The 72,089-nt window shown below is 38.9% G+C and overlaps 2 protein-coding genes across 2 annotated transcripts in view; both read left to right on the forward strand.

Moving 5' to 3' along the window:
• Positions 1 to 7,898: 7,898 nt before the first annotated feature.
• slco3a1a (solute carrier organic anion transporter family member 3A1a) lies at positions 7,899 to 49,763 on the forward strand. Its single transcript, XM_027004601.3, has 10 exons — positions 7,899 to 8,606; positions 15,414 to 15,867; positions 40,750 to 40,848; positions 41,388 to 41,651; positions 43,362 to 43,526; positions 43,664 to 43,862; positions 44,161 to 44,329; positions 44,896 to 45,068; positions 46,979 to 47,043; positions 47,273 to 49,763. The coding sequence occupies exons 1-10, from the start codon at positions 8,451 to 8,453 to the stop codon at positions 47,647 to 47,649; spliced, it is 2,121 nt and encodes a 706-aa protein (XP_026860402.1). The 5' UTR covers positions 7,899 to 8,450; the 3' UTR covers positions 47,650 to 49,763.
• A 10,759-nt stretch (positions 49,764 to 60,522) lies between these two features.
• The window catches only part of st8sia2 (ST8 alpha-N-acetyl-neuraminide alpha-2,8-sialyltransferase 2), a 20,665-nt gene continuing 9,098 nt past the window's right edge, over positions 60,523 to 72,089 (forward strand). The window contains exons 1-3 of the mRNA XM_081716596.1: positions 60,523 to 60,691; positions 64,101 to 64,253; positions 64,459 to 64,716. Coding sequence (XP_081572722.1) covers positions 60,594 to 60,691; positions 64,101 to 64,253; positions 64,459 to 64,716 — 509 coding nt within the window. The 5' untranslated portion in view covers positions 60,523 to 60,593. The remainder of the gene's footprint in view (positions 60,692 to 64,100; positions 64,254 to 64,458; positions 64,717 to 72,089) is intronic.

The following is a 72,089-nucleotide window of genomic DNA, read 5'->3' on the forward strand; positions in this document are numbered from 1 at the left end:
ACACACGCATGCACTAGGTGAAAAGAATTTAGGTTAGTGTGTAGTAGCAGATGATTATGTAGTGCCTAGGGCCACATTCACCCAGCACCTGCTTGATGGAGACAGCTATGCCAGGCTTCTAGTGGAGAGAAAGAGAGAGAGAGAGAGAGAGAGAGAGAGAGAGAGAGAGAGAGAGAGAGAGAGAGAGAATGAGAAAGAATGAAGAAAGAAAGGATAAGGAGACAGAGAAAACAAATGAAAGAAAGAGAAAAAGAAAGAATGAAAGATATATAGAGAGAAGGAAAGAAAGAGAGGAGAGATTAAGAGACAAAATAAGGCAAACTTAAATGCTGCAATTGTTCATTCTACACCTAGTAACCCAAGAATTTAAGAATTTGTATACATAAAGATTTGCCTCATTAATGTTCTTTTCTTGTCATCTGCTATTAAGACCATGCATCATTAAGCTGTCATGGTCTACAAGTTTGTTTGTTTGTTTTTTTCATTTTGTTCTATATGTTTTAGTTGTTTGTTTTGTTTTATACCCAGAGAAGGATTTCTTCACCTTTTCATGCAAAATGCAGAGTTGCAGTGCTCTGACTCATTTCCTGGGAACATACCCCTTCACTGTATAGTCTTGCATTCAACAAGCTCTAAAACTCATGCTTACAATCAATGAAAAATGGCCAGCTGGGTTGAGGGCTCATACTGAGTTTAAAACAGGGAAAACAGAAAATTTTAGTGCACTAGGACCCCCCCCCCCCCCATCCACCCAGCCCCAAGGACTGCAGAGAGAAATGTTAAATCACATAGCAAAGCCACATTCTGCTGTGACAGGCCATCTTTTTCAAGTCATCATGTAGTGTTTATTGTTCTATCCAAAGAATGACCATTTAATTAAATGTGTATTGATTTTGGCCATGGTATCCTCATATTGATCTACTATATTCCCAGTGTTGTATATATGGTCTACATAAGGTTGTCATAATGCCATGTTGGGAATGCACCATGAAGTGCATTAGTGTAATGTGAAAGCCGGCATTGTGTTTCTTGTCATTAGAGGGCACCGCTCCTGGTGGATGCTTATGTTCCCACTAATGCCCACTGCTGGCTGTCAGTCCAGCTGATTTACACTAATGCATCTTGGAATGCTGATATTTGTGCCTGCATTTTTAGAAAGAGTTGGCCATTTCCATCCCTATTCAATTCTTATACTTTCCTCACTATTAAAATGCAAGGTTTAAATAACCAAATGACACAAACACTGAACTATAACCATAAATAAAAGAGAACTGGATTGTAATATGTGGTAAAATTGGTTACATGTATAAAATGACATGAGGCTTCAAAAAGACTTACATTCTTTTGTTGATGCTTTACCACTAGTTATGGAGTGAATCTGGCATTGATTTGGGAAATGTCAACTGTAAAACAGTGCCTTGAATTGCCATGTGTGTTCATTTTTAATTTATTCCATTCAGATATATTCCACTAGCACATTTAACATTCATAGGGCAAAGTCCACGAGAGTAAAACTTTATGGATCATTTGAGGTTTACAGTAATTCTGGTTATGCTTGTCTCCAAGTGCTTGAAGAGCAGAACAGCAAAGTGTCTGAGAGGGAGTTAAAATTTCTTTGTGATAAGGCTTAACAAGCAGGTGTGTGGACTATGCTGTTGGGCCTGTCTTACTAGATTTGGCTCTGTATGATGTGGAAATTCAGATCAGTACTATTTTCCAATAAAAAAGTTAAGAATATCTTACCGCTAAAGGTTTACTAGCAAAGTATCAGGACAACTACAATCTAGAACTATCATTTATTTTCTGTAACCTGAACATGTAGAGGTTCTTGGGCAAGTAACTTAAAGCAGTGGTTCTTGGTGCCAGTCCTTGGCAAACCCATGTACAGTGACTTCTGTGTTTTCCTTGTTATCACCCAGCTTATTCATCTTACGAAGGCCTTGCTAATTGGCTGCTGAGATGAATCACATGTATCAGAATTGGCAAAATGAACAGCAGGTTCTTTCAGAACTAGAAAAGGAAACACCATGCCCTCCTGTGAGGGATGTTTGCCCAGACGACTGCAAGTACATTCCCTCTGTTCAAAGTATCCTTGGGGAGCAGCAAATCTCTTAGAACACCACATCTTGTCCACACTGCTGAGTTTAAGTCTCCCTCTGCCCCATCATGGAAGTGTAAAACCATGTACAGGACTAGAGACCACTTTTTCTGAAGTTATGCAGTTAGATATGGGCTTTTGGGCTAGATTGGACCCTGAAAGAGACCCTGAAATTTGTCAAACCAACAGGAAGATATGTTTCCAATCCAAATATCTTTTGAAATTAACCCCAGGTTTTGCAATATATCCACTTAATCGGATAGTTTCTTATGTCTCTCACAGATCAAAGCTTGCTTGTTTGATGTGCACTCACACTCAACCACATTCGACACAAATATTTTCTAGAAACACTTTGTAGGACACAATTATAGTGACTATCCACTTTGTAGTCATGTGCAATTTGTTTAACTCTTTTTTTAGTGGTCAGTTTCTGACATTACTGACCTCTTAACCCAGCTGTGACATTAACACATTATAAAACCTTAACAGAACCACTGGGCCTGATACACTCATTACATTGCAAAACTTGGTACCATGGTAGTGTTACTGCTGACAAATTGTGTCTAGTAACATATGGGCTACACTATGTAACTGCACACCTGTAAAATGCACCTATAGGCTTCTGTAAGTGGAATTTGACATTAATTTCTGCTCCAAATAATGATGACCCAATCAAAGTTAGGAATGGTATTCTACAGAGTACACAGCAGTAACTGTGTAACACATAAGCAGTAACAACAAGATTAGGTTAGGTTCCGTCTGTGTGTACAGAGGGTGTGGAGTGAAATTAACAGAGGAGGAGTTGTAACAAAGAAAGAGAACTTGTTCCTCAGTTGTTTTGATGGCCAGTCCTTTCAAACACATGCAATACAACAATACGATGTCAAACAAGTCACTATGGTGCTCTTGTTTCGATGCCTTTTCTTGCAGTCTGTCTGTCACAGTAATAGCTGACTGTAATGTACAACATCATGTTGTTTGAGAATCAAAATGTGTTTGGGAATAGTGTACAGAAACATTAGTCCATGCACTTCCAAAAGTATCATTGTTTTTATCAAAGAGCCGCCACACTATTGTCATTTATTGCAATAATTTACTGATATAAACTCTATAAACAGGATTTTGCACAGCTAAAGTGTGACACGATGCATCTCAAAAGGCCAGATGAAATACTTCATACTTTCACTGTCAGTGTCAAGTATTCTGTTAGTGTATCAGTCAGGCATTATGTGTATGTAGTTAATGAGTTACAGTGTAACTGAACTGAGCACATCTCATCTGTCCTAAGATTCCACAGTTCTGCCAAAAAAATCTTACAATGGCAGTTGCTATGGAAACTAAGACCAAACGGGAGAAGAGCAGAGTCCCAGTATGGAAAGACTTTCCTGTTTTTCTGATGGACTTACAGAGGATATCCTTTTTACATATAATCCCTATATACTGAGTCCTGTTTTCTAACAGTACATCCTGAAGATAATCCATCCAGTTTATGTCTCTGTTCATGTTTATTATTTTCTGGTTGATATGTCAGTGGATAATCCAGCAAGAGAGAGGAAACGAGGTAGGGTCAGGGGTGAAGGTGTTATGAGTGGATTATTGAAGCCCTGAAACATTAAAGCAATTTAGTATCCCCTTGACAATTGTTTGTTACATCCTCTCTCAACCCACATGAAAAATGTATGGGCCATATGGACGAATATCAAAACACTTGCTGTCCGTTATTGTGAAAATGTCTTCTCATGGCTGCACTGACACTTGTTTTTCTTCACACTGCATTGCTCATGTTTCTGTTCGCGATCATGAGTGAGTGAAGATGCCAGTTTATTTTTCTCTCAAATTGGTTCGCTGTACTAGATCTTAACTACTTAATGGATTAAATCATTCTTTCAACCCTTTTGTGCAGTTTTATCAAAGTATACTTAGGCCGGAATTGGATGATAGATGTTTATATTCTGTATTGTCAGGGCGGACACCATGATGCAGGTGTTTTTTGCTTGTTTTTTGTTTGTTTGTCTGTTTGTTTTGTTGTTGTTGTTGTTTGCTTCCTTTCTATGTAGAATTAGTGTTGAGGCTGCAGGCATTATTGCACTGCATCTAAAGAGATTCAGAGTCATTCTGATCTCGGTTTGGTGAATGATAGAGAGAGAAAATAATTTGAGTCTGAGAGGTAACAGTTAGCTCAGGCTTGGGCACAAAGAGAAGATCTTTCCCAAACCAGTCAGTACAAAACCCGCCAACAGGACGAAATGTGCTACCTTCACATTCCCCCACGTTTTCTTTGATAAAACCTCAAAATCTGATTTTAGTGACATTTGTTTTAACATAATGGGTTGAGATACCATTACTTTTTTTACAGGGCATACAATGGAGCCTATTTTGGCTAGTACTGTACAGGCACAGATTGTTAAAGTACAATTCAATTTCACAGCTCTCCCCCTGTTCCGTCTAGTGCTGAAATATAGTCCCCAGGAGAGATATACTCCAAAGCACATAGCACATAAGAGCAGTCAGCTGCAGTCCCCTTCACTGCTTCTGTCTTAATGGAGTTTGCAACAGGTAGCTGGTATCCCTCAGTTCAAGCCTTGAACAATATACTTTTAATTTATTACAATATTTTCATGTATACAACAATCACTTCTCACTGTTCCTCTAAGCCCCATTTTAGCCATCACTAATGACTAGTTCCCTATTGTCAATCCTATCAATAAATGCTCATTCAAGGCAGCTACACCCATTCTGGCATGCATTTGCCATTCATACGGCTTTGGCACTGGGTGGCTCTGGGTCATCCACACAATCCTGAAGCTCTACTACTGACTCATGCAAACTAAGGAAGCAAATGCTATAGAATGTATTATCACAAATTCACACACACACACACACACACACACACACACACACACACACACACACACACACACACACACACACGTGCACCAGCACACAGACAAGGATGCAGGCACATATACGCACATGCACGTGTTCATATACACACTGACATTCTTATACTAATATACTAATATCAGTTTGTGACTCACCTCTTCATAATTCAAAATGATAAATAATAAATCTTTCAATATTTAATTGTCAAAGAAAATTTTAGAAAATTTTGCACAAAACAGTATGGTTCCCCATTTGCAGTGGTTTGCAGTTACACCACATTGCTTGTAGTACTAGTGCTTTAGGGGAAAATGCGGAAAGAGAAGACTTTTTTTCATGACTTAATAGCTTTGTTGCTTCATTATTCGCCATGGTAACAGAATGCTGAAATGTGTCATCAGCTTTGTGCACGGCTGTTCGCAGTAGGAGTGAGGCTACATCAGCATCAATCCCTGCAAGATGAAGACCTATTACTTCACGCAGCATGTGACGGCCCAGTATTTCACATTTTCCCATTTCCTCCAAAACTCTGGGCACACTGGTGTATCTTAAAGGAGTGTGCCATCTTTCTGCTTCAAAAAAGCATATACATGTGGAGCACCATATGAGCATTTTCATGATCTCTGTAAGGAAGTATGTAGTGAATGGAGAGCAGTGTCAGATTCAGCCGTGATTATCTCTAGACTGAGTATAATAAGTACAGGAGGCTTATTAGAGTTCTCTGTAATAACTGCTTTTTAAAAATACCTTGTTTAAATCTGTCTGATGTGACTATATAAAATTCATATATGAAAGTAGTTCTAAAATAGCAAGCATTTAAGTGTTCAGATGAGCTTTTTGGTTTCATCCTGGCACAGGAACTAATGACAAAGGAACGACTGTCATTTTTGATACTGTGCAGCTCTGACTGCTGCCCTGATCCACTGCCACCAGCTGCAGCCATAATCTGCACTGTTAATGCTCTCTTTAAATGCCATTGTTGGTGTTCTAAAGCTGAAGTAGGTACATCTATCTATCTATCTATCTATCTATCTATCTATCTATCTATCTATCTATCTATCTATCTATCTATCTATCTATCTATCTATCTATCTATCTATCTATCTCTCTCTCTCTCTCTCTCTCTCTCTCTCTCTCTCTCTCTCATATGATGCAAACTCCTGGCTGTTCTGATCATATTTGGACTTTCAGTCTGGATGTTAGTGTGTAGCCTTCATGAAAATATGCAGAATGCCGCTTCTCTGTGGGTGTCAGATTTAAAACACGTACACACAACTGGGAGGTTTCACCTGAATGACTCGCCAAATTGGAATTTAAAATCAGAATAAGTCAGATGACAGAAATAAATATCACTACTCTCACATGCTATCAGAAATAGGCACATTGTCATGTATCTTCTCTTATTTACCTTTGGGAATTTTTAAAATAATTTTGGCATGAGATATTTTTTCCATATTTTTCCCAACACCTATAATGATAGAAAACAAAGATGCTGCGTCAGCAGTTGAAAGCAACTATACAGTTTTGTGTCTGGATACTGAATCAGCAGTTCAGTCTGTTTTGTTTGTGTTATTTAATGTTGGTTGTGTCATATGTACTAAACACAGAATGTATAAACTGTATATCATACAGTCTATGGGAAAGTTTTTACTCTGAATTTCAGCAGGAGCTTCTGAAGAGCTCTTGAAGCCCACCTGCACTACCCAGGTTTTTGAGTTTTAATATGTTACCACTGCCAGCTTTCTCCCTGTGTTATGCACAGTCTGATTACTAAATAATGTTAGTGTCGATTAACATGTCAGTTTGTTCTGTTAGAGCTATGTAGTTCTGAAACAATATGCCTCCATTGAAAAGGGGACACCATTCCTCAAATAATATTTCCAGTTTTAAAAACAACTGAACAGTGTGAACTGGTAAACTGTTAAGATGTAGCCAGTATATATTGGCCTATTGGTTTGCTTTGGGTCATTCACCAGTTTGACAGTTGAGGGTTTCAAAAATAATTGTGTGGATAACAAACTAAAATATAGAGTAATATTTATTAATACGTAGCATTTGGAGTGGATCAGATAATTGACCATGGGAATATCTCACTGCGATTGGCTGTTTAGCTATCAGTATTGATGAAAGAAAGATAACTAAGACAACTGAACAATTCCTGTTGCAAGTATAGCATGCAGTTTTGTGCTGTTGTTAGACTAGGAAATGTAGTCCAGGAAAGTGGCACAGCAGTTCTGGAGGAGCCACAACACAGCAGAGTGCCTTCTGTGATTTAAAGTGCCCGATTCATCAGCTAATTACTAACCCTTCATGACTGAAATTAGGTGTGTTGAAGCAAGGAAATACTCTAGCCCAGCAGGTTCTGAGGTTTTGGCCTGTTGCAGCTTTCTGCCTGCACATTATTAGCTACTGTATTTTAATGTAAAATAATCTTGTATGTATCTAGATAGATTCTATGTGAGTAACTGCAGTGTAAGAGATGTAGAGATGTTCAAAATTCTTGTAAAGTACACAGCTTCCAGAGAAACAGAACGTTATATTATATATATATATATATAATGTGTGTGTGTGTGTGTGTGTGTGTGTGTGCATGTAAAATAATGTAGACTTATGTAAAATAATATAGAATATATTTGTGTATGTGTGAGAGAGAGAGAGAGAGAGAGAGAGACAGAGAGAGAGAGAGAGAGAGAGAGAGAGAGAGAGAGAGAGAGAGAGAGTGTGTGTGTGTGTGTGTGTGTGTGTAAGCTGGAGTGACTGAATTGAATATATATTCAGTTTCGTTTGCTGCGTAACATAACAATATTAATTCCAAGTCGCATTGCGCACTCTAAAGTTGAATCAGCGTGTGTGTAAGAGAGAGAGAGAGAGAGAGAGAGAGAGAGAGAGAGAGAGAGAGAGAGAGAGAGAGAGAGAGAGAGAGACACAGCGCCACAACAGAAGGCTGTGTGGAAGGAAGCGAGCACAGCGCACTGAAGCGAAGTGCATGTTCGCATAGGCGACATAACCTAGGGGAGTATGGCATGTGGGCCAGACGTAGTGACGCTGCAGTCGGAAAGCCTGAGAATTACAACAAGCGTCGAGACAGCTTTGATACGTTGAGCCTTCAGTGAATCGCCACAAAGGGAAGAAAATGGTGTATCAAAATAATACCGGCATCAGTTCATCTTCAGTTTCCGCAAGCACAGCGTCCGGGACTTCTATGTTTTTGTGCGTCTCCATTCATCGTTGGAGTTGCAATGAATACGACCTGTCACAGGGCTGAACTCCAGAATCTGGCTGTAAATAATACAGTCACGCTTGAGACTTACATTTAGATAGAGAGGAACAGGACATAGAGCTTGGAGTAGCAGTTCTCCGTTTGGGAACACGGCCGCGGTGTATCTTATGTTTATGCCCGGCTAGACCGTCTCCCGCCCGTTCTTTTCTCCTTGCGTTTGTAAGCTGCCGGCGGCTCACTGACTCGTCTAGGATGCAGGTGAAAAAGCAGAGGTGTTCAGAAAGGAGCTCGGTAGATACGCAACGAGATGACATCAAGAAAAAGACCTCATGCTTCTCTAATATTAAAATATTCCTGGTGTCGGAATGTGCCCTTATGTTGGCACAAGGTACAGTTGGAGCATACTTGGTGAGTGATACGTGGCTTTTCGCTTTTACTTTTGAATTCTGCTACGGACAGCCAAATTGAAGGCCCAAATCTTATAAATAGCGTTCTTCACGCATATGTGTTTCTGAATAAATATAATTGGGATTACGAAGGCTTTTTGCTGAAGACTGCGTGCATACTGTTGAATAGCATATATACAGTAGTTTTACAGTAATCCTGCTTGCCGTAAACATGCGCAGACTGTGACATCAGAAGAATGCTCGTTGGCTGGCATTGAAAAGTTACTAGATGAGACTACAAAAAAAAAAAGAAGCTATATTTGTATATTAAAAAGAGGGAAACAAAAGGCTAATCACCAGGGAAGATTACTGTTCAAACAACTTTGTAATCAGCCAATTGATTTGCGATCAACCTAAACTGTTAAATTATTTCGTACAGAATAATATACGTTTGAGAGCACAGGCAGATGTTAGACTCACTAAAATGACCATAGTCAAACGTTTTGTCAAAAATATCAAACTAGTTGTTTAGTAACTAACTGTATTGTAAAGAGATCTTGAATGTGAGATATATACTAAAACTTGTATTTTTATTATTATTACATTTATAAAAATAATAATAATAATAATAATAATAATAATAATAATAATAATAATAATATTACAACTACTAGTAGTAGTAGTACATTCGTATCTGGCCAGAAATACACAGAATATTCAGTTGAATTCATCGGTGTTTTCACTATTTCCTAATGCTACCCCATCTAATGCTACCCCATCTGATCAGACTAAGATAAACTCTTCAGCTACCTAGTGACAAGCTTAGTGGCTTTTAGTGGCATAGATGCAATTCCACTGAAAGCATTTGTCTGTCTCAGAACATAGAAATGTATATAAAGTACTTCTTTATACAGTGTGTATCAGTACAAACTTAACTGCAGTGCTCAGACCTTATATGGAGAAGATATTCCAATCCATTCTGTGCCACTTAACCACAAAATATCACAAGAAATGTCTCAAATGGGGCAGATTTGGTCCTGACTGGACTTGTTCCCAGTGGATGGAAAGTCTGAGTTATGAGAAGCATAGCAACACAGCCTGGTTTGAGCCCTTTTCTACAGCTCTGTGACTTAAGGTTATGGATTTTTTCCAATAATGTTTTCACAGATGGTTTTAGCTAGAGTTTTTCTTCTCAAGAACTCTATAATATGTTTGGGTAATACAGATGGGGTGAGGGATGGCATGTCTCTAGCGTCACAAACATCTCAGTAGAGTTGTAAAAAAGAAATATATCTGAAGAATTTTCCAGATGAGTAACTGCAGAGTGCTATAGTAATATATAGTAATATAGAGATATTCAAAACTGTGGTGACGTGTACAAAGTACACAAAGTGCTTCTGAATTAGTAGGAGGAGGGATGGCACACCCCCCCCCCTTATATATATATATATGTGTATGTATATATATATATATATATATATATATATATATATATATATATATATATATATATATATATATATATGTATATATATATATATATATATATATGTATATATATATATATATATGTATATATATATATATATATATATATACATATATATATGAGAGAGAGAGGGAGAGAGAGAGAGAGAGAGAGAGAGAGAGAGAGAGAGAGAAAGATTGATATCTTAAAGCGATGGACATGGTCATCAAGAATTCTCAGGTAGGCTGTGGTGTTTAAATGATGCTAAATTGGTATTAAAGAAAATATCACCCATACCACCACCAGCCTGAACCTTTGATACAAGGCAGCATTGATCCAAGCTTTCATGTTGTTTATGCCAAATTCTGACCCTACCATCCAAATGTCACAGCAGAAATTCAATAGGCTCATCAGACCAGGCAACATTTTCCCAGTCCTTTGTTGTCCAATTTTGGTGAATTCGTGTGAATTGTAGCCTGAGATGCCTGCTCTTAGATGACATGAGTGGCACCCGGTGTGGTCTTCTGCTGCTATAGACCATCTGCTTCATGGTTCGACATGTGCATTCAGAGATCCTCCTCTGCATACCTCAGTTGTAAAGAGTGGTTATTTGAATTACTGTTGCCTTTCTGTCTGCTTGAACCAGTCTGGCCATTCTCCACTGACCTCTGGCATCAACAAGGCATTTTTCTGACTATTCTCTGTAAACCCTAGATGTGGTTGTGCAGGAAAATCCCAGTAGATCAGCAGTTTCTGAAATATGTTTTGTCTGATACATAATATTCAAGTAGGCTATAATATAATATAATATAATATAATATTTAACTTTGCTGTAATATGTCTGGTTATAGCCCTTATAGCTAGTCTTATTTACTGTTGCACTAGAATGACAAATACGATTTCAATTATTAATTGTGATTCATGGATATTATATTTGATATGCATAGTTATTACCCTTGAACACATATGTAAGCTAATGTGAATAGAGAATTGAGAAAAAAAGTTCACAGACTGGCTGCTTACATCAAGCATACATCTGAACTTGTAGATGCTTGCTGACATTTGTTTGGTCAGTGTGGAAGGTGCTCTCTAGTATGCTTTGTGGGAATGACAGGTGATTCCTCAGACTGCTTGAATGAGTACTATCAGATCAGACTGTTCACAGAACACTCAATTAGTATGACTCATTAATGCTCTAATACCTAATATAATTAATAATGCTAATAAGCTATAACTACCATTACTGAATTTTGATAGAGGTCATAATATTAAATGCTTTAATTGCACCCTTTTGTGCTTACATAAAATCTATAAAATCTGGTTTCATTTATAATCAGAGCTTCTGTACCTGCCGGCATTCATTTTATAACCGTTGCTCCAAAGACCAGCCAGTGAAGATAAAACTAAAGCATGAGGTGTCGTCTATGCTACTTGCCCCTCCCTCTTCATGTTAGCTTTGCCCAACAGATGTAGAGGTGCAGCCAAAGTCTACAAACGTGCCCTTGCACAGGCAGAGTATGACATACAAACAAATGCAATCCACACAACACACCATTAGGTTTTATGGGTCTGTGTCACTTCCCATTCACTATGCACCTGCTTAATTTGCATGTGCCTGAAACCAAGCTTGGACAGCTGGAGTGGCTGTCTGACACAACCGTGACACTTAGCCATGTGCAAACTGGCACTCTCCGCCATCAGTAGGATTAAAATAATAAACGGCATTAGAGTTTGAAATGCAAGAGTAATTTAGGGTCAAGAGTAATCTAGGCTCTGGGTCTTAACTCATCTCTTAAGGGTAAGATACAGGCTATGTGCATGATTACTGACACTTTCTGCATAGACCTTGTTCTGTTTATACGTAATTGGCCCTACAACAACATGAACAGTTTTTTAAAGGGACACATCACCCAAAAATGGTAAAAGGTTAATTGTGTATGAGGTGAGACTAAGCATTTGGCTGGATACACTTGCACAATGGTAACCCATTTCATTGCTTTCCTTTCTTAACAATAACATTATTGCTTGGGGATACAGTGCTTCTTTTAAAGTGTGAATTCAGTATAACATTCATGACCTTAATCTGGAACTGTTTTTCAAGCACTGCTACGGTAATAGGAAAGAGTGTAAAAGAAGTTACCCACTACTGAGTAATACTTGAGCCTTAGTTTCTAAGAGCTTTTAGCTTAAAGGCCCAGAGACATGCTGTGTTTGGCAGCTCATTTGTGTCCCTTTTATTCTTAAAACTTCGTTTTTCCATTTCTATAGTAGTGCTGTATTTGTCAGTCTCTCAGATTCACTGTTGAAGCAACCCAACTGCATCATTTAAGGTCAGCCGTTAGGTAAAGTCCCAGATAAACACAAAAGGGGAACACCAAACCAGCATTATCCCCCAATAAGACCTTATGTGTTGGTGTTTCTTTGACCATGTGGCAAAATCCATCACAGATGTTAAGTTTTTGAATGCACTAGTAAGACATCAGTTGTGTTGATAAACTGATCCAATTGCCATTAAAGTGGCATGTAAATGGAGGTCTACATAGCAGAGTAACATGCAATGTGCATGGTCACTCACAGCTTGCAAAATGATATTGATCTCTCAGGTCACCTTATTGTTTACAGGAACCCCAAGCCAGTGTGAAACAATGTTAAAACAGACATGTGCTTTGGTTCCTTTCATTTTAAATATGTGAGGTATATATGTGATGCTAAATTTTGCCTTGTGGAATGCTAACTTTCTACTCTGTTGTCTAGCAAACGCCTGTTAGCAAAGCTGCAGTACAGTGCAGTGCAGTCTTTTTTTGAAGTGATCGAACTGGCTTGTTTTTTTTGTGGTGGCGAACTGTTTAGAAAGGGGGGTTAATGAATGATGGCTATGGGTGGATATGCTGGCTCAGTGGGGATGGGTGCTTCAGCTGGTACGCAGCTAAACATAGCTTGGCAATGCAGATGGCAGACGTCCAGTCTTGTTATGGTGAAGCGGCAGGCCTTGAGTCTGCATTGATCTATGTGGAGAAGCCTAGCTATTCCATCAACAGGTTATGACTTGGCATAGAGTGAGAGAGAGAAAGAGAGAGCGATAGATAGATAGATAGATAGATAGATAGATAGATAGATAGATAGATAGATAGATAGATAGATAGATAGATAGATAGATAGAGAGAGAGAGAGAGAGAGAGAGAGAGAGGAGCAGATGGGGATGTGGACAGCTCTGTGATGCCCTCACCTCTTGTCCTCTCGTCACGCTTCCAGAACTGGTGGGCTGCCATGTCTCTGGCCCTGGCAACTGTGATAAGATGCATGCATGCACGCACACACACACACACACACACACACACACACACACACACACACACACACACACACACACACACACACATACACTCTCTCTCTCTCTCTCTCTCTCTCTCTCTCTCTCTCTCTCTCTCTCTCTCTCTCTCTCTCTCTCAGTCATAAGAAAAAGCTCACCCTGCTAAAATTCTGTCCACCAAGCTCATCCAGATAGGAGTTTGCTAGAGTTCTTTTTTCACACATTTAAAATCTTCCTATATGGGATGCATTGTATCTTTTATGTAAGCTATACTGTGACATTGCCTTTTATTGCACTCTGTGCTCATTTTCTGGTTTAAGGCTGCATTTGATAATACTTTCAAACCTCAGCACTAATGTTTATGTCAGTTTCATATGGGTTTCTACCCAATCAGCTCACTCTGTTTGTAGCCCTTTGCACAAAGGATGGAAGAGTTAAGCTACTGTTCGAGCTTAGGGATTTGAATGCCCTTTCTAGGACACTTTCCTGAATATCTTTAAATAGTCTGCTAACAGCTTGCAGTGAAAATGGTGGCCTATGGTTTCCACACATCATTACTCTTCACATGTAACTAAAAGCTGACCAGTTTGATCTACAAATCTGTAACAAACTTAATATTTTACTCAACTAACCTGCCACCTATTTTCCATATGTAAGCATGGAATGGTGTACATGAATTGATCAATGGGAAGCAGTCATCAGTTCACTCCACAAGGGTAGGTGTCTGTCCAGGCATTCTGCTGGACAGTGGACAGGGAGATGAGGAGCAGGACTATCTGGCCTAAGACCGGACATCTGGCCCCCTTATGCAGGGCAAATACAGTGCACATATCTGAAAAGCAAGATGACAGCCTCTTCAGATGCCTCTTCAGTTATTGTCAGTTACCAGAAAGAGCACAGGAAATTGTGCCAGAGTGCAATTATGAGAGGTAGTGCAATTATGAGTTTGTCCTTATTCTCCATGCAAGGAAAAGCTTCAGTATTAGGTGGCAGGTGCCCAAACTCAAAATAGATTATGCTTTCAGTGTTACATGGTATTTGAAAAAAATCTTGATTACTGGCATGGCCAGTAAGTGACGAGCTATGCTCACGTGCTAATTTATTGTTTTGATTCATTTAGTGTGAATGCTTAGATGCAAGAGTGTTAATGATAAATTAATTGTTAAATTGTTACATTTACATGTTTTACATTTACATGAGACAATATAAAACAGAGAGTTTAATCGAGACAGAGAGAGTGCAATTTTCACAGACCACAATGACAAGCAAACTGAATGAATTCTAAGAGCCTGCCTTCTCCAGTAGGATTAGAATAAAGGTCTTGGCCTCAGTATGTGCTCTTTTCATAGACATGTCAAATTTTTAACAGTTCAAAATTAAATTAAATATGAAATTGCCATATGAAATTACTTTATTTACAATGTTAATTACTCTGTAATTACTCTACAAAATATTGATTACCCCATGACCTGAATAGAAAAGCCAAGCTTGTCTATTGAGTTTAAGCTGTGCATATTTAATATTTATGGATTCTGACCGGGAATCTAATTCTGGTTTTGCTAAATTAACCAATTGCCGTTTTTGGGTCATTCTTGGAATAGTGATGCCCTTTTATTTTATTCTCCTTATTTTGAACCAACTTAACCAGATTGCACTTCTTTTAATGTGTCTGTATCCAGCATCCAGTGTTGGCCTCTACTGTTTCTTTTTTTTCACATCCACATGTGTATATATTTTGTGAAACGTTCAATCTGTTTTTGTTACAATATAACCTATTGGATGATTAAGGGTGGGGATTACTTAATTTTGTTCAGTTCAGTTGAAGTGAATTATCTTCAGTTCACTTTAATGTGCCTAGCTCATTATATAGAAGAAATTGTTAGGATATTGTTAGAAATTGTTAGGTCTTACAGAGACCTGAGTCTAAACCCCACAATGAGGGTAACATGTCAAAAATAACCTTGACCTGATGCTGTAATGCATTTGTATTTTGTTATTTGCATCTTAGCCAAATTTAAAATTTAAACAAAAAAAAATTGTGAATTTTGCAGGTGAGTGTCCTGACCACACTGGAGCGCCGCTTCAACCTCCAGAGTGCTGATGTGGGCGTGATCGCCAGTAGCTTTGAGATCGGCAACCTGGCCCTCATCCTATTTGTCAGCTACTTTGGAGCCAGAGCCCACAGACCACGCCTGATTGGCTGTGGGGGTATCGTCATGGCCTTGGGGGCTCTGCTTTCAGCGCTGCCTGAGTTCCTCACCAATCAGTATGAGTACACAAGCACAGGCATATGGAGGAAGGACCCAGGGCGGGATGTGTGCTCTAATGCCTCAACGAGGGATCTGGATGATGAGTTGTGTGGGAATAGGGCTAACACCAACATGATGTACCTGCTACTGATTGGTGCTCAGGTTCTGCTGGGGATTGGAGCCACACCCGTGCAGCCTCTGGGCGTGTCTTACATAGATGACCATGTGAGAAGGAAAGACTCCTCACTCTATATTGGTGAGTGAATTTCATTTGTTCAGATATGGGCACATCGTTGGCTTTGTATTCATACACTAATCAGGGGCCAGATTTTGATCATGAGTTTATAGTTTGTAATTGTAAATAAAGCAAAAGGTGCACAGTGGAAAAATGTCCTTATTGACATAAATATATATTACCACATCGACATACTTAGCAAACGTGTCCAAAAGAAACATCCCAGAAATAAATATCTTGTAGACATAAAAGGTCATGGATATTTATTCTGCTTTCAAGTATGTCACTAGAAAGCCCAAAAATTATTGTACAAGCAACGTGGAACAGCAAACATTGGAATCACTGGTATATTGCACAGTAATTGTCTTTGAATCCCACCTACTGATAGGACAACACTAGATATGTTTTTAACATAATCACTTTTTTTTGCATGTATAGTACAGTAAATAAATCTCAAATTAAAAATAAATGAGTTAGTATATAATGGGGGTTTGCATAAAATGGATCCCATCATTGTTTTCCTGTTGGTTGGTTTGTTAGTTGCTTCCATTAGGCTGTTTGACCACCATCATCTGATGTCATTGCAGTTGTTGGTGTGCATTGAAAGTGTTTCTCTGCAAGACTCACATGACTGTTTTTGAATGCAAATGGAAGTGCAGCTTTTAATACCCTGCCTGTGCAAGTCTCTGTTGTTACTAGGGGCTGGTTCTGAACACATGGAATGGATGCCTTGGTCCTTTACGATATCAATGATTTGATATGTTACACTGGATTACACACACATACACCCACCCACCCACCAAAAGAGATTGAAATACCTCCCAAGTAACAGCCCCTTAACAGCATGTCAGTAATGATTATGATATTTTGTCTGTTAACGTGTCACTATCAGACTGTAACGAATAGGCAAAGCCTATGTCTCTCTCATCTTACTTCATCTCCTCTTGTCACATTCTTTTCTAATGCCACAAGGGGCATGCTATTTTGGTGAAGGAAATTATATAACCACTAATGCAGTGAATGGTATACAGTCCATTTTCATGTTCCCCATGTACAAAGACATTAATGCTGGCAGTGTCAGAGTAAAGAGTAAAGACATCATTTTTAATGTCAAATGCATCCCATGTGTTTTCCCCCAAAGATGTTTCGCGGTTATTTAGTTAACCATGAGTCCTGTGCGGGGGTCAGGATAACTACAGTCCACTACCTTCTGCTTGCTTACGATTGCTGCCCATTTCATAGATTTTAACAGTCGTCAAGGTGACAAGTGCAAGACTTTGAGGGGTAATTGGATAGTTCTGCCTGATACACTGGCTTCTATTCCCTGATAATGAGACCCCCTCTTATCTCCACTGATACAGGCATCAGGCCATATCAAAGCTCACAGGATTTCCAGCTTCATAGAAGCCATTGGGCTATGTTCAATTTCCCTTTTTTTAATTATGCATATCTGACCTTTGATGAGAAAGATGACAATGTGCTTTTAAAGTGATAAAACCTTCAGTGCTTGAGTCTTGTTTGATGTCCAGCGGTATTCAGAATGAAGGTCTGGGCTTTGATATGAGGTTTAAATAATTCCTAGAAGGAATAAAGACCTCTGTTTTGACTTCAGGATCTCTCACTGTGTACGTAGAGCAAATATGGAATATAGCATTTGCATTTGTAAAAGCAACTCCTGTGATTGTACATTAATTTGAAGTTAATTAACTCAACTGTAGGCAGAATGTTAGTGGAAGTTGAAAAGGATCATTTCACTGCATATTTTTGAAGGTTTTCTTTTGTTCTTTCTGACATTTGTTATTGAGAGGAAACTTCCGATACCATTTCCCTTCGAATGTCTCTTCTCCCTGCTCTCCTTTGTCCTGTTCGTGAGGCTGTTCGGGTGACTGCAGTGCCATTGATTGTTTAGTAGCTTACCACTGGAAGCGGGACACTCGTCTGTCAGGGACTTGCACGTCCTGACAGAGAAGTGGAGCTGCAGCCGTATGATAAGCGGAAGCCGGGTAGGGGTGACGGGCCGCATTGCGCTGGAGAACAATGTCAGCCTGAACACCAGCGCACAACCAGCTGATCACCCTAATAACCGTGCTGCAGACGAGTCATATGCTCATGGCTGCGTGAATGGGCCAGATTGTTCCAACATCACTGACGTTTTTTCTCTCATACGGATAAAGCAAGCTCAGTGTGCATAGTTGGGGGCATGTGCAGTTGTTACTTCCCTACAGTAGTAAATAGCTGTAATCATTTTAATATAAGCCATAGCAAACCTAAGGATTACTTTAAAGGGAAACAGTTTGCTTTTAGCTATGGCATATCTGCACCTTTGGGACAATGTGAAAAGGTAGAGAAAATAATACTATGTTCAAAATGCTATAGATTCTGCAGTAGTATACATTATACCATCTAATAAAATAACCTATATTCCTAAATTCACTTAATAACAATGCTCATTGTTTCTGATTAAAGAACATGCTGGTATGATACCATATGAGCATGTGACCACAAACAGCTAAGTTTTTGTTCTGAGCTGCAACTGCTTTGGAAATATCCATGGGTATAAAAATGCAGTTTTAAAAAGTTGGAAGTCAACAAAATGAAAATCTAAATTAGCAGTTTACAGATACTGAATCTCAATGTTTTTATGCCTCATGTGTTTCAGAATATTTTTCAGGAGGTGGAAGTTTCTGATTTCATTTCAATGTTTGACTGCTGCTTCATCCGCCTGAGTGGTAGTGAACTCAGCCTCTGTAATTGGCTTTAATGTCCCAAGGCCTGGAGTCATGAGCCATAATGGATGGGCTCCTGCTTATGGCACTTCCTGTTTAATGACTGTAATAGGCCTCGCCTCTGTGTCCGGGGCTGCAGCTCAGCGTCATCAAGCATGGCCTTGATGTCATGCTGTGCTTGCTGCACACTACACCCTCATCTACAGCCTCTGCTCTGTCCATCAGATCCCACTCATGGTTATCTGAGCACTCAGGCCATCTCTGAAGAGAATCCATTAACCTAGCAAGCTGTATCTTCGTTGCTCTCATTTTCCTTTGATGCATTGTTTACTAGTGGAACATTCAGTGTTGCTCTTAAATTCACCCTGCATTGCATAAAATGTCTTTTTAATTATTTTTTAAGTCTTTCAGCAAGTGCTTACTGTTTTCCATTATGCAAATGCAGGCCACTCCCGAATCATACATGGAAATGTTGATAAAACAGATTATAGTTAAACTGGACAATATATCAGTAGCTACAAATTAAGCTGATTTTGGCTAGGTAGCCTCTCACTGTTGCAAAATATTGCTTGTCCTATTTTATTTCACTGGTTTTCTTGGGGTCCTGTGCTGCCTTCTGTTGTCTAATTTCCTTTTTTGTAGAACTGCCAAATGAAGCAATTTATTGCTGAATATAGAAAATGTTACTGTCTAAAAGAAAAAAGAAAGAAACACAAACAAGTTTTGTATGACTTTAAAGGATAATGCAGTGCTGTAATTCCTACCCATTCAAATTATGTGTTCTAAAGTATATATTGTAAATTATAGCCCCTTAAAGTGGTGTTTTTATCCAGTGTTGAGCTTTTAGGGACATAAGTTAATGCCGGCTAAAATAATAAAAATAATGATTCAAACTTCATGATAGTGGATGAGAATCCACAATAAGATGTTTATTGCTTCTTAATCAGTTCACAACCGGCGTCTTATTCCTGAGATGTAACATTTTTTTGTCTGTTCTTGAGTGATATCAGTGTAAAAATACTCCTTTTACTCACTGTGTTTGTGAATCTACATAATTTCTTTTTACTCCCTGTGTTTCTAAACCAGTGCAGGACACTGTCTTGCAGCACGTAAATATTGTATGCTGAACAACTGAAGGGTGAGGCCTTTGGGTGCGGGAATCTGGAAGCTCCCCAGAGGTATGAGGCCACAATTACACGGAGGGCTTGGAATGCAGACCATCTAGCTGTGAGGTGGGTCTGAGTTGGCTGGCAGCCTGTGCATACCACACTGCCTTGTGAGAAACAAACTCCCTCAGGGACAGGCTGGCCTTTTCTGGCCCCCACCTTTACTGCACACCTCCCAGGAGCTACTGGATTCTAACCAAGGGCCTTTCAGAAGCCAGAATGAATGTCTCAGCTATAGTCTGCTGTTAGGCAGCGTCGCCTCATTTTTGGCTTTTGAACGCATCGAGCAGTGGTGCGCATGGAACAGAGGGTTACACGCTGTCCCCAGTGGACCCCTTCTCATGTAGTAGCTGTGAATTCTAGGCAGTTCAGTACATTCATGCAAGCTGACTGAAAATGCATGTTAAGAGGGTAGGGTGATTGCTTGTTTTTTTTTTAGTCTGGGGCTGTAGTTACACTGCTCTAAGCACCGATAAACAAAGCCTGAAGGAAATTATTTGTTTTTCGATGTCTAAAAGCTCAGGCATGCTTTAAGGGCCAAAGTAAATAAACAGGGTCATAGAGTAAAAAACTCTTTGTTCCCAGCCTTTTGGTTTCAGGGATTCTGGAAGCCATTTCTAATTATGGCATTTCCCATTATATTTAGTGTGGCAACAATATGCAGTAAAGATGTAAGGGGAATCGAGGTTGGCTATGATATTTCGCACAGATGGTTAGTAGTACACAATAAACTTTTTAGAGTATCCTATAACATGATGTCCAGGTCCTGTTTTGGAATATTAGATTAATTTAGCCTGGTACCAGCAGCTGCCTGGAGTTGTTATTCAAATGTTATTTTCCTGTAGTGCCTTGAGTATTTGAGTACAAATAGGGGACAGATGATTTTCACATGATCCACTTTTTATAGATCACAATCAATGTCACAATCAAAAAACAGAAAAATCAAAAACAAGCAACAGTGACAACAAACAAAAAAACTCTCTCTGATGATCTCCACCTGACAAAGCAGAAGCCTCTCCCTGAAGTCTGTGTACAGGCCGGCGCCGTAGCCCCCGCAGCAGGGGCAGGCCAGGGGAAGAATGCCCTGTCTGTTCTGATCTCCCTCTGGGCAGGCTGGGGCCAGGCCGTACACAGCCCACTCTGGGCCCCGTCACTCGGCCAAGCCAAAGCAAAAGCGACAGATCTGCAGCTGGTGGAGGCAGGACACACAGAGGTGCCTCTCACTTCTGCCACAGTGCCTGAGGCCAGATAAGCGCCTGCTCTTGGCAAACATGAGCCATGGCATGTTGTTTTGTTCCTGAGCTGAATTTAAAAGAATACATTACTGCTTAGAATTTAAAACTACTGTAAAGGTGTCTGCTTGTTGCAGGCTCTTGTTGACCATCTATAATGGGGCTTTTTGTTTAAAAAAAATAAATAAATAAATAAATAAATAAATAAATAAAACCAAAAAAATTAAAGTATGCTAGGGAACAGAAAGTATTATGTAATGGATAATACAGAATTCTGGTTTATAATCCCTTGATCCCTTGTTATAGCAACACAAAGAAATAAGTTGTTAACTTAACCACACCATTGATCTATTTACTACATTTGAGGGCTGCCAGAACACTGTAGTTTACTGCAGCCTTAAAAACAGATTCTCTTGTGTTTTGTATTTTATTTGTTATGTTTTAAGTGATTGTTGACACATTTGGATAGCTTGATATTTTATTTACATCTTAACCTTTACTTATTTTATGTTTTTAAAACTGTCTCTGTCTCTAATTCTGTCTGTCTAAAACAAAATACTGTCACACATTTCAGGGGTAATTATTCATGGATGTGTTGATATTGTTTTAAGCATTAGCTTTGTGACACTTTAAGATCCACAGTGTTGGTATTCTTTTAAACATTAGCTTTGTTACTCTTTAAGTTCCATTGTGTTGATATTCTTTTAAACATTAGCTTTGTGACACTTTAAGCTGCATTGCAGGTACCAGTTGGGGTTTCACCACGATTGATGAGGCTTCACCACAGTAGCTCAGTCAGCACAGCCTTGCTATTAAAGCCTTCTGACTCTCCACTCTGTCCTCAACCCAGCCTGCTCATATAATCTACTTAAACTCTGTGGATGCAGTGTTGTCTTGAGAGATTAGACTCCAAATTGGTTCCTCCATTGCTCAGATAAGCTCCTGGGCCTGTTTGTTTCCTTCGGGGAAGGCGTGAGCTCCTAGTGCAGGCACGGAATACTGGTGCTGCAGTCTTGTCTCATGCAAATGTGTTCTCCAGCATCACTCTGACAGCCTGCTGTCAACACCTGAATCGTTGCTCCAGATAGATGCAGCACCTTTCACGCAAATCTCAAGTCTCAAGTACTCTGACATAGCCTATTTTTACAGTGAGCAGGAAGTCACATACAGAGAGAAACTGAGTGGCAGATCCAATGAAGGAAACTGAGTGTTAAGATGTTTAGTAAGGCCCACAGGCCTCAGACTGAAATGTTGACTAAAGAAATGACAGAAATATGATGGACATTATTTAACAGTATTAATAGGATTTGTCAAGTCTCTGTTAAATTAGGGTTAGGTCATGTGATTTGATTCATATCAGATGGCACCACTTTTCTGAATCCCATCACTAGCCAGTTAAACAAAGCAAATCCCTTGTGATTCCGAAAGATGGTTAACTTACACAGATATCTTGTAGAGACAAATGGACCTTGGAGTCCCCTAGAAATACAACCTTGATTTGGTTTATAAGTAACTGCTTTCAGGTGCAGCTCATCTCTGCTGCTATATCTCACCTGATGTGTCAGTATTCTGTTTTGTTCTCCATAGCAGCAAACAGGTACCTTTTAAATTCACTCACTGTGAAAAGAAAAAGAAAATCATGTTTCTTCACATTATTCCTCTCCTTATAGTAGTTACCATCTGAGGAACTATTAAATATGATTGCCATTCAAGTATATGGCATGATCATATTGTATACGATCACTTTTATATGTCATATTCCTTCAGATCAAGAGTATGTCCACTTGAGCAAGCCCACAATAGTGTGTAATGTTGACTTTCAACCATATAGTTCCTAGCTAAGCATTTCTCAAGAACCAATCACATTCCATTTCTTTCTCATTTCCTTTGTAGCTGTTTTGTTTCCAGCCTTCACTGCAAAACTAATGGCTGCTGGATATGAGCCATGACCAAAGGCCTGATGATTCGAGCTCATGCCAGGAGTATGATGATAGCGCTGCACTACACTGGCTATACAACAGACCATTCAACATCAGACTCATAGAATTTAAAGCTACTCAACTGGTTTTGTGAATTGATCAGTTTAATTTCTTATCCAGATAACATATACTTTATTAACTGTTTATAAATTGAACAGGATAACAATGGTTCATTTAGATGTGATTGAGTGCTGTTCTTATTGCTACTACTGATGTGTTAAATCTTGTTTGCTTGTAGAGCCTGCTGTTTCAGGCTTTTACTGTTTAGTGGTAGTGCAGTAAGTCATTTTAGTTCAATAGTTACTATGCGTTGCTGTGTACCTGCTGTATGAATGGGAGGCACTATATAAATGAAGTTATTATATGTTGTGTGATAAAGCACCATACTACTGCCTGCTTGCTTGGAGCATTGTTGTCTGAGGGCCATGTCTGACCGACCGTGAATAAGTGACAAATGGAGCAATGAATCTGCTGCCCTGGCAGAGACCATTGTATGCTCTGTGAAGACTGGCCTTAGACAAAAGAGTCAGCTGTGGGCAGACCATTCTTCTCTGTCTACACTACCAGTGTAGAAATTGTGATTTGGTACCTCTCCAGTCATATGTCTGCTACATCCTGTCAAAGAAAACACAGTAAAAGTGTGTGTGGCAGAGCACAGGGAGCTGAGCAGTTATCTTGTTTTAACAGCTGGAGTTTTTTACTTATCAAGGCTGTGCCCATATGCTAGCATTGCCACCCTGTACGGGGTGTTGCCTATTACAGTGCAACCAGTGACCTGGAGCTCTTGCTCTGAATGCATCCATGCACCTCTGCTAGCTACTCTCCTTTCATCCAGATGGCTTTGTCATAGAAGGCGTGAGAAGTTGGCATTTTTAGGAGTCCCTGAAATGGGTCACACCTCCTGAAGAAATGGGTCAGCACAGGATAACAGACAGCCCCCTGAGCTTCCAGAAAACACAGCTATGGTACAACCACATAATCCAGCTGGGATTTTTATCCATCAGAACATCAGAGGGAGTCCATAAACTGCAGTTTGACCAGGGAAAGTTGTACAAGATTGGTTGATAGTGGTTGTCTCAACCTCATCATGTCCTCCAGAGCGTTCAATCCCTGTGGTCTTGGTAACCTGCCACAGCATGGCCTTTCTGCAGGAATCTGGGTCACAAGTCCTGCCACTGCTGATTAAAAAGCGCATTTTCCTTTTTTATTATTTGCTGGTGACAAGTGCTGGGGGGATGGGTGGTGTTGTAGAAACACAAGACTACACGGCTGGGTGACTCTCTGCCTGTACACGTCTGTTTTTTATGCGATTGGACTCAAATATTCAGATCCATGTCCCAAATTCTGTGAACGCTTCCCTCTGGGGGGATGCATCTGTCCCAAAGCTCCTCACAATCTGAGATCCAGCACATGGCCTCAGGCTCCTGACATAGACCTCTCTATGCTGGACCTCACGCTGGTGAGAGCTTGGATGCGTTCGCGCATTTTGTCAGGTCAGTCTGAGCGTGCTGCTGCTGCTTAAGGCCTCCTGGCATTAGTGTAAATCCCTGCCCTCATTGATTGAGTGGTCTGTAAGCAGTTGCTCTGTGGGCTCCCAGGATTACCCACTCGCATGTTCAGCACTTTATCCCCGCCTCGATGCTGACGCTGGGCCTTGGGGAAACTTGCTTAATTAAATGGCAGAGGATCGATAGGGCTAGGCTGTAATTATTACAAACAGCCCAGCACATGGCCGCATCGGGTTGGCTTTGGCAGCCAGGTGTTTGTTGTTGGAACTGCCCCTTTGCAAGCACGAGTGAAACACGGAAGCCCTATAATTGTAACCCACCACAGCAATGAACACAAGACATTTAACAAAGTGTAAGTGGTATCACGTATCAATATGCTTTGTAGATAATAGAGTGCTTAGGTTTCAAGCCACAATCCACTGTTGATCCACAACATGAATGAAAGTCAATAGGTCTCAACTACAGTCTGTGCATAAAATCAATGCTGCGCTGAGATCAATTACTCTCCATGTCAAAACATGACACACAATGCACGCCTATCTGATATATAGGATCTGCATTACTGCATTTAGATCTACTGCTAGTTTCTGTACATTTGGGTTAAAATAGTCTAAAGACTGAAGACCACAGCACCAGTAAAGTGTAAGTGGGATACATACCAGACATGTGTTCACTCAATCCAGCTATATTGGTCCAGTTTCCCTAAATGTGTATGCAGGAACAGTCTGAACATCATCCTCAGCTACTGTGCTCTGAGCCATGTGTGGAAGGAGGATTCAACATGTATCTGCTACAGCCAGGGGTTCTCTGCTTCACACTGGAGGCTCTTTTTTGTTGGAGCTGTTAGCAAGTATCAAACATCTGGCTGAAGAGCACATGGACTATATACCTAAAGGCTGTATAGGTTTTACCATATATAGCTGGTGCTTCTTTCTCCCTCGCCTCTCTCTCTCTCTCTCTCTCTCTCTCTTTCCCTCCCACTAGCTCATAGAAACAACTGAATATGTGAATGGTCGAATAAGCTTTCTTTATTTGGCTTTGTCGCTTGTTGTTGTAATGCTGTAAACACCTGGGCTAAATGTCGACTACTTTAAAGAACATATATAAATAAAATGTATTTACTTATAATCTCTCTTTCTCTTTCCCTCTCTCTCTTTCTGTCTCGTTCCTCTGTGTGGTGCGGCTGAAACAGGCCGGCAACCTGTTGGTAGGCCTGCTTCTCGTTCACTGGCTGATCTGTTTGCAAACATGCGCACTCTGCTTTTGCAATTTCCTTATATCAAAAGACTATCATTAGCATCTGAGACTGCTCCAGGCTAGCATTATTGAAATAATAGCATATACACACAGAGGCAAATAGCCTAGGTCTTTATTTCTGAGCAGAGTCTTTCTGTCTATGTGATAAATCTCCAGAACAGTGTGAGGGAATAAAGGCAGAAACCAATTTTGTTAGGCCTAATATGGGTTTCTGCAGTTTCCTCTAGTTGATTTGGCTGGATTTTGTAACAAATATTTAAGTTTAAGCTTTGGAACATTTTGTTATGGTCCTAAATATGTCAGTGGGTAATTATATACTATTATATACTGCTATTATATATTAAATTGTATGATATTATATTATTAACCTTCAGGTGCATGAACAGATTTCTGTGTTCATAAGATATATATAAAAGATAATAAAATACAGTAGACTACTGCATAATTCACTGTGTACTGTATGTACTGGGTAACAAAATGAATACTTACATAGTTTGTCTTCTTTAGGTGCTACTGTGTGTGTGTGTGTGAGAGAGAGAGAGAGAGAGAGAGAGAGAGAGAGAGAGAGAGAGAGAGAGAGAAAACATACAAATCTTCCAGAAAGAGAGAGAGGAGAAGTGGACACAAACACAGATCTCTATCTGGCCTCTAATGAGGGGTGGGGAGATTTGGCCCTGCAAACCATTTTCCTTAAAGGGCTTAAATGATCCCAGTGTAAAGGTCACTTTAGGTCATGCTGTTATTGTAAAGCTCCTACAGATGCTATAAGAGGAAATGCTGGAAAAACTAAGACCTATATTTTTCAGGCCTGTCTTATGCTGCTTAGTGGTAGCTTTAATAGAGCTCACATTAGTACTTTTATTATTCCTGTCTCATGCTGATTTGGGTCATCCATCTTCAGGCCTTATATTGGCCTACATACAAGCTCATGTATCCTACTTATCTCTGTATGGCATAATGATTTGGTACAGAAATTCAGTGTGTTAGCTCTGTAAGCTTGTTCTACTTTACACAGTGTGTGTGTCTTACTGAGAATTTAGAAGACTGCCATTCATAGACAAGTAGTATCTATATGCGATGCCTTTACTTATGCTTTAACACACACCCTTTGCATTACTCCATATGTGTCAACAGATGACACAGACATTGTATGGGTAAAGCTGATGTTTGCCCCAGCCTAATGGGTGTGATAATGACTGCAGTGCTTTGCCCTGGGCCATGACCTCACAGGAGCTCAGATTCATCACAAGCATCACTCAGCAAAAACGTTGGGTCTGATGCCACTGTTGACAAATGACCTTGTATTTACCAGAGCTTTACTTTTACTGCTGGTTAGTGTTTCCTGGAATAATATACCTCCATGTCCTGCTAAAGTTTGGCTCATGCTAAATTTTGGATAGCCATTTTCAGCACATCATTTGGTAGCACAAATATATACATTGCACTGGTTGACAAAGTAAGCTCAGGTTACTCCCAGTGTTTGCTTTGATAGGTGCGAGCTGAAGTAGATGCTTAGTGGCATTGCTGACGTACTAGCAGTTGGTGGTAAATAATCAAGAACATCGGCGTAGGCTCTCTGAGAGCTGCAGGTAGGTCAGTGGCAGTGAAAGTGACAGTTTCAGTGACAGTGACGGTGACAGTGACAGTGGCAGTGACAGCATCAGTGATGGTGACAGTGACAGTGGCAGTGACAGCATCAGTGAATGTGGTGTGGCAGTGACAGCATCAATGATGGTGACAGTGACAGTGGCAGTGACAGCAGCAGTGATGGTGACAGTGGCAGTGGCAGTGACAGCATCAGTGATGGTGACAGTGGCAGTGACAGCATCAGTGATGGTGACAGTGACAGTGGCAGTGACAGCAACAGTGATGGTGACAGTGGCAGTGGCAGTGACAGCAGCAGTGATGGTGACAGTGGCAGTGATTGCAGCAGTGATGGTGACAGTGACAGTGGCAGTGATTGCAGCAGTGATGGTGACAGTGGCAGTGACAGCATCAGTGATGGTGACAGTGACAGTGGCAGTGACAGCATCAGTGATGGTGACAGTGGCAGTGGCAGTGACAGCAGCAGTGATGGTGACAGTGGCAGTGGCAGTGACAGCATCAGTGATGGTGACAGTGACAGTGGCAGTGACAGCATCAGTGATGGTGACAGTGACAGTGGCAGTGACAGCAGCAATGATGGTGACAGTGACAGTGGCAGTGACAGCATCAATGATGGTGACAGTGACAGTGGCAGTGACAGCAGCAGTGATGGTGACAGTGGCAGTGGCGGGTGACAGCAGCAGTGATGGTGACAGTGGCAGTGACAGCAGCAGTGATGGTGACAGTGACAGTGGCAGTGACAGCAGCAGGGATGGTGACAGTGACAGCAGCAGTGACAGCAGCAGTAACAGCAATAGTGACAACAGTGACAACAGTGACAGCAGCAGTGATGGCGACATCGGCAGTGACGGCAATAGTGATAGTGATAGTGATAGTTACAGCCCTTTGAAAGGCAGTTAATTAAGCAGACATTATCTGTTATAACCTAAGCAAGTGTTGTAGGAAGATGCTGATGCTATATGTCTTATGCGTTATGTCTTATATCTAATTTATAGGCTTGTTATGGCTAATACTTAAGGATTATAGCTATATTATTTTGATTGAGATACAATCAAGTAATTACTCTGTTGTTTTGTTTTGGATTGCAAAGGATAGTTTGAGCTTTCTGTCATGTCCTTGACTGCACCTCAATAATACAGTTTGTGTGTGTGTGTGTGTGTGTGTGTGTGTGTGTGTGTGTGTGTGTGTGTGTGTGTGTGTGTGTGTGTGTGTGTGTGTGTTGGGGTAGGTTCCCATTTTGTGGTTTAGAACTCACAGATTCTTGTGCAGGGAGGTGTGTCATCTTTCATAATGTTTCATAAGTTCATAATAATCTTTTTTTCTCTTTGCTTGAGAATAACCTGGCTTGCTTCTTCTTTCCAAAATGATTGTAGTTGATATGACTGATGTGACTAACTCACCCCCTTTCTCTCTCAGGGTTGTATGCAGAGTCTTGGCACACTGTTATGTGAACGGAGCATGTTTGCTTGACCCCAACCTCTCTTTTCCCTGTGAAACCATTTCATGACTGTCTTGACACATTTACCTCCAGGGTATCCTCCTCGAAGACTCGCCTTTAGCTGATGTTTCAGTGTTCGAAATGTCATTCACATTCGAAATGTCACTCACGTTATCAGTGGAATCTCCTCTGGTTTGACTCCTAGCTTTATCTGCAGCATTTAGTTTCAGGGCTGATTCTATGTGATAGAGTTGTGGTTTCTGGGCAGGCATTGTAAGTCAAACCGTTTAACCTTTTTATATTAATACATGACTAGCTTACAAATGATGGTGCAAAAAAACTGTTTTTGGTAAAACTAGAATGTATTGTCAGAATGTATTTTCAATTCTATAACAAAGGTTAAGCAACAGAGGCTTGTATGCCTTTTTTTGCCATATATTCCAGATGTTAGACTGGGAGACGCTCACTGAAGGAAATTCTGAGGAAACCCAAATCATTCCCACACCAAAAAGAAAGATCGGCCGGGGGGGGCTTACGGGGTGTGTGCTTTTCTGCTTTGAAATTAGTTGTGTGGCGTGTAAAGCTTCTTTACCAAAGGCAGTAGTCTTCACATTCACCTTTTTGTTCTGTTATTGTTTTATGCGAAACAGTTTTCAGATTGTACACTTGAGAACAATATTGTGAGACAACGCTCACAATGAGCAGTAACCTGCTGGAACACATCCTGTGATCTAAGCATGGATCCTGAAAAGCAGTGTTTCATTTGACCCTGAAGAAACTCAGAACACAGCACAACTCTGGGGTTTTCTGCATAGGTGTGGTCAGAAACATCAGAGGCTTGAAAAACACTGAACTCAGTAGCAGAAACCCCCCCGACACACACACACACACACACACACACACACACACACACACACTCATACTTTTACTAAAACAGAAACAAAAAACAAAAACCGTGAGAAATCTGTGTGGGTTTAAAGAAGATACTTGAGTTATTTAAACTGATACACAGGTCCAAATATAGGCTGCTGGTTTTCCATAAATAATCAAATACCAGGTTCAGGCACAGGTTCTCTGGTTATACTGTTCATCTGCCTGCATATGGATGCCTTTGAAATTGCTGTCTGTACTGGCATTCATTCCATATATATAGTTCTATAGTATATGAACTGTTTTGTAGCAGACTATGAGGAAATGTTACAGAACATTATATAATGCTCATGAAAGTGTCATAATAATACAAGAGGGAAAAATAGCTGTAGCACTGCAGGAGAAAACAGTGGATCTATGCTGCATTCAAAATCTCTTGGATCTAAAAACGTAGAGCAGATATTCCACTAGGGTTGCCACCTCAACAAGCCAAAATGGGCCATTCCTATTCAGTTAGACTCACAGACTCACCACTAGTGTGTCTTCCACCTGTGCTTTCTATTTGACGTTGCCTGCCAAGTTTTGCCGGTGGTTGGGGGAAGTGAGGATTGGTAAACAAATTAACCATCATGACCCATATGACCAATGTTTCTTGTTCAACCTCCCACAATTCAGGAGAATACAGACAAATGGAAATCAAAACCAGACACCTGGAATGTCTGGGTGAAGAGTAGACAGGTGGCAGCCCTGTGTTGCTTTAGAACATTAATGATCCTTCCCTCCGTATCATTTCAGTTTTCGTCTGTCACCAAGATGTCTCATCTTGTTGCCTTAGGGCCACTTTGAATGTAATTCTCTACTGGATAAGTACGCTCTCTCTCTCTGTGTTTGTCTTTCTCTCTCACACAATCTCTCTCTCACTCTTTCGCTTGCTTTCTCTTTGTGTTTTAGGGTATTGCAGTTTGCTCTTGGACATTATCGAGACAGATTGTCATCTAGATTCTTATCACCAGCTCATGTTTTGACTTCCTTTAAAATATCACCTGAAAACATCAGTGGAATGTTAAATTATTTCTTTTGGGTGACTGAAAGCTAATTGACATGACATGCACAGTGTGGTCTAATAAATCGATAGGTTCAGGAAGCCTGCCAAACAGATTGAGTGGGCACTGATTAGAACACTTTCAATCCAGTATTTACTGCTTGACTTCAGACGTCCTTCACCCTTTGATAACTATATCAGAGCTCATAATTCTCCTCTTCACAGATTGACCTGTTCAGGGCTACTTTCACAAGTGTGTGTGTGTGTGTGTGTGTGTGTGTGTGTGTGTGTGTAAGATCAGGTGGGATTAGTCACAGTGAAGTGCTTAGTAAGCTTGTTTGAAATTACCTGAGACAGGGAACTAGAGCTATGGCAGGTGCTGCTAAACGGGCCAGATAACACTGCTGCACATAGAACCAAAACAACACGGATACACAAGGGAAACATCATATCTCTTCAAGATTAGTTTCAGAGTTAACCTATCCTTTGTCAAATACAAAATGCCCATAGTAAAATCCAAACTTTATTGTAAAAATATAGAAATATGTCACCAAAATCACTCTATAAAATACTGTGGCAAAATGCAAATTATTTTCTTGTCTTCTAATGACTTATCCTTATTCATTCATTTATTTATCACCCTTTTTATTTATCATGTTTTTATAACATATCATAACAAAAACAATACATATAATACTTAGAGTAATAAAATTGTTCATTATATGAAATATATAATTAAATATTTAAAAGCTAGATAACCCAATTTCCATCCATGTTATCTATCTGGCAAGATATCTTACGTGTTCTGTCCTGTAAACTGGTGACACAGGAAGTGGTTAAGTGTCAGTTTCTCTGCTGGTTTCAGAGAAAAATCCTTAACTTGTTACATTGTAGTGCAGTCTAACAAGCTTTAGGTTTATTATTCAGCAAGCTCAGAAGAAAGGCCTTTTCTTTGTTTTCAGGAATGCCACAGTCTAGACTGTATTTATGTTTTCCTAATATCATTAATGTATTTTTTTAAATCACAACATGAATTTAAATAAAGAGTGTTAAAAACATAAGCTGCCTATTCAAGATTCTCTGATAGGCATTATTTTTGTTTAATGCTCCCTGTAACAGATGATCCCTTAGACTACCAGATGGATTATTTGTGTGCTATAAAATGTATTATGTTTAAATTGATCATTTTCTCCTATTGTATATGGGAATGTCACAGACAGAGCTAGTGGCAGTATGTTACCTAGTGAGTAGCTGCCCTTATAAATGGGCAGCACTGGAGATTCATCACATACAACAGTGATCTAATAATGAGGAAGGGAAAAGCACAAGGTCCTCCGCTGTCTGCACTGGGAATGCTGAGGGAATCTGTAATCGGTAATGTCTTATATCCATACTTGCCTAGTGTGTCATGGAAAGATGAGTGGCATTCTTCTTGCTTCAGTACAAACAGGCTTGTAGGCTCATACGGAGTTTGGCTTAATACTGCGAAGGATATTTCTCACAATAGTGAAGTCTGTCGTACCCCAAGTTTCCTTTATCTTGCTGGTGGTTACTGGTATTTTGAGTTGGCATTTTAGAGTATTTACACTTTCTCATTTACTTCAGGGGTTAATAGATTCCTCGTAAGCAAGTTATTTGGGTACAGTATTGAAATGTAAACATGTAACACAAAAATATGTGTCACAGGGAAGAACATGCAAAAAAATGCAAACAAACAAAAAGTTTCAAACTAAAGATTTTAATGGAACAAAGGAAAACTCAAAGCTAGTGCTCAAATGGAATCAAAACAAAGCCAAAGCCAGATCAATAACTGACAAATAGGGTAAAACAAAAAAGGGGTTTTAGGACAGATATAATAACATAATAACACACAGGTGGCACAGCAAATGGAAACAAAACATAAAGCATGTGGGACCCAAAGAAGCAACATAAACAAAAGCCATGCAGTGGCCACGGCTGCCAAGCGCAAGCCGCCGGTGGGAGAAACCATCACAATATGTCTTCATTTGAACGTTTCATTTGGACTTTATGTCTATATATTTATTTGTTAAAATGTTTTTCTGGAATAGGCCAGATGCTAGTTTGTTATATTTAAACTGGGCTAAAAAAGAGCAGTTTTATGGTAGTTAAATGAAACATCATGGATTTTAGCTTGCACTTTAGTTTTAATGCATGTTCTTTGTTTTAGTGGAAAGCTTATAGTCATAAAGTGTAAAATGCAAACTGTAGCATTTGCCCAGTGTAGTAAATATCCATTTATATGCTTACATTACGAAAGGTTTAAGGCATCAAGATCCTGAATGCAATGTGTTAAGACCTCTTCTGCTAAGGTAGACCCGCTTTTGTGTTAGAAACAGTTCAAGGATTTCTTAGACAGAGAGGCTCTGGACTAGGATGCTATTGTGTTTTTCCCATGTGATATGTAGCAGTGCAGTATTTGTTTAGATTCCACAAATAACTTAATCACTTCACTGACCTCAAGCTTGCATGTCACAGACTTTGACAATGTGCTGAATTTTCCAGAAATTTTCCAGAATTTTTTCCATTTTGTTTTTCAGAAGGCCACTTTAGATTTCAATGTGCTGTGGTGCTTAGTAGTAACCACAAATCTTACATGATAAATTAAAGACAGATTAAGTGCTCAAGTTGTACTCATAATTGTAAGTCGCTATGGATAAAAGCATCAGCTAAATGCCGTAAACGTAAATGTAAACTTAGGTACCAGATAGTACTATGTCTTAAAGACCCATATTAACCCCTTTCGGAAAAGGCTTTGCCTAACTGCAAGAAGCTCAAAAACATGTGTTATCTAAAATGTCTTTTCTCAGAAACTGTGAAAACATAGGCTTGAAGACTGTGATGTGTGCTGTGCATCTACAGTTGTAGATGTGAAAGTGTCATAATGAGTGTAAACAGCCTTTGAAATGCAGGAGTCTGAGTAGACCCTCAGAAACCAGGAAGGGCATAATCAGTTTCCTCCTCTGCAAGACTCCGTCTGTTGCCCTGCAGGGTGTAACAGGAAAGAGTGAAACGTACTTGCCACTATGCTGAGGGGAAAGACATTGAGAAGATGATGGGATGCCTTCCAGTGGAACAGTAATTCCCCTTGTTCACCACTCTTGGTCACTGTGCACTTCCTTTGAAATGTCCTTTTATTTTTGTTTTGTCTTGCAGCTCACCTGAATCTTAGCTTTATCCCCTCCTTGTAATTGTGTCCAGGTGTTCCATGTTAATCTCCTCCTGTATATATTCCCCTGGTCTTTGCTGTGTTCTTTGGTTAGCATGGTATGTATGTCTCTGATGTGCCTGCCCCATGTTGTGTGGTTTACCCTGCCCTTTGGTCCTCATGTGTTGTAGTCTTGTCAGCTTCTTTATTTGGTAGTGTCTGTATGTCCTTAGTTTCTTATGTTTGTTCTTCAGTCATTTTGTTTTTCAGTGTATTCACCATAGGTTAGCATAAAAGCCACTCATACTTACATCCTGCTTCCGTGCCTCCTTCTAATGTTGGGTCACTGAGGATATAAAAATTAGTATGGTGTTCAAACTTCTATGTATATTTTGGGATTTTATGTGTTTTTATGTGCATCATTTGGCAGACAACCTTGTTGAGAGATTTACAAAAATCTAGCAAAAAACATCCTCATGCTAGCATAAATGGGTTAGTGTCAAGAAATCTATCAGACTAAAGTCCGAAATAACGCAAAAAAGAAGATAGAAAAGGGTTTTTTGATGAGTTTTTTTGTGCATAGTTAAGTGCTTGGTGACTCAGTGAAGAGGAAAGTCTTCAGTCTTTGTTGGAAGACAGCCAGTGTCTTAGCTATACAGACAGCCAGGGGAAGTTCATTTCACCACCTGGGTGCCAGGCCAGAGAATTGTCTTGGTCTTCTTTGTGTCTTGAGGGATGATGGTTCAACTAGAGACATACTAGATGCTCAAAGGGAGCGTGGTACAAAACAGGGTTTGATAAGTGCATCTAAGTATGTGGGATTTGGTCCGGTTGTGGCTTTGTAGACCAGCATCAGGGTTTTAAATCTTATGAGAGTTGCTGCAGGGAGCCAAGATTACCATGACTACAGCCACTGAAAAGTTGTTAAAAATTAAGTAGTGCATCATGTACTGACAGCTGAGGGAGCTGGGGTTCTTCATACTGTTCCTACCCATGTTGAGGAGACATAAAGAGAGAGAAACAGGAGGAAGCACCCATGTCCTCTTCCTTTAACAATCTCTTTTCAACAGGGTGTTTAAACGAACCCACCTATTACGTCAGTCACAGAGTGTTACTTGTGCAGAACAATGATACGAACCATGTGAATGTTTCCCCACAGTGGGTCATATTTAACATTAGTGACCTCAGAAGGAAACCTCAACACACATCCGCATCTGTAATTAAATGTGAGAAATGCAGCAAAACGCTCTGCCAGTTTAGAGGAACGTGTGATGCAACAAACTGTGCAGGCAGCTCTCCAAATCCACGTTTATGTGCAAATGACCAGAAGTCAGGCCTGCTATGACTGCACCTGTTGGTGCCAGGCCTGCATCTGTTAAGCACAATCTTCATTTTAACCCCCAAAAGGTTCTTCATGCCTCAGCTCACAGATAAGCTGAAGCAAGCATGTTCCATGTTAACAGCCTGGTAAATGGGACAGATTCATCATATGCAAGTACTATGGACACATAGTGGTTTTTGACAAAGATCCTTTTTATATAAGTTTTCCCCTGAATGTGAACAGGTACTCTTTTTTGGTTTTATATTAAAAACTATTTGCTTTGGCATCTAAGTGCACTTGCATGCTAACACTGATACGGTTTGTAAGATGGCTCAGACAGATTTATGTAAGGTTCTCAGAGCGCAAGTCATGTAAAACTACCCTATGTCACATAAACTATTTTAATCACTTAACTTTTATAGTAACATTCATGTTAGTCTAATTCTGTAATGTTGGACATACTGTGAGAAATGAAATGTGCGGACAGTGGAAACAGTGGTTTATGTGGAAACAACGTACTGGGCTGCCAGCCTAACTGTCACAATTCTTTGCAAGGTAACTGAGAACACTTGTGTTTCCTTTTTGAGGTTTCCTGTGAGGACAGCAGTAGTGACCGCGTTGCTATGAGCAGTCAACACACATATATACACACAACCCACATTCTCCAAGGAAACACTTTAAAACAAACCTATTGCCTGTACTGCAGTGCATAACACGACTATGGGTGTGTATCTACAGGATGGAAATTCTGCAGCTGTTTGTCCTGAAATCTCAGTTTATCATTAGCCATCTGTATATGTTTTAACACAACTTCATCTCTATGTTTTAAAACAACTCCTTACTTATTTTTTTCCCACAAACTATTTAATTCTTATAAAATTCACAAGGCAGAGAGCAATAGAGAGCAAGAGCAAACAAACATTTAAAAAGAGGATATTTATTAAGCATTCAGTTTAGGGTTCAAGAAAAATAATGAAGCATCACCGCTGGGTACAACTGATTAAGTTGCATGAAATTAGATTTTCTGATAATTTAAAGGGCATTTGTGGAAAAATCCACAAAGTTCGCAAAGTTTTTCGCAACTGCAGTTGCTGAAACCAAATCTGCAGAAAGTTTGTTTGATCTCCACCTAACACAAACTTTGGTTCCAAACTAAACATACAGTTACACTCCCCATTCAATCAGGAAAACTCATTTCGCTGGGTTAGATGTGTTTTCTTTGAATTAGTATTGCTCTTTACAGGATGGCAGAGTTACTGGAGGGTTGCTAGTAACCATTTTCTAAACTTATCTTGATACAGTTAATATACCACAAACATGTTTTTTCTTTAAAAAAAGAAGGGATTTTTTAAGCAAACTCTAGCAGTTGGTTAACGTGCCTATACTCTTGCTACATGTAATGTTCTTACACTCTTATTGCATGTTTATAATGTTTAATAACCCATCTGTACAGTTCTGTAATCATTTCGAAATGTGTGTATATACTGTTCTCAGATACCCCCTGTTAACATAGATTCCTAAAAGAAAAAAAATATAGTCAACTTTTATTCACATCTACTGTACTGCAGTAACACCATCAAGTACTCCCAGGGGATCTCTCTGGACTCCAACCAGATCACTCTCTCTCCTTCTCCTTCCCTCTCTCCATCTCTATCTCTCGCTCTCTTTCTGTTTCTCATACTCTATACAGTAGCAGTGCACTCAATCTGATCTGCTTGAGAATTTGTGTGCTTTTCTTCCCATATAAAAAGAACCATGCTGCTGTTTGCTTCAGAGGAAAGTCTAGCCAATGAGAACAGATACACAGTTGCAGCTTGGGGTGTGTGTGTGTGTGTGTGTGTGTGTGTATGTGTGTGTGTGTGTGTGTGTGTGTGTGTGTGTGTGTGTGTGTGTGTGTGTGTGTGTGTGTGTGTGTGTGTGTGTGTGTGAGTGAATGTGTGCTTTTTGTCATACCGCCACTTTAGTGGGCGGTAAGGTCAGGAAGTAGACCTCAGTTGTCAACACAAGCACTCTCTTTCACTTACACACACACACACACACACACACACAAGTACATTTTTTGTCCTCTTTGATCTCAGGCATGGTAATTTAGCGAATGGTAAAACTGACTCACTTTTTCCAGGCGTGCTCATTAATTGGATGCTGGGGGCTGCTGAGCCACTAGGGCTGACTGTGCTATGCAGTGCTGTGTTGTGCTAACAGGGCGAGAGCTGCTCACTGTGGTGGGCTAGTTGAGAGCCACACCCAGCCTGAGCAGGTTTAATGTGAAATGCCAGCTTTGGCTCATGCCAGATTTTCCTCTCGGTCCTCCCTGCTGCAGTTAATGTAGAACTTAGATCCACAGTGCAGTGTGTGAGTGTGTGTGTGTGTGTGTGTGTGTGTGTGTTTGTTTGCAACCTAGTTAAGTGGTCTCTAATGTCATCACCAATATGCATTCTTGGGATGTCAGCTGAGGTCCTGTTATTGAAAAGCTTCATGAGTCATTGCATTAGCCTAATAACCTCACTCTCTAAGTCAAACCCTCTTAGAAACATTCATTCATTCATTCATTCATTTGTGGTAGAATATTTAATGAGTATTGAAATATATTAATGAATTCTGAGACAGCAAATATGTGGCATTAATTACACAGCCTGTGTAATTACAGTTTTGTGTATGTCAGTAGCATGCATGCTCACATGCACGTGCCATTGACTGTGTTCTATTCAAAGGCCTCACTACAATTACAGAATGGTCTCAGTGTGATTAGCTAGCTCATGTCATTAATACCAACAAACTGGTGGATGTACTTTTCATCACAGCAAGACAGAAGGCCCAGATATCCGGACTCTACAGGGCTGGTTCAGTGATCTCCCATGTTCAGTGACCTCCCAGGTCATGTCCAGTGATGATCCACTGTCACCATTTTTTGATAGTGCATTAACAGTGATTTGTGCCACACTTGCCTGATGCTTCTCATGTAATGGCTGGCAGTGTAGACAGCTGCTTTTGGCTGCTACTGAGCTCTTTTGAAAGTAAATTCGCTGCTTAAATTGTAAATTATACTCTCTTCAATATAGCCTTGGAAATATACACACATCTGTCCACTTTACATTCATTTTGGTTTGTGTGATTTTTTTCCTGCTTTTAAAGTAACCTAAACTGCAGTTGGATATACAGTATGAAAACCCAAGGGATGTGTGCGTTTAAAATTGATATATAGAAGCAGAATTGTTTTTAAGTACATGTCTGATTCCACTGTTTTGTTCTAGACAAGAAAGGAAGAAAGACAAAGAGAAAAACAGAAGAAAAAGAGTAACTGCAGCTACACTGTATTTGTTAAAACTTGTAGCATATTTCTTCACTGGATTTTCTTAGATTGCGCATTGCTTTCTCTGCAAATAATTTTGTAAGCAAAGAAGAAAATACTTAAAATCAATTTTTTTTCTTTTCTATAATTAACTGTCCCTTCTGCATTTTTTATGAACAATATGTGTCCAAAGTGTCTGCATCTGTGGAAACAGTTCATTGGCAAGAATGCGCCATCTTACGGTTGTAGTAGGAATCACTGCACCACTTCAGAAAAGAGTTTCAAAAAAGGGATACTCTAATTCAAGTTTAGAGAACAGGAGATGGCAGCAGAGGCTCATCTGTCTTTGTTTTCTTGAGATCAGCATGAAGTAAATGGTGCTAAAAAGAGCTAAACAAACAGATGGTCATATTACTTTAGGTCTGTGAAAAACTTGTACACATATTTGCTCATTCTTGACACGTGGCCTCAGGTCAGATGACACTACCACAAAGTATGTCATTGAGCTTTGGCCTTTAACCTTTGATTGTTGACCCTCAGTTTCAAAAGGAACAATTCGGATTTCTTCCTAGCCATGAAAGGGTGGACAAGGTTTTTCACTCTCCCAGACCTTTTAGGGGATCTGGGAGTTTGCCAGTCCAGTATACATGTGATTTGTAGCTCTAGAGAAGGCTTCAGAGATGTTCTGTGGGAGGTGCTCCAGGTGTATGGAGTGTCAGAGCAGTTAATGTGGGCCATTCGATCTTTGTTTTCTTGGGGTGAGAGCTGTGTCCACATTCTCAGCATTAAGGCAAGCTCGTTCAGTGTGAGCGGTGGACTCCACCGAGGGTGTGAATTTCTCCACACCTGTTTGTGATATTCATGGACAGGAGAGCAAAACATGGCCAAGGACAGGAGAGCTTCTGTCAGGGGCACTGTTAAGTTGCTTCACTGCTATTTGTGAGTGGTTTACAGCTGAAGAGAAGTTCAAGTGTCTCAGGATCTTGTTCATGAGTAATGGGAAGAGGGATTCCGAGCTTGACCATAGGTTAGGTGCTCTAGCTGCAGTAAGGCGGTCACTGTTCTGGACTGTCATGGTGAATTTATCAGTCGATCTGCATCCCCACCCTCACCATTCATTATGAACTATGACTAACGGCCAAACAAACCAGGTCATGAACACAAGTGGGTAACAGGGCTCACTCCATGATGATGAGGCACTCAGCTATGTGGTGCAAGCTCAGAGCACTTCTGCTTCTACTTCACATTGAGAGATGCTAGTGGATGCTGGTGGACAGACCACCATTTCACTGTGAGTTATACTGTGTATGACTATGTATGTGACGAATAAACCAAACTTGAACTTGAACTAGTGGTGATGGTGTGGGGACCTACTAGAGAGACTGCATCTCCAGGCTGGCCGGGGAACGCTGTTGGATTTCTTAGGAGGAGCTGAGGACAGACTGCTCGCCCTACTGATGCTGAAATGGACAAAGCAGAGAAGACAAAGAGAAGATGAGATGGTTATAGAAATAGTTTTATTTTACTCACCAGGTCCCAAAAAATAAACACAGCAAGCAGATGGTGGTGACTGAGGTGGTCACATTTTATCTACCTAAGGATTTTCCATTCAACGCTGTGAACAATAAAAAAATTAAGAAGTTTGTGCTGTTTACATTTTACTATACCTTTTTAGTTTATATTTTTACTACGCTTTTTCAGTTCACATTTTACTACTACATTTTTTTTTTACTTGAGTTCAGAGTACTTGAAAAATTGGTCATTTAATGGGTTATTTATTGACTGCTGATTACAACTTTAATATTTAAAATAATTTTTGACCTCAGGTTTTAATAAACATTTTGAAAATAGTGTCTTTAATGCAATATTATGTTTTAAGTGTTGCAAACTGACAAATCCATAGGCTGGATCAAATCTGTATATTCTCGACAGTATATTTCTAAATTGGGAAGAAAGATTCAGATCATGGATCGTGATTATGTGCTAAAAAGATGCTATGATTTTGGGGAACATTGTCCATCCCTAATCCCATGTGTAACTCAAACAAAAGAATTCAATGAATACATTATGAATATGATTCAAATGGAGGTCTCAGACACAATCCAGTACTAAGAAACAGTTGTTCTGTTAACATTTTGTGTTTTACAGTTTGGAATCTTTTCGATGCTATTCTTGATGCTTCAGTGTGATAATAGTGTAATGAATAGTGTGACTTACATGATATAATAATAGTGTGATTTACATGACTCATAAATATCCATTTCAAACCAGATCCACTTTTGTCTGTTCTGTGACTTATGGCAGGTATCCTATTCTCCACCCTGGTGTTTGGACCAGCTTGTGGCTTTATCCTTGGTTCTGTCTGCACTAAATTCTATGTGGATGCTGTCTTCATTGATACGAGTAAGTTTCAAATCAGTCTTCTTTTGTGTTTGTTGCCTACAAATGTAAGGCATCACAGTGAGGCCAGTTATATTATATCATAGATGAGCTTGGTTCTCCAAGACTTTGTCTGCTAGTTTCACCCTGACTGGAATATTAAAATACAGTACTTTGATGAAATTATGAATATTTGACAACCAAAAAATGATTAAATAATGAGAATGAGTTAAAAATTTTAACTTTACAAGTGATTTGTCATAGATTGTCATTAACTATACCTAATAAAGCTAGTAATGAGTGTATGATAGTGCTAGAGCTAGTGAATACTAAGAATGTGAAGAATGTCAAGTAGACCAGCTATTATGCGGATAAGACTAACTGCTTTTATTTCTTGTAATTCAAATTTTCTTATAAAGTATTCTAATTAATCCATTTAAATTTAATTAATTAATCAGAATATAAGCACCAATACGCCCCAAGCCTTTCATCTTCTTTTTCTCCTATTTAAAAATGTACGTGCGTGATATTAATTCATTTGTCAACATCCTGCCCACCCCCAGCCAAACTGGAAATCACCCCAGACGACCCCCGCTGGATCGGTGCTTGGTGGGGCGGCTTTCTCCTTTGCGGTGCCTTGCTCTTCTTCTCTGCCCTCTTCATGTTTGGCTTCCCCTCCTCACTGGCAGAGGGGCAGAGAGAGGGAGGAACCGAGAGTGAGCAGGCTATGCTGCCCCCGGGCATGGACCTGACCAAGCCCAGCAACGGCGTCCCACCCAGCCATCAGCCAAGCAACAGTAGTCCATCATGCTGTGAGCAGCTCCGAGGTAGCGCAGTGTACACAGTAACACCACATCAATGTAATACGCCAACAGAACCTGCAACAAAGGTTGTAACCCTAGCTTTAATTCTAGGAAGGCATCTAATTTAGTTTCAAAATGTAGCAGACAAGATACACGGTTGAATAAGGCACAGTTGCTCTTCCAGCAATGGAGGGGGAATTTAAGCCCACACATGTGAGTGGAGATGGCGGGCTGATGTGTACACTCTCGGTGTTTATCTAACAGTTGCAAACAAAGGAAGAATATTCATGAGTGCGAATCTTGCAGTCTTTGTTTACCATATGACAGAAACTACACAGCTTAAGGAATACTTATAATATCTTTTGTGTAATGATTGGAACTTGCTCTAGTTGTTTAGTGGTGTGCTTTTTCAGATTGACTTAGCTCTCTGGTTCTTGTTCCATACGATTAGTTCTCTTCTTTTTTTTTTTTTTTTTGAAAGAACACTATTGGACCCTGATTCAGATAATTGGATAATAGGTTGTAATAGCAGAGCTCTCCCAAAATAGGATGAGCACAGCTGTTTCTTCCATTAGCAGTGGGAGCAATAAAACCCCTTCTCTTCTTAAAGCTTTTATGTAATAGGCCCAAAGAGTACACAAGAGTGGCCCATTTGGGAAATTATATGAAAGCATATTATATGCTCAAAATCTATCTGGAACCTTCATAATAGTCGGTAAAAATAAGACCATAATTAGCCAAATCCACTTTCATTAAATCCTTAAGTGACAGGCAGAAAATATATATAAAAAAGGACCAAACATACTTTTTAAATCATTTATACCGATGACAAGTAGGCCTTTACAGATCTCCCTGGCCTGAAGGGAGAAAGAGCATGAGAGAGAAGATGCATATGTTATTTAGACTTTCTGGTACACTCCCTGGTAACGCCTGTCAGGTCACTCAAAAGTTGTAACCATGCACGTACATTCACTATATAGTTCACCCTTATGGAAAAATAAAGCCTTGAGTACATGGTAATCCAGAAGAAAGGAAAAAAAAAAAAATATATATATATATATTTATATATATATATATATATATATATATATATATATATATAACTATATGCATAGCTGTGCAAATATTTGCAAAGCTGTGAAACAGTTGGTGTTAAATTAAAAGTAATTAAGTCACTGAGATGAGAAGAATAGCATATACTTTTATTAAAGTCAATAAACATTGGTCCTTCCTTTCTGAAGCAAGATATTTTTGAAAGTATGTGTTGAAAGTAATATAGAACCTAAAGAGTAAAAACACAGAGTGCATCTGGATACCATCACATGCCTGGAATTATTCAGTGTTTACCTATAAAGGCTTCTGAGGTTGCCTCATTAAATGGTAAAGACTGTATATGTTGGTATGACCTGTATATTCAGTTGCTGCAGTGGTGGGTCAGGAAAAGATACTTATCCTTCAATGTTGACACAAAAAACAGCTTTTAAGAGCTTTTAAGGTTCTATTACTACAATTTAAAATAATCTTGCTTTGTTTTTGTCTTTGGAATCCCATTTTTTGTTTGTCTGTTTGTTCGTTGGTAAAAGGAGCAAAGCGTCATATCTTTGTAAGGATATGACACTCTTTGTGTAAAAGGATGAAATATTAACATCTCTCTTACACTCTATCTCTCTTTCTATCTCTCTCTCCCTCTCTCTCTCTCTCTCCCTCTTTTCTTCCACTCCTTCCTCACCCCAGTAATTCCCAAGGTGACCAAACACCTGCTGTCCAACCCTGTGTTTACCTGTATCATCCTGGCAGCTTGTATGGAGATTGCAGTGGTGGCTGGATTTGCCGCTTTCCTGGGCAAATACTTGGAACAGCAGTTTAACCTCACCACAACCTCTGCTAATCAGCTTTTGGGTATGCCTGACTCATTACTCCACATGCAGTATATGTGCACAAACCCACACATAGAGGATTTTCTTCACATTCAAATTCAATCTAACTCTATTAAGGCAATTGAATGAATATGTGACCTGTGTACCCTTACTGAGCAGGTATGACGGCCATCCCGTGTGCATGCTTGGGTATATTCATGGGAGGTTTGCTGGTGAAAAAGCTGAACCTCACTGCTCTGGGGGCCATACGGATGGCCATGCTGGTCAACCTAATCTCCACTGCCTGCTACATATCCTTCCTATTCCTGGGCTGTGACACAGGGCCTGTCGCCGGGGTGACTGTCGCCTATGGCAACGAGTAAGGAGGGCTAGAGCTTTGCTTTTTTTCTCCGTAAAGAGCTTGTATTTGTTTGCTTTGTTGAAATTTTACAAGTGTTTTCTTATAATAAAGGAACATAGTGAAGAGCAGGTACATTCTAGAGAGTACTCATCATAATTGCATCCCTATATGTGTTCAATAAGTACTGAAAAACATCTTCGAAAGCCTGAAAATTAACAACTAGATTGCTCAATTTATAAGATGTGAACATAAGGGATAAAGTGTGTGTGTGTGTGTGTGTGTGTGTGTGTGTGTGTGTGTGTGTGTGTGAACGCAGGACCCTGCAACCAGGCCAAAAACCAGAAGCCTCATGCATGAGTAACTGTAATTGCTACACATCCTCCGTTAGCCCTGTGTGTGGCTCCAATGGGGTCACATATCTGTCCTCGTGTTTCGCTGGCTGCACCAGTTCCATCAGCACCGAAGAGCCTCCTCCTCTTGCTCAGGTTGTCACCCTTCATGTTTCTCTGTCTGCACCACTCTTTATCTCTTGCTGGTTTGTCTTCTGTAGTCTGCCTGTCTTTCCATGTGTTTTTGTGAAGGTTTCTCCACCTATATCTGTTTTTCTCTCTGTATGTCTTTCTGTCCCACTGTCTCTCAGTATTTAACTGTATATTTCTCTTATTCTTCTCTGTGCCACATGTTTTCAACTCAAAGTGTATCTGGCTGTCTGGAAAGGGCACTCTGTCCTGCAGTGAGACTTTGAATAGGCCCCTGCAATATGGCATTCTGCATGCATGAACATACAATGTACATGAACAAGGACTCCTAGTAATGTGTAATCCACAGTGGCCTGGCCCTAGTGTTTGGTCTACCCACAATATTGTACAAGTCAAGAGAGAATTTTGTAGTGATAAATATTTATGATATGGTTTTAGTTGTGTTTAGCCTTGTACAATTAAATCTCTAGGTGCTTGTGGACACCCCAGTCACCTGTATGTCTCAGTGTCTTACCACCATTATATGTTGCATATGTTTAAACAGGTTTATATTTCTCTTTTAACCCATTCAGAACCTGACAAAGTGTATGTGCGTCTCTGGTGACGGGGACTTCGGCACAGCCGTGCCAGGTAAATGCCCTAGTCCCGGCTGCCAGGAGGCCTTCCTCACCTTCCTGTGTGTGATCTGTGCCTGCAGCATGATAGGAGCCATGGCTCAGACGCCGTCCGTCATCATCCTCATCAGGTAACTCGGCTCCTGATTCCCTCTCCCAGACAGCCTATGGAGAAATGTTTGTGATGTTGTCACGTGAAGTATGTCTGTTTTTGTGTGTCTACAAGATGAAAGAGGACCTAGTCAAGAGCTGAACAGGTTCATTAGTTACACTAAAGTTTCCTACAGATGCTATGATCCTTTTTCCTTAGCTAGTTGGAATAAAACAATAACAAATTTTATTTGTTTTATTTATTTATATAATGTTTAGCAATCAACAAAGTGGCTTTTCAGAAATCTGAATCTAGAGGCACATTATACATTAAACTTTTACACTTTAAACACTGCACAATTGTTAGGCAAGTTGTATTTTTGAGGATTCATTTTATTTTTGAACAACTAGAGTGCTCTCGATCAATCCAAAATGTTAATAAACCTCAAACCTGAATATTTAAGAGAGTTAAAGTGAGATTTTGGCTTTCTTAGGAGAATATCCATGTGTGCGTAATTATTGGGAAATTATTAGTGTGCAGAATTATTATGCATCTAAAGGAAAAATGGACATTTTCCCATCTCACTTGTTTATTTTCATCTGTTAACGTGAGAATAATAAACAACTCAAAATTTACAAATAAACATTTCTGACAAAATAAAATAAAAAATCAGTGACCAATATAGACATCTTTCTTTTTAATAACAGTCATAAGCCTTCCATTCATGGAATCTGTCAGTTTCTTAATCTGTTGACGATCAACTTTTTGTGTAGCAGCAACCATAGCCTCCCAGACACTGTTCAGAGAGCTGTACTGTTGTCCCTCACCATAAATCTCCCATTTAAGAAGGGCCCACAAGTTCTCAATAGGGTTTAGGTCATGTGTAGGGGGCCATGTCATTACTCTTTCATCTTTAAGGTCTTTACTGGCTAGCTACACAGTGGAGGAGTACTTCAGTGTATGCAATGGAGTATTGTACAGCATAAAAATCATGGTCTTCTTGAAAGATGCACACGACTGCTTGAAGAAAGTGTCTTCTAAAGCTGGAAAGAAGGTCTGGGAGTTGATTTTGAGTCCATCTTCAACCAGAAAAGGTCCAACTAGCTCATCTTTAATAATACCAGCCCATAGCAGTACCCTACCTCCACCTTGCTGGCAGCTGAGTCGAAGTAGAACTCTGTGTCCCATTACTGATCCAGTCACAGGTCCATCCATCTGGTCCGTCAAGAGTCACTCTCGTCTCATCAGTCCATAAAACCTTTGAAAAATCTGTCTTCGGATATTTCTTGGCCCAGTCTTGAGGTTTCACCTTATTGGTCTTGTTCAGTGGCGGTTGAGTTTCAGCCTCCCTTACTTTGGCCATGTACTGTACACCTTGTACTTCTGGGCACTCCAGGTAGGTTGCAGTTCTCGAATATGACAGCACTGGAGGATAATGGGTTCCTGGTCGCTTCCTGTTTGATTCTTCCCAAATCTTTGGCAGTTAATTTGTATTTTTTTTTCTCAACACGTTTCTTGTGACCCTGTTAACTATGTGCACAAAATATTTGATGGTACTGTGATCATGCCCCAATATCTTAGCATTTTTAAGAGTGCTGCATCCCTCTGAAAGCCTTTTTACAAATTTTGACTTTTCAGAGTCAATTAAATCTCTCTTCTTTTTTTTTTGGCCCATTTTGCCTGAGGAAAAGAATCTGGCTTATAATTATGCACATCTTGATATAGGGTTTTGATCCCCTTAGGCCACACCGTCCCTCATTACCCAAATACACCACCTGATATGCTTAAATCCAATAAGCCAATAAGTTTATACAGCTTGGAGTTGGAAAATATGCATAAAAATGATGATATGGTCAAAATATTCTCTTTCCTAATAATTGTGCACACAGTGTATATACTCATGTATTTTTCTGTCTCTGATTATTCCTCTCTCTCTTTCCATCTCTTTAGAACTGTCAGCTCAGAGCTGAAATCATACGCTCTTGGTGTTCTATTTCTTTCACTGCGGCTGCTAGGTAAGATCAATGAAAACAGCCAATATGCATCACAACTCCTGATATCTAAAGAGCAACTTATGTCTAAAATTGGTTGCATTAAGGCCCCAAAGGCATCACTACAACAGATTTATGTAATGGTCTATTATGTTAAATGTTCTCTCCCTCCTGTGGCTGTGCTCGTGGTAATCATTTTGTTAGACATCATTAAATTATCTGTGATTTCCAAATAATTTAAACTGTTTTGCAGGATTCATCCCCCCACCTTTGATCTTTGGTGCGGGAATTGACTCCACATGCCTGTTCTGGAGCACTGAGTGCGGGGCCCGGGGTGCTTGTGTGCTGTATGACAATGTGGCCTACCGCCACCTGTATGTGAGCCTGGCCATTGTGCTGAAGGTCATTGCTTTCCTCCTCTACACCACCACATGGCAGTGCCTACGCAGGAACTACAAGAAGTACATTAAAAACAACGAGACCTATGTGACATCCACCGAAATCTTCTCCTCTGACGTAAACCTTGATAGTCTGGGCAAGGGAGCTGGCCAGAACCCAGTGAACAGGACAAAGTTTATATACAGCTTGGAGGACCATGAGTGGTGTGAAAATATGGAATCTGTCTTATAGAATATGCCAAGATGAAGGACCTGCTCCATGCTTACAAATATGTCTTTTGTTGTTATTGTGTTTGGAAGGATGGGAGATATAGACATTTTTGGGTTTTTCTTTAAGGGTGACCTTTCTAACTGTCCCGTGGCCTGACTGCTGCACTGAATCTGTGCTGATTGCTATCAGGTCCATGTTATTCATGTAGGTCATTTCATCATATCAGAGAAGATATTCATCTAGTGCCAGTGAACTCAGTCATTGTTGTTAAGTGGAGACATATACTGTATTCTCCCGCTAGGGCTCACCTGATAATGAGCTGGAATTAGGCCAATTATCCAGTAGGGGATGTCTTACATGTATGTTATCACAAAATGACCGTTTCTCTCGAAATTCATTGAAGCAAAACTTTGCTAAAGTTAATTTCAGTTATTTACATTATAAATGTTAGTTATCCATCTGCTTTTTAACATAAATAGGACAAAGGACAAAGCAACAAATCAGTTGCATTAGATGCATTTCCTGTGTTTAATGCACAGATAAAAAAAATTGTCAATCATGCTTGCTATGCTTCAACATCTGTTTCCTGCAAATAGCAGAAACAATATCAGCACATATTGTGTTAACATTATGGCCAAAATACACAGAATTCTTTTGCAAAAGAATTTTTTTCTACTGTTTTATCACAAAATTCGTATATTTAAATAGCTGCATTGTATTAAATTAATCTCAGTTTTCATCCAAACATTTGTAATCCTAAAAATGTCTTACATGTATGCTCATTGAGACATATGTATCTATTGATGCAATAGTTGGAAAGTATTTGAAAGAGCCAGAGAATTTGTATCTAAATAGCATTTGTTCGCTAACTCATGTACATTTCTTTGTTTGGTTGTTCGTTTTTTTCCCGTTTTGTTTAGTTTTTAGTTTTATTTGGGTTTTTTTAGAGTACAGAGTAGAGTATTTTTTTAAGGAAAAGAAATGAATTTTACTTTTACTTATCAACATGATAGTGTCATATTGCCCAGAGGAATATGATGATGTGATTTACAAATATGGAATTACTGTACATTATATAGATATACAGAATGTGACTGTAAGCAGGAGAGAAGAATAGGTAACAAAAGATGCAACAAAGAGAAGCAGAAGCAGGCCTTTCACTTAAAGTGACAGTGACTCTGTTGTACACCTCTGCCCCTAGCTGAGATGTCTCACTGTTGCAGACCAAACAGAAGCAGTTGCACAGAGCATCACATTGGCACTGACGTCAGGTAGGGTAGTCTGGGCATGATCCCTTGAGCCAGCAACTTTATTTCACAGATATCCATATTGGGCGAAGACCTTATACATGAGGAGAAGGCACAGCTACATGAACTAACATTTAGCCGACTGAGTGTTTCTAGCTTAGTAAATGCCATCTTGGATCTTGCAAGCTATCACTTTGAGTCTGGCAATGTTCCATATGGGAGCCATTTATTTGGTCAGTCAGCATGTTCTAATCGCTTACAGGATGGTTCAGCTGATGGCATCCACTAAATAAACAAACACCCATAGGACAAATTGTTGGGGTAATGCCAAACTACAAATGCAGAGCAGATCAACATAAACACTAATGAAATGAAAAATGGTTACTACCAGGACACTTAAAATCTAGATGAACATAAAAAAGTAACATGTCATATGAGTACATGCAAAGCCATACTACCTGGCTGAGGCAAAGTAACAGTAAAGGGTGGCCCTAAGGCTCCCTGCAGTGCCCCAGCTTTAATACATTTTATAGACAAGCAAACAGAATGGAAACTTATTTTATGTGATATAAAAAATTTAATCTGACTCACTGCAGCTTTTAAGGTCAACTGCGTCTGCATGCAAAATAAAAGCCATGGAACATGGGATGCTTTGCTTGTTCCGTTTTGATGCCAGATACCAATGCATAGTTTCCCCCTTTTTGCTGAAAATAATCATATAACTGATAGTGTACATAATTTGAAAACCTATTTAAGGCTTAATAGCACACTTGTGTTGTTTTACCAATAAAAGTATCTCTGAAGTACAAGGACAGGTAGTATCCATATACTTTTTGTATGGCAGATCATTTTATTTTATTCTGCAAATAAATTATTTTTAAGAAAATACTCAGGTTTTGGCACTATGGTTGTTAAGCTTTTTGAGTGGATGAAAAGGACTGTTTTGCAATAGTATTGTTCAGCAATTAAAATCAAATTTACTCATTTAATCATCAAAATAATTGCATATTAAATTTTTTGGAAAACACATTCAGTGTTTTTGAGCATGTCACTTCTATCTGCATCATGATGTCAGTCATACTAAAGACTCATGATTAATGAGTCTATTGAGCAATTAACAAGTTTTGTTCATGTCAATGGAAACAAATCGATCAATTGATCAATAGATAGATAGATAGATAGATAGATAGATAGATAGATAGATAGATAGATAGATAGATAGATAGATAGATAGATAGATAGATAGATAGATAGATAGTCAAAATTGCAGTGAAGTACATAAGAGTTCTAGAGAAAAGGGATATTTTGGACAGAGGCCCTGTTTCTCTGGAAACCTATGTACATTTCTGCACTTTTGACTATCTGTACATCTTTTACTACAGTGCACTGCAGTTACTTACTTGGAATCTTTGAATTATATATGTAGATTGAGCTAAAATATTAAGACTACTGACAGGTGATGTGAATGATGGCACTTGTCAAGAAGGGGAATATATTAGGCAGAAAGAGGACAATCGGTTCTTGAAGTTACTGTGTTGGCATCAGAAAAAAAGTGTAAATCTTTGAGTGACTGACAAGGGCCAGATTGTAATGGCTAGACCATTGGATTAGACCATCTTCAAAACAACAGGTCTCTTTCCTGTATTTAGTTTTAGTACCTACCAAAAAGCAGTCCAAGGAAGGACAATTAGTAGAAAGGTGTCAAACACGATACATTGCAGCTTGGTGGTGTATAGGGTAGTATAGCCACAGATTGGCCAGAGTGCTGATGCTGACCCCTGTACACCACTAGAAGCACCTACAATGGGCATGTTGTTTTACATCATGTGATGTGGACAGTTGAGTGCATGTGTGTTGCTTACCTGGGGAAGAGATAGCAACAGGGCACATTATGGGAAAAAGGCAAACCCGGCGGAGGCATTGTAATGCTCTTGGCAATGTTCTACTTGGATCAATTTTTATGGATGTTACTTTGACCCATACTGCCTACATAAACATTGCTTCATACTAGGTAAACTCCTTCATGGGTATATTCCCTAATCGCAATGGCCTCTTTCAGCAGGATAATGCCACAGTGCAAAATTTGTTCAGGAATACAAAAAACATGAAGGTGTTGATGTGGCCTCTAGATTCCCCAGATCTCAATCCAATTGAGCAAATGTGAGATGTGCTGAAAAAACACCCGAATCCAACAAGGACTAAACATCATCCAACTACAGACCAATAACCTGTCATGGAACATGGAACAAGTTCATGCCAAGAATACTAGCAAACAAGCTGAATGTGCATGCATGCGAGTAAAAGTACAGAACATTAGAGGCTCAAAGTATCACCTATTGAGAGATATAGTTGTCCACCAGAATTCCAACACCAGCTAGTCAAACCTGAGCATTGCTTTAAATGGCTTTTAAAAAGCATAGAACTCAATGTCACACACTTAAAATCTTGAATGCCTAGCCCTGTATAAATAAGACCATAACAGCCTTCAGTGAGAACTCTGTGGAAAACTGAAAGAGAACAGTACAACCCAACTCATAGACAATAGCCCAGCTAACAAAAATGTTTGCTATATACCAAGGAAATGCACTGTCCCCAATGCTGTTCTACATATGTCTGAATCCTCTTAGCCAAATGATTAGTTGGCTTTGGTACAGATTCAGTAGTGGAACTACTACCAGCCACCTCTTGTACATGAATCACATCAAACTATATGCCAAAAAGGCATGGGACATTAACCCACTGACCTACCCAGCCAATAATAATAATAATAATAATAATAATAATAATAATAATAATAATAATAATAATAATTGTAGTGAAGATAGCCTGGTTCATTATATAGTACTTTGGACTAATTTTCTAAAGCCTTCTAGAACTGTCAAAAGAGGAATAGGACATACCTGATGTCAAGAAAAATCTCCACATAATGAACAAGTTTTAAACCCTAAAATAAGAAAGGTCTAATCTGTTATGTCTAAGGCATGTTCTGATTTTTTGTTTCTTTTACACTCATGGACGTATCTTGTCCTACTTGAAATATGGTGCTTGTGCTGCCCCCTGTGGTTCATTTTGTTCTATTTTTCTCTTGTGCCTTTTAAGGAAGCTAACGATGTGAGGGTCAGTTGTTTTATTGAATTAGCATTAGCTCACTGTGAAGCCTAGTTGTTGTGGCTTGTTCTGTGGACTATGAAACCTGCCATAACTTTACATTCTTCTCAATAACAAAATGTCCAATCTATCCATATACATCTCAAATCATCGTGCCATGTGTTTCTTTTCATCATTATTATTATTTTTATTTTTTAAGCACCTAGACTAATGATCCAGGGCTGGAGCCTGTGAGAATGAGGTCGTAACCCTGCCATGAACATCTGCCTTTTACTTCTCTAAATTCCGCCAGGACATCCAAGTATTGTAATCCATAGAATGGAATGTGAGATTCTGTTTTCAATCCCCATGCATGTTATTAACTTTAAAACTCTGCTGCTGGATTTTAACTTAATGAAAGATCTGTCTACATGCATCTCAAGGACACCAAGTCTATTTCCATGTGATTTTTATATGTAAAGATATTAATCTGTGGGAATTGTCTATTTTTCAGTCATAAATCTACAGTGCCATCCAAAGACTGACATGAGAAGTCGTCTACTTTCATGTTTCTCTTTTGCAGGTATAACCATCTATAAAGTAATCACTAGAGGGAAGTCTAGTTATTTTAATGTAACACTTCTATTCTATTTCTATTCTGTTCTTCTATTATGCTTGAAAATGTATTTTAAATTTTTTTATCCATTTCCTTCCTTTCTATCGTATTGACTGATGACAAGATATGTGGCTGTGTCTTGGTTTCTATAGTATTACTATATAAACCAGGTAGGTGGAATCATGTTTTTAAATTAATTAGTCTGTATCTTTTAAGCTGAGGTAGCTCACACAACATGGTTTAGGTAATGAGGTGCTCATGTTAATCTGCATGTTATAATGCTGTCATTTATGTTATGAGAACAAGTGTCGAAGACCATAAGTGAAACTGTTAAAAAAATGCTTATTTTTCTTTTATTCCTCCCATCTTCTTCATGGTGATTTTCCCAGAAATGCTTCAATATTATACTCAACCCCGTCTAGTTTGAAGGTTTAGAGTTGAGACTGAATTGAAATCTCATTAAAATTTCCCTTTGTAGGGTGGTTCTCCATAGTTTAATAAGTCTGAACTTATAGTAAAGCCTTCGTACCACTACATAATCATTATTCTTGTTGTTGTTGTTGTTGTTTTTGTAAGTTAGCAACTTTCACAATTTCAAAGAAACACAAAACAAAAAGCCTAATCAGAAGTTGTAGTTAAACGGTAGTGAGTATTCTGAGAAACATTTGTAGCTTTGTAAGTAAAAAGAGAGATGCAAGTATAAATAAATGTAGATTCCAGAGGGTAGAGGCAGCAACACTAAGAGACTATGGACAGCCTGAACCTCATGACAGCTAGCAGGCCAGAATAAGAGGATCTTCGTTTGTGGGACAGGACATACGGAAGTAGTAGTTAAAAAAATAGGTGGGTGCCAGGCCATGCAGGGCTTTGAAGGCAAACAGCAGGATTTTATAGCACACATGCTCTGTAACTGGTAACCAGTATAACTGGTAAAGAATGGAAGAATGTGAGTAATGTTGGCCAATATCAGTAGGTATTTGGATTCTGGCTATGTAATTATGAATATACTAGAAAATGTTTTTGAGGGTCAACCATAGAATAGAGTTGCAGTAGTCTAATCTAGATATAATGAAGACATGCACCAGGATCTCAACATCTTTAAAGAAAATTACAGGGCAGAGTTGAGCAATATTACAAAAATTGAAAAATGCAAAATTATGAAGCTGTACAAGGTCTTATCTGGGAATTTAATATGTGGCTCAAAGGTGAGATATGCTCAAACAGGACACCCAGGGTTCGAACTGTGACGATGGGAGGCAAGGCAGAATGCAAAAGCGAGCTGTCATTTAAACAGACACATGTTTATTTTTACTTGTAACAGAACCAAACCAAAATATGAACAACACTAAATGAAAATAAGACAAAGTGTGACAAGCAACAAAATGGACTGAGAACACAATAGGGCAGCTGACAAAGCAGCACACACTGGGTCAACCACCAACAAGGAATGACTAACACACAATGACTTAAATATACATGTTAACAATGACTCTAACGAGGGACAGGGGTAACACATAATGAACTAACAATGGAGGGGAATAGCAATGTAGACACACACACACACACACACAATGACAAACACCAACAAGACATCACAAGGACATGGTGGGATTCAAGGAGGAGGGGCCAGTGCTGTGACATGAACAAAAGCAGATGGACTTACTGGAGTATCATCAACAGCAAGTGGTCAGTGTACGCTGAAATGACAGACTGGATAATAATAATCATAAATTCAGTTTTCTTGGCATTTATTTTTAGAACGTTAATGTGCATCCAGTACTTTAACTCCCAAATACAGGAAACCAGTGTGAAAGATGTAAATGACTCTCTAGTATTTATGTGCTCTGAGATTGATGAATATCATCAGCATAGCAATGAAATTTGAGGCCATGATGATGGATAATGTTTCCAATGGGCAAGTTGTTAATGATAAACCAACTAAGGGCCAAGAACAGGCCCTTGGGGAACACCCTGAGTAACAGGAGCAGTATTATAGTGGTACCTCTCTTTGTGGATACAAACTGACACATATATTTTAAATAGGACATAAAGCAGGTTGCATAGTTCGCGTATAAGGCCAATAGTGGAAATTTAATAAATGTGAAGTGAAAACCTGATTAAAAGGTTTCTAAAGGGTTATTGGAATTCAGAAAATCTTACAGCTGGGAGGCAACAACCATCTTAAGAACTTCAGGGAAAAAAAAGATAACTGAACTGAACTGGCCCGGTTTCTTTACAATGGGGGTAACAGCTGCCATTTTCAGAGGACAAGGAACATGATGAGTGAACATGACGACAAAAAAAAAATAGGACAAATGTGAGCAATGCTTAACCACAAGATTTATGATTAGCATAGTAATTAAACCAAGTCTGTACAGAACATCACAACAAAAATATCAATAACCAAGTGGGAGTGCCTCATTTATATTTATAAACTTTCCAGGTTTCAGTTAAAAAGAGCATATCCAGATGATTTTGTCCTATGAGGTAACTGGGCAATGTGCCTTTATTCGTAAGTGAACAACATTTAAGCAGCATTAAATTAAGTGAACAGGGTACACCTGAAGGAGGTGATTCAGAAGAGGTGATGGACTATGGAACTGCAGCCCCAGCAACTCTTTGATCGGATTTGATTTGCGGTTCATGTACCCACAACCATTAGTGCATATGTTGGGGATGCAGGAAACTGACAAGTAATGCAACAATAAATCTAGGTTTTAATAAATGGTGGATGCATCAGAAAACCGAACAAGACCAAGGGTGCAGCAGTAGTTTCAATTTCAGCAGGAGTATAAGTATTCTGACGTCCTGAGCAGTGAATGATTATACCACTGGCACCAGAGCTGAGGCCAAAAAAGCCAAGCATGCAGGCAACAAGGAGTAGGCATTCAGTAGGACATATAGTTTACCACCGGTCATGCTAGGTATCTGATTGGTGTTGGACCATGATGTTAGTTGATGTGGATGCCATAGTCCAAAACCAATCAGAGACCTAAGCAAATGCAGTAGCTCAAAAGACTTATAGCAAGCAACTTTTTTTTTTTGGCTTTGTAAAGCAACATTAAGTATGAGAAAAGCTTTATATGAATTAAACATATCATTATTATAATTAACTGAATGTATAAGAAAGCTCACTCACAATTGCAGCCAAATGTGCAAGAATTAGAGAAAGGGCTCGTAGCAGCAGGAAAATGGCAGTAAGAACACATCCAGAAAACAGGAAGTAAATAGGCCTCTGGTAAACAGCCGGTAATAGTCACTCAGGTGGCGATGGTAAAAACTAAGAGTTCCACCATTTAAAATTAATGAAAAATAAATAGGTCCAGTGAGAAACAACAGCTAAGGTGCACACAGCATTCTCTCACCAGAAGAGGAAGCCCTAAGCACTAGGTTAATTGAGGCTGGCATGTATCACACCAGACAAGACCCAAGATGCAGACTGTGCCTCTGAGCAGCAGCAGGAGCCTCTGAGACAATCCAGCACCTAGTAGCAGAATGCTGGCAGGGAAAGCGAACAATGAGAGACACAACCAAGTGGCAGGGAGCAAATACAAGAACATGTACATAGCATATGAGCTGAACAGCACCAAGACCAAATGGGAGGAACCACTGAGTGTGGTGGAAAACAACAAGGTAAAGATCCAGTGGGACCTCCAGAACCAGACAGATAAACAAGTAGTAGTAAAAAAGTAGCAGAAAAGTTGGAAAAACATGATGGACTGAAAGAAGAAGTACAGAGAATGTGGAAGGTTGTCCTAGTGGTGATGTGGGCACTTTGGGCAGTGATCCCTGAGTCAGTTTGAGTGGCTACAGTAGGATCCCAAGAATGACATCAGTTTCAGTCCAGAAGAGTGCAATTCCAGAACCAGAGAAAATATGAAATATGACCATCCACTAGGAATTATGTACATGTATGATTGTTGGCATTATCTGCCTGTAGACCTTTCCTACTGACTTATTCTGTTGGCATAGATGATTTGCACTGACCTGTAGTCCATAATATCAGCTGATCTATTTTGAGTTTTAAAGTAAGAACAATATCTTGTTTTTTGGTTACTTCTAGCACTCCCTATGCCAGCTCTTACATTGCAGACTTCTTTAATGAATGCTTTTTTTAACAGTATTTTTATGTAGCCTTTAACAATGGAGCAAATGGAACTTTTCTCCTTACATTTTCCACAGCCAAGGTAATTCTGGAATTTTTCAAGTCCTGGGGATAGTGTAAAATAAACATTGGTTAGGAACACACCTACATGCTGCTTTTCAAATAAATGTACTCAACAAATGAAAAACTCTCAATCACACAGCCTTAAACGTTCACTTCTATATCTCAGAGAAGAACATGCCTATTTGTTGTGACCTAGGGCAGACAGGCTGCACATTCAGTTTTCTCACTGATATTTTTTAACAATTAAAGATCACTCTTGAAGAAATCCTGTCCAGTAAATTTATTTTGCCAGGTGTTTTTGATCTGTGGGTACTTCCTATAGAGTGCTGGAAGAGTATCTCTTTAACTGGACAGACAAGCAAACTCTATGCTGAAAACTCTTCTTCCATACTGTGTTGACAGAAGTCCTGAGAGGAAGATAAGCAAGACTTAAGGGGCCGAATATTCTGAATCTCTAAAAGTTTTTTTACTCTTCTGGGTTCATCTGCACAGCACTGTACACAAATGGGGTGGGGTTAACTTAGCCCTGCATTTCTAAGAAACATGACTCAACTACAGAAAGCATTCAAATCTCCTGTTGCTGGCTCTAGAATGAAGGAAGGCAAGGTGTACATTGCATATTTTCTCATCCAAGTCACAGATGCATTCAAGTTGCTAAAAGTGACAAATAGTAGGTGATTTACATAATGATTAATAAGCCCTTGAAGAGCTGAATCGGGTGTGCTAGGGAATGGAGAATACACTAAGCAGTGCTATGGCCCTCCACCACGGCAATTAAGGAAATCTGCTTTAATTTGTTAAATTAGATTTCACTACATCATATGGCATATGAATTGATTCTTTTAGATGCTATGAAAAACTTCAACAAACAGAAGATATCTTTAGGGATGAGCGTGATGAGCGTGTCCAGTACTACTGAGAAATGGCTGTATAACCTGGTGTATATATGCTAATTAGAGCGATTCAGATGTCTTATTAATAAACCACAACAACCTTTTAAAATAATCCACTACAACTCACATCTATACTATAACTACAGCAATATACCCATAATTTAATGCATCTACATAAGATGTTTAATAGTAACAGATATTATTAGGACAGGGATTTGTATTAGGATTAGGATTACAGTTTAAGTGTAATACTGATTCCTGGCTGGTCCTGTATCCAATCCCTATAAAACTAAGTTATACATGGAAAATGATTAAAAGTAAGGTACAAGGAATGAATCTTTCTTCAGTTTGTCAAAAAATTCAGAGCATGTAAATTTAATTGTCATGTAAACCTCTACTACAAGATGTCTGCTTAAATGCTTTAAAAAATGTCTGCTTAAAAAATCTGTCAGATACAGTTTATTCTGGCCCTGTGTTTCAGGATCCCATTCATTGCACAGATGTTGTGTCATTTAATTTGACACCCATGATTCAGATCATGGTGTTTCTTAGCAGTTAGGGACTGGGAAACTCTCCCTAGGTTAGAGGGAAAGGCTAACATGAAAACTGTCATATTATAGCTGCTCATTGAACATCAGCCTGTCAGTATAAACACAAACACACAGGCTGTAGTTTCTATATCATCAGACAAAATTCTTTAAATTCTGAATCCGCTTGATCCCATTCCTTCCAGTCTGTTCCATACAATCTCGAAAAATCTGCTTCCTTTCATCTCTGTCATCATCAATGACTCCTTATCATCCTCCAAATGCTGTAAATGTAAATGTAAATATTTTCCCTTGGTTAATTAAAATGGCTCAGCAGATCATGGACAGGTGTCATGGTGAGGACACTAAGGTCCAAATCCTGGGCCTCACACTCCCATAGTTTAGTCAAAAGAGTTCCATTCAGTATGCATTTGAAGTACATGCTGCCTTTTGGAATTGGTACTTTAACATTCTATTTGCAGATAAATGCAGTATATTGGAAGAAAATGCATGAATTCCAGGCAAAACGTCTGAAGCCGTCTTGCTACATTAAAGGTCTAGTTACCTTTTTGGAAATGTTTTATGCAAAAGAGAGAGTGCAAACGTCAAGAAAACCTTTGCTGATGTCAGGGTTTGCCCTAAGCATGTATCTAAATTCTGTCTTGGATACATTATCCCAGTTACTTGTGGGGAATGTTAAAATGGGACACTGATGCACACTTTCCATTTACGCTACAGAACAGCCACTGTGGAACATTCAAATTTTTGTGACATCTCTTCAGTTATTTCAGTTACATGTGAAGTAAATTGATGTTGCAAGAACTGTCTAGAACTAAGACTTTTGACAAAGTAATATAATTTAATTATTTTTAGATTAACACTTTTGTGACACTTTTCCTGTTCCATATCCATTTTATATTTTAGGTCAATTAAAAGCGGACTTTCTTTACATCTCAGTGTGTTTCTTTTTTCAGTGTGTTGACTAGAGTATATTGCTTCTGGAATTTGATTCTGGATTCACTATTACATAGAAAATTATTGAAATGGACTAAGGAACTGCTCTGAAGAATGCAATTCCTCGGTCAGGGAATTTCTGGTGGCTTTTAGAGTTTTTTCAAAGAGCTAAACTTGTGCACAACAAATGTAATTTTACCACAGGATGTTTTACAGCTGGTAGTTCTAATTTGAGGAAAATTGAGAAGGTAGCCCTCTCCAGCCAGTTGCATCATCAGGCAGCCAAAGTTTTCGTGAATCACCATTTATACTATCTACAGGTTTTAACTTCATTCTCCCAGGTTTGCCTTTGAAGAGATTGCTGCAGGATTTCTCATACTAACATATGGGCTTGCATATAATATTTTCTCTCCCTGAGGAGGGCCAGCCTAAGAATAGACAAGTATACATCTAAGGATATCACCATTGGCAAGAACCACTGATCCAAACCAAAAATATAAGCAGCCCATGTCTTAATTAATTAATTTTGATGTTTTGAGACACTTCACTCTTCTTAGTGCTTAGAGAAAACAGCACTGACTGGCTGTATAGCACTCATATCTACACCTAGCAGTTACAAAACTGAACTACTGAAATGTCACAGCTACTGCTGAAATGTTCTACAAAGAAAATTATTAAATAAGTTTAAAAATGACAAGGAAATGCATGCATGCACACATTCCTTCTCTGCTGTGCAGTCAGCCTGGGTTACTGCCTTGTGCTGCAAACATTTGCTTGAGCCTCACTTCTCCAAAAAACATCCACTCCATCATCAGCCCCTGCTGGCCAATCTAGGTGGCATCCAGATCACATTGCATCACTTAATTATATTAAGTTGACAAGGTATCTTGGAATTGCAGCTGCTTGTCTCACACATTTTGCATATAAAACTGCTAACATGAAACATAAATTTAGTTGGTGTTAACATCTCCCTATTGCTAACATTCTCTACTGGATAGCTTGAAAAAAATAGAGAAATAAGGCCCCACTAAAATGAATGAATGAATGACGAGAAGTCGGGTCAGCAGTCGGGTTGTAGCAGTTGGTATGTATGTTTCCAGTGCACCCTCGCACGTTCTTCGCAGCATGGAGTACTGCAGAAGATTGAATACGCCGTGTACTGCGGTTCGCCTGCCTTTCTTTAAAGTTTTCACAGAAAGTGTTCTGTGAGCCACCGTCAAAAAAAAAAAAAAAAAAAGATCAAACAGAGGGAAGGCGCGACGAGACGGTTTCATCATTTTTCTGATGCGTTCATTAGTGTAAAGCGTACCTAATGTGACAATGAAACAAATCATCGTCTGCTTGCTATCTTGTGTGAATAGATATTCACCAGAACAGCCAGTAGAAACATTGTTGAAAGGAGCCTAGGCGAAAAAACACTGTTCAGTAGCTTAGATATACGTCTGGTAACCGACCTGGAAATCAAGGTCTGTCATGCCTTTTCAATTCAGAACGCTGGTGTTTGGAATTCTAACTGTTCTTGTGGTATTCTTCGTTGTGGCCGATATATCTGAAGTCGAGGAGAAAATTGCGTAAGTATAGTTAAGAATAATTAGGACATGATTGATTTACATACACGTGTATTGTTCAGAGCTCGTAATAATATATGATCTGAAAACCATTAATACGTTCGATTTTTCGCTGTTCGAGACATTATGTATAATGTTTGTGTACTGCCTTTCTCTGCTCTTGTTTTTGGACTTTATATCGATTTTACCGTTACACTTGTAATAATCTATGTGCTGTAATTGGATTCTTTATGCAGCACATTGGTTGTTTCATTGTTAGTGAGAGAGCAGCGCGGAGAAACAATCATTGCCATGTGTGAATTGACAAGTCTCAGAAATCACAGGTTTCGGGTTTGCAATCCGCACTGAAAACTTGGTGTCTTGGGTACGCATTCAGTAACTGGCTGTCTCTTCAAGCTCTCCACATCAGCCCTTTGAATTTTGCAGTTGGATGCCTCAAGATACCTCATGATGCCCTACGATCACTGTAATTGCTAAGATATTAATCTAGACCTGTGTTATCCCAGTTAGGGTTTTGTATGATGTGAACTGACCCCACTCCTAGTAATGAACAATATATTGAAGTAACATGTTTGTGTGGACCAAACAGGGTTTCTGACTTTACCCAGGAAGTCTTTAAGAGGTTCTAGGGTCTTATCTTTGACTACTGCTGTTGTGAGGAAGCCATTTAACTAGAAGATGGCTGATAGATATAAGATTGTCAGTTCTGGAGGGAGACAGTTTTTCACAGTTGTTCCTTGTTATACGGTACATGACTTTAAGTTAAGTGTTAAGCCCTTTCTGATGTGGTTCAGGGATTTTACTAAACTTCGCATGGTGTCTCCATGATTAGAGATATCCCAGATCCCATATCCTAGAGGCACAACATGGCATCTCAAGTTATACATTCGCTACTCCATCATGCACCCTACTACAGCATGCACCCTACTCCTAGAAGTACATTACTCCTGCAAGTGCACTACTCCAGCATGTACCCTAATATGGGATGCACCATACTTCACTATTCTAGCATTAAAACAGCCTTGAAGTCCAGGGACTAAAGAACATGTAGACTTCAGTAGATTTTGTTCATTACTTAACTAGTGTGTATATCCCTCACTGACCAAAACCTTCTTCATACGTGAAAAGTCAACACATTTAAAAACAGATATGGTTGTTTTTTTTCTACCCTAAGAAATAATCCTAGAATCAATAGCATTACCCAGTGTACACAGTCAGTCCTGGGGCACCTCTGTTTGTTCACCACTGACCATGCATGTCAACCCAGCAACCTGTGTAGTGGGTGGGGGGTGTTAGAAGCTAGAGGGTTGCTGAGAGCAACAGCACATGGACAACAAAAGAAAATAAGAAACAGAGCAGTTTGTCTTTCCCCATCTGAAATCTGCTGGTTTAGGCAAATGCAATCTTCGCAACCTTGAATCATTCATTGTAAGCACTCGAGAGTGTTTTGAGAAGGACTTTGGATGTCGTGAGGTTTACTGGTTTAAAAAAAATTGTTATATGCTATTTAGATATACATATTGACAAAGCATTATTATTACTAAATGGGCAGCGCTTATGCAATATTGTTATATTGAGTTCATTGGTTTCTGAGGGATTACTTGACATGCTTCTTTTTCCATAATGTGTCTCAGTTACATTAAAAAAATTATCCTTGGCCTTTGTTTGTTAGTGTACTGTAAACAATTCTAGGTGCTGTAAGATGGAATGTAAAACCCACCCTTCCTAACTAGATTCTTCATGTTTCTTGCACTAGATGTCAAACAAATTAGAAAACACATTTGATCTCCTATGCAGACTTATTTATTGGTTTTCACATTTATTATTCAGTCTTCAGAGACTCATTATATTTTGTAGTAAATAAAAATCTAGAAGTCACAGTAGAAGATTAGGACATTCATGTAATTGAATGGTGGAATAATACGTGTACTGCAAAAATTAGATTAAAGCCTAATACCAGTGAAATGTTAATGTATATGATCTTCTGTCCTTAAAGTCTATCTTCACTGCTGTTAGTAAAGAAAAAGATACTGAAGTGCATGTGTTTCTTATCTAGAGGAACAATGATTTGTAAATAATTAGTTACTTATCTGTAATATCAGTAGAGTGGCCCAACCCTGCTTGTGCAAATCAATTCCATGTTTCATGTTATGAAAGTAGTAGTTTTCACGTTAGAAAATAGTTTCATGTTATGAAAATATTACAAAATAGTAACACAGGGCAACAAATGTTTTTAACAAACTAAAACAGGTGGACTTTATAACACATTTTATGCTGAATTCAAATGAATTTTTAGAAATGTTCTATCAGGCATGTTTTTTTGAGTGACAGAACAATGACATTTTAAAGTATATATTACTTCATAATTATGGCTGTCATTACACTTAAAATATGTACAAATGTACTTCTAAAATGTACAATGCATGATTTTCACCTATATTTGGACTCAGGAACATCCCTCTTCACTGTCCAGTCTGCATTTTCCTTAGTACCACTTTTCCATACAGTACATAATGACATATGAGTATACTAGAACAACAACGATAAAAACAAACTATGGGTGCTAAATAAATTCTGACAACATATTTACATTCAGCATGCAAAAATACATAAGTAACAGGTAGTTTTTGTAAAATCTTTGTTAACCAGTGTAATTTTCTTTGTTCTCAGCAGTACTGGGCACTCTCAGGAGTTTCACCTGTATATCTTGATAACTAATCCCAACAGGTTTGAGATTTAATTGGACAGACGTTAGATGACCCTATTCATTACTGGTCGACCAATATGGATTCTTCAAGGGCTGATTGCAGTATTAATATAATGTTGATATAAGATTGTGCTGCAACATAGGTTATTTTGAGAAATAACAGTAGCCTAACACTAAAATTATAAAATGTTACAGATTAATTATGCAAAATTTTTAAATAAAGAAAAAATAAGGAATAAGATATAAAATATTACCACGAAAATTACTTGTTTTTTCCATCTGAAATAGTAAAACAGAACAAAAAATATTTTGGATGAAAGTCTTTTAAATGAAATTATTTCTATTATTTATATTGATTATTAATAATAATAATAATAATAATAATAATAATAGGCTAGTAGCCTGAACAGACTGATATACTCTGTACAGTTGCTACAGTTGGATTTGGTGTGGGACTTATGGAACTACTTTACAAGTTCAGTTTTCTTTATGTTTACCCTCACAAATACTAGGAATATGAATTTGTGTGAAATCAAATGAAATCAGACAAATCAAATGAAATCAGTTATTCTCAGCAGTTGCTCTTTTTGGCAGATCTTTTTGATAGTAGTCGGAAAAAACATTTTCAGATTTTCAGTAATGTCATTTTGGTGTTTCTGTATGAGTTCATTTTTTCAGTATTTTTCTATTCTTTTCAATATTTAGGAACAAAATGCTGAAGATTCACCCCATTCCGGTGGCAGGCACCAAAGAAGCCTCTCTTTCCCCTTCTCTATCTCCTTCATTATCAAAGAACAACAGTAGCAGTTCCTCAACTTCAGACTGGATGTTCAACCGCACTCTGGCCAGTCTCATCAGGTAGTCAGCGTCTTTCAGTTTAGGCTGTCTGACTCTACAGAAATGCACATGTCAAAAAGTGAAGGATCTAAGTATTTTTATCCTTGCCAACATGTTTTTTAGCATTGCTTATTCAGTTATATATGTTTTATGTATTTACCATATTTATTGTATTCTGCCAAATGTTTTTTTGTCAACTTTTTTTCATTCTTTATGACTCCTCCAGAAAGAATATTTTAAGGTTCCTAGATGCTGAGAGGGACATCTCCATCCTAAAAAGCACCTACAAGCCCGGAGATGTCATCCATTATATTTTCGACCGTCGGAGCACCACTAACATCTCAGAGAACTTGTACCGCCTTCTTCCCACTGTGTCTCCCATGAAGAACCAGCACTACAAACGGTGTGCAATTGTTGGCAATTCTGGCATACTGCTAAACAGCAGCTGTGGTCCAGAGATTGATTCTCATGACTTTATCATCAGGTAAGACTATTTTATAAAGATGTGAGAATGTGATTGCATACTTCCTTTGCCCACAAGTTTTCATTTAATAGTAAGGTGTTTGGTATGACTGTAACAAGTAATTAATGACATAAATAAATATATTGAAGAACTGTTAGAAATACATTTTTTATCAGTTAATTAGGTTGCTGTATAACTAGCAGAGTCACTTCCTTGAGGGAGGGCAAACATTTGAAAGATGGTTGCACCATTGAAAATAGTGCATGAAGACATTGTTGCACTGTACAAGAAAGCTTTTTGGGAAGACTTGCAAAAAAATGTAATTGCTCAGCACACAATTGTGACAGTGTATGATTACCTGAGGAAGAATGTTGCTTTCAGAATGATTGGCAGTTTTTTGTTCATTCATTTCCTAAGTTGCTGACAGCCATTAGGAAGAGCAACCAAGGGAAAACTTTGAAACACTTTGAAAACTACTTGATATAGAAGGCCCTGATAAGAAGCATGTGTTTTACCTTTGAATTAAATTATAATGACATTCAGAAAATCTCATTTTAAGATCAATTAGAATGCATGCACATACATGCATATGATTCCATCTTGTCTGAAGCTGAATTTCTCCCCATGCTCGTTCATGTGTAGCACATAGAAAATACTGAGGTCTTGCAATGACAAAGCAGGAAGTCCAGCTTTTGGGTGCTCATACAGATAAGACTTTGTCAAGTATCAAAATCACTTACATAGTCAGAACCCTTCTATTCCTTTATTGTGGTTTACTGCAAAAAATTGCAAGATGGTAATTAACTCAGTTATTAAACAAGTGCCATTCAAAAGGATTGAAGTCATTAAAGGTTTCTGGATTACACATGACACTTATACAGATTGTTTCAGCCAGTATTTTTCAGCCAAAGTAAATTTTGGGGGGGAAATCATTTTAAGATCAGCAGATCTTTAAAAAATTAAAAACTGAAACAGACTAGCACTTGGTAAAACCACTTTTTGATGTAGTACCACCTTTACACACACTGTTTTGAAGTGAATTTCAGCCATCCTTCATGGCAGATTGTTCTGGGTTTTCAGGTTGTTTGGATGATGCTCATGGACTGAAACTTTAGTGCCACAGACTCTCAATGGGATTGAGATCTGGACTTTGACTTGGCCATCCATTGTTCAACATTCACCTTTTTTCACGATTCACTTGCTGATGTGTTGCGTTGGCCTTGTGCCTGGTATCATTCTGGTGAATAATCATGTTTTTGTGTTTTTTGAGCAGACTGAAACAGGTTGTCTTGAGGAATTGTGCTGTATTTTGTACCACATATCTATCCAGTTTTAACACAATACCTAGTCCTACTGGGGAAAATTATTCACATAAAGTGATGCTGCCACTTGTAGGTGTCATGTTGTAAGGAGGCAGAGGCAGGGTGCCGAGGCGAGCATCATCACTCAAACACTGAGTTTATGGGACAAGCAACAAAAATTGAACAAAACACAAAGAATGCTACTGAACGTTAGCAAAACAAAATGCAACAAGTGATAACAGGATGGAAAACACAACAAAGGACCACAGGCAGAATACAGCAAGGCAGCCGAAGATCAGCATATGTAAGGTCAAACACCGACAAACACAAGAACAAACAGAAGGCTTTTAATACATAAGATAACAGGGAGTGAAACTAGTGACAGGTCCAACAAATGATGGACTAATAAGGGGGAAAGACACACACACACATACACACACACACACACACACACACACACAACCATGATGACAAACACCAATGAGACCCTACGTAGACCTTGGGGGAGGAGTCAGGGAGGAGAGGGCCGTTACAGTAGTTCTTTTTTAATTATTACTCTAAATTAATTAATAGTAATAATGCAATAGTAATGGTAATTAATTACTAGTAATCATAATTAATTAACTAATATATAATAATAATTCTAATAAACAGGACTCCAGTCCAACAGGACAAATAGCTCCAGAATGTGACACACTTGATGGTTAACTTAAATTAATCATAAAACTAGTAACAACTTTCTCAATGTCTGCAGGAAATTTGCTCACTCAGATTTAATGGAGTGCTTTCCTAGCTGTTATAAGAGACACACATAAGGGTAAAACACAACGTTTACTAATAAAGCATTTAGAACAAAAGTCAAGAATAATGTAAGTGTGTTGGTGGCGGCACATAAGGAGCAAGAGGTGAGACTGAAATAAAGTCTTCTTTATTTTCCATCAAAAAACAGGTAGCTGCAATGCAGTGGCAAAGGTAAACTAAATAGGCATATGGCTTTGATCAGCATAGTGGAGCTCAGGCAAAGCATGTGGCTCTTTGGTCCGCTAATAGGTACTTTGGGTGAATGGTATTTATGAGACATGTATTTATGAGGAATGGTATTTGTGAGGAATGGTTACTTAAAAAAAAGGTATTTATGAAGAATGATTACTATTTAAAAAAAATCAATTCAAAGAGTAGGACTAGTTCAACTGACAATGGCAGAATTTCCCCTTGTTCTGTAAAGTCACAGTATCAAGACTAATCACCTTGAAAACCTTGGAGAGGAAAAGTGGGGAATGAAACATATTTACATTCAGTATGTTCTTGAGTTGACTGAGAGGCCTAGCTTGAATCTTCAGTCTCCTTGTTGATGTTCTGGGAATTACAGAAACATCCCTCATGCACTTGTTCCACATTATTTCATACTGTCTTTGATGAGCATTCATTATGCTGAAGTCGAAGTGAGAAGTTGAAACCGAAGGTTCAACTCTGAAATTGTTCATAAGAAACCAACTGGCCATCTTGAAATATGAGATGTTGTAATATACAGGGTGTAGAGCTGGGCAGTGTGCATATTTCTGTCACATCTGGTCCATGTTGATTGCTTCAGCAGCAGTGGTTTGTGGGCTACCTCCCATTTCACCCCCTTCACAGGCCTGTTTTTTTATAACTGGAAATAAAGTTACAGTTTATGTACTTACCATGTAACAGGTGTATCACACAATGTTGAAAGTCATCTCATTGTTTCAGGCAGGATTTCTCATTTAACTCAAGATCAAACATAGTATATCTTGTATTTTTTTTACATACAATTCAGGAAAATAATGGCTTACACATTCATGCAACACAGTATCATTACACAAATGACACAGGTCTCAAGATGTTATGAATTTCTTGTGAAATTTCCATTTCGGTGTTGTTAAAGAACTGTGTTTTTTATGAAAGTGTTTTTCTCCACTTAATATTCTGAGGCTAGAGAGTGCACATACTAGTCTGTACCTGTCTGCCAGTCAAGCAAGGTCATACACACTCTGGTAGAAAAGTTTCTTAAGTTGAGTCTTGGCCAGCACAATTTTTTTGTTATCACTATTTTATTGTCTTGGGTTCTCTGTGGAAACAAAGCAGAAGCTTTTCATAGCTATTCTTTAATCTGCCAGGCATAGGAACCCCTTGACCTCCAGGGATATCGAACTGTTGCTCCTACACACTTTTATACTTCACTGTTAGGATAGTGTTTGCAAAGGAATGGGCAGGGTTAGGTTTGTGCCCCACATAGCATTATGAAATGTGGCAAAAATTCTAATTGTTGTCCCAACTGACCACACAACATCATTCCACATTACAACTGGGTCACTCTGGTGCTTTCTGGCAAACACCAGCCATGCTTTGAAGTGTTTTTCCTTCAGTAGTGGCTTCTTGAGAGCCACCCTCCTACAGGCCCTCTGTATGCAGAGCTCTTGATTGGTGTATCTTTACTACACTCTCATCCACTGCGCTGTGTCGCTACTTCAGAGTGATTGATGGTTTCAGTGAGGCTTCCCTCACAAGCCCCTGTCTTGCTCTGATGCTCTGTTTTGAAGAACGACCTTGTCTAGGCAGTTCCTGGATGGTATAGTGCAGCTTCCTCACAGTTGTTCCAACAGTTCTCACAGGGATATACACAAATGTGGATATTATTTTGGAGTCTTTCCCTGTCTACTTCATGACTGGAACTTTATTGCTAGGTTATATTCTTAATTTTCATAGATTTCCTTCAGATTCCCAGCCATACCAATGATACAAGAATTACATTTACTTCTAGGACATTTAGCAGACCTTCTTATCCAGAGTGATTTACAAAAGTATAATTTACTCATAGAATGTATCCTAGCCAGTACAGTAGGCTAGAGTTAAGAGGGATTTTTATCCAGAAAACATTGTCATGTCTGCCACAAGAGCACAGTCTTCCAAGGAAAATGTTACCTACAAACCCCGTTCATTTCCAGTCGCCGGATTATTAGTCTCACCCTAATCTCGTTACCCTTATGTGTCTCTGTATAGTCTCTGTGTTCTTTCAGACTTTGCAAAGACTAATTTGCCTGCCTAACGTTTTTGAGTCTTTGGATAACTGTTATATGTTTTTCTCCGGTTTCTCTCATCTCTTTCCGTCTGTTTGGAGTTGTTTACCTGGTTGGATTGTCTTTGGTTATTGACTTCTGCTTGTGTTTGACTATGACTTTAATTGCCCTTGTCGGATTAAACTACTTCGTATTACTGCATTTGACTCTGTTCACCAAATGTTACAAGCTATTTGAATGTATCAGAAGTAGGGGCAAGTTTGAAGTTAACTTGGAGATTTCAAAGCACAGGGCTTGAATACACAGTGCAAATAGCTTTTTTCCGTTACTAATTTGGTTACAGAATATTTTCATACCTAAAACAAATATCAATAAATATCACAAAATTAATAAATTCTGATGGCCAGTCTTGTAAAACTGTCACGATTAGTCCTTCCCATCTTCCGTGTTCCGTGTTTCCCCTGTCTTGTGTATTTTAATTCCATGCCATAGTTTCGTTTTCTCCGCCCCTCGATTGATTTTCCACACCTGTCCCTCGTTTAGTACACGTATTTAAACCGTATCGTGTTCCCTGTTTTGGCTGTTCGTTGAGTGTTTCTTTGATTGTTTTGATTTGTGCCGTTTGTGTTAGGGTCATTGTGTTTGGTTTGCTGTCGGGATGTTTCAAAGCCTTAGTTTGTTAGCCTGTTTTGTTATCCTACCCGTCGTGTTCCCTAGTCTTTTGTTATATTCTGATTCCCCTGTTCCCCTGTTTACTTTCGTGTACTCGTGTTTGTTGAATCTTGTATCCCCGTGCTATCCGTGTTGGCTCTATGACCCTGGACTACTACAACGACTCTGATTTTGGATTTGCCCATAATAAATCTCGCTCTTCTCCGCACATGCGCCCGCCTCCTTAAATAAAGTGTTGCAAAGAGCAAAATAATAAAATGAAATTTGTAATTAAGACAAATCTGATGACCATTAAGGAGCCTGACTACTTTTGAAAGGTACTGTATATGCGCATTCCAGTTTTTGTCACAGCTCTTTCAAATCATTTGTTTAAAGATTCTACGATATTCTGATTCACACTGGCTTTATAGGGAACCAGTTGGTGCAGGATATTAGAATCCACACCACGCACATTCTGTTCGTTATCAGCGCTGGTTTATTCCCATCGCTGCAGCATCGGGAGCTGAAACATGATGATTAGGTGAGTCAGAATGCACAATCAAATACGATGCTATTATGGATTGCACTCGCCATCTCTGGAATCTTCTATAGATTCAAATAATTACTTTGCACCATCTCGACTTGAACTTAAAAAAAAAAAAAAAAAAAAAAAAAAAAATATTAGTTCAAGTAGAGATATATATATATATATATATATATATATATATATATATATATATATATATATATATATATATATATATATATATATATATATATATATATATTACACACACAGATGGACTATTCTTTCTAGTAACGCTCTAAAAGGTTTAGTGTACCCTCAAAATATATTTTCCATTATCTACAAGTCTTACTTTGTCAGTATTCTCAATTTTTCATCAAGTAACCTTTTAGATTCAATTTTAGCCAGCTGCAGCATTCACATATAGATAACTGAAATTATATAGCAATCTTCCTCTCTCAAGCATTAGAGCACAAATTGAACTGGGAGTTAGAGTGATAGTTTTGAATGTCTGTCCTACGTAATGTTCGTACATCCTATGTGTGAGACACAATGTTATGGAGTTTAAAGTCTTGAATTGGGTAAAGTATTCCAACAGAAGTTGTCAAACTTCTCTGAAATTCTTTCTCTTTTTGTGATCATATCCCCAGCAACCAATACACACATATTCTGGTACTGTCTGAAATGTAGAGGGTACAGGTATTCAACATTCAGGATAAAGTCTTAAGTCCAAAATACCTCATTGAGTTTTTGGTGTAAGTCCTTAGTCCCAGTGTGTTGGATTTTCATAATCTGTTTGGCAAGGCATTTAGTTTTAACTGCAATAGAATGACCAACCACCATTAGCAAACATTCAAAATGTTTTCATTTATTATTAGACATGTTCCTTCATAAAGACTTGTACTCAGATACTTTTAAAAAGTGTAGCAATTGTTTTTACAGTAAGTTAAGAATATATCAAATGACATTTAGCACCTTGAGACATATAGAAATGTACCTTATAAATAGTAGCCCATATTTTGCTACAACTCAGGGATTTTATTTCTGTTTGTTAGTTTTTCAAAGCCTTATCTGCTTTGTATTATTTAGTGTTAAGCTTCCATCCTTTTTTCACATATACAGTGAAAGTGAATTGTGTACATGGATGTACTGTAGTTTCAAAAATTCTTTATTGAAATTTATTTAAATATTGATAAATTGATTCGTTGAACTTGATACTTGAACTTTTCCACATTTTTTCATGTTAAACCTACAAACGTAAATGTATTTTATTGGGATTTTATGTGATAAACAAACACAAAGTAGCAAGTAATTGAAGTGAAAAGAAAATGATGCATGGTTTTCAAATATTTTAATAAATAAAAATCTGGAAAGTGTCATGCATTTTTATTCCCCCTGTACTCTGATACCCCTAAATAACATCCAGTGTGACCAATTTCCTTCAAAAGTCACCAAATTAGCAAATAGAGTCCTCCTGTGTGTAATTTATTCTCAGTGTAACTACAGCTGTTTTGTGAAGACCTCAGAGGTTTGTTAGAGAATATTAGTGGTCAAACAGCATCATGAAAACCAAGGAACACACCTGACAGGTTAGGGATAAAGTTGTGGAGAAATGTAAAGTAGGTTTAGGCTATAAAAATATCCCAAGATATGAACATCTCACAGAGCACTGTTAAATCAATCATCCAGAAATGGAAGGAGTATGGCACAACTGCAAGAGTTGCATAGATCCACAGCTCAGGTAGAACAATCTGTCCACAGGACAACTATTAGCTGTGTACTCCACAGATCTGGCCTTTATGGAAGAGTGGCAAGAAGTGGCACTTTTAAAAGCAAGCCATAAGAAGTCTCGTTTGCAGTTTGTCACAAGCCATGTAA

This window comes from Electrophorus electricus, chromosome 6, assembly GCF_041902795.1.
Source record: "Electrophorus electricus isolate QZ-2024a chromosome 6, ASM4190279v1, whole genome shotgun sequence".
Lineage (NCBI taxonomy): Eukaryota > Metazoa > Chordata > Actinopteri > Gymnotiformes > Gymnotidae > Electrophorus > Electrophorus electricus.

What these genes read in the sequence shown, in the direction of transcription:
- slco3a1a (XM_027004601.3), top strand. Translation starts at nt 8,451, where the DNA reads ATGCAGGTGAAAAAGCAGAGGTGTTCAGAAAGGAGCTCGGTAGATACG. An exon ending in CTCTGCTAATCAGCTTTTGG is followed by an intron (nt 43,527 to 43,663) that starts GTATGCCTGACT and finishes CTTACTGAGCAG; the next exon opens with GTATGACGGCCATCCCGTGT. An exon ending in TCTTTCACTGCGGCTGCTAG is followed by an intron (nt 47,044 to 47,272) that starts GTAAGATCAATG and finishes ACTGTTTTGCAG; the next exon opens with GATTCATCCCCCCACCTTTG.